The following is a 55,641-nucleotide window of genomic DNA, read 5'->3' as shown; positions in this document are numbered from 1 at the left end:
TTGTCGCAGATGCTATGGATTTTTCTTTATCCTGCCCACTGTTAACGCCAAACTCAAAACGTGCATCATCCACAGATGATGAAGGTCTAGCATGTGAAGATGGTAAACTGTTTTTACTTTAGGCAAGGTTATTTCTTTAAGGTATTTTTTGGAAAATAATACATTTCATAAACATCACAATCACTGTCGTCTTCAAAGCACAATCACTGGTAATGAGTTGGATGACAATTGGTCATGTGGTACTTATTCTGGTTGGGATATTTACGGAGAGGTGGAATGTTTTTTAAATAAATGGGAAAACTTCTCGGATCATATGTCAATATATTTTGAATGTGATATTTTTAACTTTGTTTTGCTATTTTCTTGTCAGCATTTAATCTGATAACTAACTCAATATTTTTTGTTCAATATGTATATTAACACAACCACTTATTCACTTTGAATAAAATATTTTTACTATTTATCTGCTGTCCTCGATCCACAACATAACCAAATGGTCACATTGCCTTGTGAACAGATCAGCAAGCATGTTTGGAGCAATCAGCAAGTTACACTTGCTGGTGGCAAACAGGGAAATATTGAATTTTCATATGCTGTTCACAAGTAAGGATTTGTGACTGTGACTCAAGTGGGTGTGACTACTGGAAATCCTAACACAGCTGACAGCTAGGAAAAACTTGGTCAATACATCCGCAAGTGAGGCCATTGTTTTCTCGGGAGCACAGGTGGCCCAGTCGTCTAAGGCGCCAGAAACCTAGGATTGTGAGTTCAAATCCTGTTTCGCCTCGATTATGGTTCTAGGTTTGTCAGTACATACCTGTACTCGTGGGTTTCACCAAAGTGGTAACGTCTGAGACCTGCATCACTTCAGGCTTTTCTCCCACATTAAGCTGACATGCCGTGATATAACTGGAATACTGTTAAAAGCGGCATGAAACCAAACTAATTCACACATTGTATTCTCATCATAAAGATGGCTCCACACAAGGATAACCAGGAACCATGCATGAAGGATACCTTGCACCATGACATTCGTTTCACGCTAGGTAGGACAGACATCAGTGTGAAGAGATGGTGTATGTTGTTTAACGCTGCAATATTCAACCAATATAGTGGACGCTGGTAAATAATTAAATTTAAGCCAGACAAACCAGTGGTTGATATTATGAGCAACATCCTACTTCACCAAGCAGGACCACAAGATTGGTTTTAGTCACCTCTTAGGACAAGCACAGATTGCCGCTACCTAATTCCATACTGAATTCCTGTTTTTTTGGTTTGTTTTTTTAGTTTAACACCGCACTCAGCAATATTCCAGCCATATGATGGCAGTCTGTAAATAATCAAGTCTGGACCAGACAATCCAGTGATTGACATCCTGAGCATCGATCCACGCAATTGGGATACAATGTCATACATCAACTAAAGTGTAAAAAGACAAAATATGAATCCAGCAGTCATTAAAATATCTTGCAGAGTATTCCTTTTTCTTATCAGAATATGCACAAATACAAAAAAGGCCACAGAAAGATATACAAATGTGGTCTTGAAGCATTACACTGAAGGTGCAACCCTACACTTACACCTGGACACACCTGAACTGAAAATGGAAGCACCCATTACAAATTAAACAAAGTTAAGCTATGTGGTTATTAAATTATGATAGTCGATTAGAGAATATGATTTCAATAATATCCTGATTAAGTCATTTTTGTCTCTTCACACTGAATTGTTCCTGCTAAATTGTTTGATGGGGGTCATCCATTACATGTTCTGGGGGAGTCTGGTACTTTGTCACCACTTACTGTGTTTTTTTCTCAGAAAGGAGAAGCCAGCAATTTTGGGGGCAGACATTTGAAAGGCAAAATAAAAAAATTTGAACGCCGTTCAGTAAAAAAACCCAACAAATATATTTTCCTTGGTTGCAATTTCACCAAGAACTATACCAGTCTTGGGTTCCAAATGAGCTGCTGCCAATGTGTTTTGGTCTACAAGAAGCTTATGAAACAAATCAACCATGTTCCTTCGATAACAATTTATTTCTTAATTGCATACCAGTACATCCACAATCATGAAATGATACTGCAATATCCAAAATAATACATACATATAATTCAAGCATATTCCATATGAGCACTGACCTGAGGTAAGATCCACATTCCTACTGTAACAACAGGTTCAGTAATTCAGGGAATGGGGTTAAGATCCACATTCCTACTGTAACGACGGCTTCAATAATTCAGGGAATGGGGTTAAGATCCACATTCCTACTGTAACAACAGGTTCAGTATTTGAGGGAATGGGGTTAAGATCCACATTCCTACTGTAATGACGGGTTCAGTATTTGAGGGAATGGGGTTAAGATCCACATTCCTACTGTAATGACAGGTTCAGTAATTCAGGGAATGGGGTTAAGATCCACATTCCTACTGTAATGACAGGTTCAGTATTTTAGATCCACATTCCTACTGTAATGACATGTTCAGTATTTGAGGGAATGGGGTTAAGATCCACATTCCTACTGTAATGACAGGTTCAGTATTTGAGGGAATGGGGTTAAGATCAACATTCCTACTGTAATGACAGGTTCAGTATTTGAGGGAATGGGGTTAAGATCCACATTCCTACTGTAATGACAGGTTCAGTATTTTAGATCCACATTCCTACTGTAATGACAGGTTCAGTATTTGAGGGAATGGGGTTAAGATCCACATTCCTACTGTAATGACAGGTTCAGTATTTTAGATCCACATTCCTACTGAAATGACAGGTTCAGTATTTGAGGGAATGGGGTTAAGATCCACATTCCTACAGTAACGACAGGTTCAGTATTTGAGGGAATGGGGTTAAGATCCACATTCCTACAGTGACGACAGGTTCAGTATTTGAGGGAATGGGGTTAAGATCTGCATTCCCATGGTAGTAGCAGGTTCTGTAGTTGAAGATAGAGTGTTATAGTCCTCTACAGACCTTCAAAGAAAGCAGCTCTCGTTTCTGTTTGTCAAAACGATCGAAGTACTTTGACTGTCATAAGTCTAAGCTAAGCTATTGGGGTTGGTATCAGTATTTGGAAAAACTTTAAAACCCAAAAAGACAGTTGGACAGGTGACCCATAAATGTTGCCTGCCCATCTTCAATGTTACCTGCCCGCATCCAGACATTATTAATACTGAAAAATCGTGAAAAATGGGAGACAAATCATGTCTTGATTCAGTGGTTTAATGCAAACAATGACTTGAGAATCTATGAGGAGTTATTATAAAACTACCAGATAGTCAGGCAGGTGGAGGAAAATTTCATGCAGCCTGGCAGAAAAGTTACCAGCCATGGGCAGGCAGACAAGCAGTATTTCGGGCACTGGTTAGGATGATATGATCGTTTTGTGGATCACTGGTGCACTGGAGCAGACAAAAACATTGGCTGAAGGTAGGAGTATTAATCTATGCCATCAGCTGAATTCTGTTTTTTCCTGGTTTTGCTCCATTGAGTGTGGTCCACACACACCAGCCATTGTCACCAGCAGATCCCCACTTTGAACAAGGGAGATGGATACCAATTTTACTGCCACTTAAAGAAGTGATCTCAACTTCAGTCGCCAGTATTGACAAGCATGATTTGGAGAAGAGGAGATCCCTTCTGCATTCAGACCATTCTGGTGGTGCACAATACCCATAACATGGCTAGCTCAATGCAAGAAAATACCTGTGCTCATTCAATAAAGTGAGAGTGAATCCTTCAACAATATTACAGAGTCAGCAATAATCAAGCTATATATATGGCGGTCTGTAAATAATCGAGCCTGGACCAGACAATCCAGTGATTAATATCATGAGCATCGATCCACGCAATTGGTATCGATGACATGCATCAACCAAGTCAGCGAGCCTGACCACCCGATCCCGTTAGTTGCCTTTTACGACAAGCATGGGTTGCTGAAGGCCTATTCTACCCCGGATCTTCACGGGTCATAAGCCCAATGTCTGTAAATGGTGCATGCTGTAGGCATCAACCACTCAGCCAAAATCCACACGCATTGACACACAACAATCTGGTTTTACATCGTCAGTACTTCCTATGTCTGTACACAATACGTTCCTGTGAGTACATGCCATATTTTGCAGTGTGGTCTCCTTTTTTAACCAATAAATCAAGCCACCGACAGCTTCAAGCAAGACAGTGCTAAGTTCAATGAACACTCAGTTTACATTGGTAGTATTTCTCACACATGTACCACAGCATTGTGGTCATCTACTCCACACATTGCTTCAATGTCAAGCAGCAGGAGGGTTCACACAAAGTCCCTGCAAGGAGTAGGGCTCATTTGACTTTCATCAGTAATACACTGCCTCAATTCATTATCCGACATCGATTTTCATCACTTGATTGTCGGGTTTGTTTACAGGCCGCAGTTGCATGGCAGGAGTACTGCTGTGAGGCACAAGGCAACAAACATTCACTCTTTATGCCAATTGTGTGAGTGGCGGGTGCTACCTGTAGGGCAGGACATGCTTACCCTTTTCGCAAACACCTGGTGTCATCACTGACTTTCAATGATCCATTCATATAATTTTTACCCTATTTTGCCTTTAAAGCCCAATGGAATGTGTTTCAGCGGAAAATTGAGACGTTTTGTATTTAAGACAGACACTGCCACCATTCGCCACATGAATAGCAGTGAGTGAGAGAGTGTGTGTGTGAGTGAGTGAGTGAGTATGGTTTTGCGCCGCTTTTAGCAATATTCCAGCAATATTCACGGCAGGGGGACACCAGAAATGGGCTTCACACATTGTACCCATGTCGGGAATCGAACCCGGGTTTTCGGCGTGACGAGCAAACGCTTCAACCACTAGGCTACCCGACCACCCCACATTAATAGCAGCCATAGTGTACACAAACCTGTGAAGTAGGGACGATGGGAATACTATCGAGGTGAATCATTCACAAAGGAAACTGACACTCGAACATACAGGATCATAATAATACAGTAGTCATTTCATTCATGAACAATTAGACATGCAGAGGCTAGTTCATGAAAACTAACACTTCTCGTGTCACAGTAACTGACATAAATCTAACTTTTCACACAAACTATCACTAACACTTGAAGTGCTAAAACTGTAATTTTATCAAATCAACATGAAATGAAAATAATACTGTTAAGATCATACACAACCATCCTCCCGAGGCAAGGGAGGTAACTTGACTATAAAAATCCAGTTTCGACACTTTCCGAACTCTGCTTTTGGCTGGATTAACAGACATGGGGAATCCAAATGTAAACAACAACACGACTGCAGTGCAGACTTCGGTCTATTGCTGGTTTGCAAAACATCGAAATATTTAAATATATTTTCCAGATCTCTGCAGGTTTTAAATCAAGGTGCTCAAGTGATTTCATTCGAGGTAAGATCTGTTCCATTACATTCTCGATCTTGATAATCCATCAGATCATCTTCACTAGGCACCACCGTTTTGTTTGAAGCAAATGCAAGCGATTTGAGAGCTGGAATGTGATTGGTCAATAGGAAGGACATAGAAAGGACATAACTTGTAATAGCCACTGTCCTTAGTTCGACAATGGTGAAAACTGGACTTTAATAATCAGTTAACTCCCTTTCCTCTGGGAAGATGCTGCACAACAGACCCCTCTCCTGATTGCTATTTGTAACGATGATTCCTGATTGCTGTAATGATGATTGTATGTTCCAAACAAAACTGTTATTTGTTTCCTAGGTGAAAGGTATAGGTTTACTAAGGACAATTTTAGGAGAAAGATTTGACTCGAACGACAATGACAGTCGGATACTCACGGAGAGAACCCATATTAACTTCCAATGTCTCAATTTAAACTAGCACATCACTTTCCGTACATGTCCAAAGAATGAATAGTTTTCAATATACCGGAAAATGAAATACATGCACAATAGGATCTGTTTGTTTGTTGTTTAACGCCAGCTATATGACGGCGGTCTGTACATAATCAAGACTGGACCAGACAATCCAGTGATTGAAATCATGAACATCGATCTACGCATTTGGGATACGATAACATGCATCAACCATGCCAGCAAACCTAGCCAGCGAGCCTGACCACCCAATCTCGTTAGTCGCCTTTTACGGCAAGCATGGGTTGCTGAAGGCCTATTCTAACCCGGATCTTCATGGGTACATGTACATTAAGATCTGTTTGTTAGTTTTATGTTTTACACCGTACTCGGCAATATTCCAGCTATACAAAGGCGGCCTGTCAATCCAGTGATTGTTATTGTGAGCAATGATCAATGCTATCATAGTACAGTGACACGCAATTAACCAGGTCACCGAACCTGACCACCCGATCGATAAAGTCGCCTCTTACGACCAGCATAGGTTGCTGGGGACCTATTCTAACCCAGATATCCCACAGGGGTGTACAATGAGAATCTCATGGGACTACAACTTGCTGCCATGGCGACGACTGTCACGGATATTATTTCATGAAAGAGTCAATGAATAAAGACATACTTTTTAAAAATGATAATTAAAATTCAGGTACAAGACCTACATTTAAAATGTGACAAGGGTTTTAACATATGGCAATAACATGATTGAAATTCTATCCCATTCAGGCATATAACAAACAGCTTCGTATCCACTCACATACATAGTCTGTAAAAAAATGCACAGATCATAAAACAAGTTGGCCAGTTAAAATATTTTGATCACAGCTGGACCTTTGATTTGAGATTGAAAGGCTTTCATTTCCTTGACTTTGACCTCGCCCCACCTCGTCCACCCCCGACATCTGACCTTGGCCCTCCTCGTGCACCTCCGACCTCACTGGAAAATAACCTGAAAGTGACTTGGTTAAGGAAAACACTCCTCATATTCTTGTGCAGAAAGAAATATTTGTTGAAATGTTGGGATGTTTGAAAAAATTAGTAATATATTTCACTTTTCACATCAGAACGTACAAATAATCACGTAAACCACCTGTGCAGTACATCGAACGGCCGGGGTTAGGTCAGTCTGATTCCAGCAGAAGCGGAATTGTTTACAAACCAGATCAAGTCACCCCTGCGCCGGAGCATGGAATACTGCGTTCTTGCTGAACACACACACAAAAACCCATCATGCGAAAATACACTGAAAACTGTATAGCAGACAGACAAAGTGGTGTCCCAAGTTCCGGAGAAATAAGGGTGTACATGCAGCCAGTTCCCTGTCAAATGCATGACATGACCATGCTTTAAATAGCTAGTTGCTCTTCGTGATATTTGGGGCATGTAAATAATGTCAAAAATCATCAAATCTCTGCAGATTCTCTCATGAAAATCACAACAAAATGAGTGAGGGTCAGACAGAGAAAGAGTATTTGCAATTGTCACAAGAAGGGCGTTGCTTATCCATATCCTCTGAGCAGTTGTGTTTAATGAGACAGACTAACAAGCCAAAAAAACAAACAAAAATTTAATTCTGTTGAGTTCGAACACATCTACACACCAATGCGATTAGAAAGTGAATGAGTGGGCTGGGTATGTCATGTGATCAGATCACACAGGATTCAGGTAGTGTTCTACCCATTGTTAATGGGGTTACCATGGTGACAACTGGTGAGATGTTTTTCAAGCTGGAAACCTGTTTTGGGAATATTTCCACACCAGGATCAAAGATATGCCAGATAGGATAAGTTTAAAGATTTATTCTCTTCGCAAACCATCTCTCAAGGGACACATACTGGACTAAATGCTGCACTCAGCAATATGACAGCGGTCTGTATAATAATCGTCATGCGCATTGCTCTACACAATGGGGATACAATGACATGCAACAACCAAGTCAGCAAACCTGACCACCCGATCCTATCCGTCGCCTCCTACAACAAGAGAACGTGGGTACATAACAATGTAACATACGGCCCTGGGTACATGTGATGGGTTGAGAACAGCCCAAGAGCTTCATCGACTGCAGGGTTAAAGCAAAGGATATCTGTCTACATCCACCTCCTGTCTCAGGATGCCGGTGAGGATGAACTCCGCAGACACGATGGGGATCCCGGCCTTGATGGCAGCCTGACACTGGGACTTGTCCTCCTCGCACGACATCACCAACATGTTCGCTTCTACTTTTTTGGGCATGGTGGACAAGTACTGACAAAAGATCATTCAAAAATGCACTTAAGTGAAGCTTTTTCCAACCTGATAGAACCAATGTTATCAAATATGTTTCAATTTAAATGCTTGGTATAAATTATTAATCTATCAGAATTTTGTTTATTATTTAGTTTGTTATTGACTATTCAGAATTCATAAATTAATATCGAATTGAACGTTTAGTCCTACCTCAGCACCAGCACACATCAGGACATCTGAAACACGGAAAAAATATGTGTGAGTGAGTGCATATGGTTTTATGCCGCTTTTAGCAATATTCCAGTAATGTCACCGTGGGGGACACCAGAAATGGGCTTCACACATTGTACTGTGGGGAATCGAACATGGGTCTTTGGCGTGACGAGCGAACGCTTTAACCACTAGAAGCCACAGAAGAACAGTATGTCAGTAAGTGAAATTGGTCTAAAGACGCTTTGAACAGTATATCAGTAAGTTAGATTGGTCTAAAGCTGCTTTGAACATGTTGAACAGTATGTCAGTGAGATTGGTCTAAAGACGCTTTGAACAGTATATCAGTAAGTTAGATTGGTTTAAAGCTGCTTTGAACATGTTGAACAGTATGTCAGTAAGTTAGATTGGTTTAAAGCTGCTTTGAACATGTTGAACAGTATGTCAGTAAGTTAGATTGGTTTAAAGCTGCTTTGAGCATGTTGAACAGTATGTCAAGAAGCGAGATTGGCCGCTTTGAACAGAATACGGTTACCTCGCATCGCATAAGAATTATTTGGAAAGAAAGCCGAAGTGGAGCAGGTCAAGATGTTTACCATTTTGAAAATAACAAGCCACAAACCAAATCAGGGCGAATCAGGGATTCGACTCAATGATGACAGGTTTCTGGCACACCTACAGCGCCACAACTGCCAGTACATTGTGGCACCTTAGACAGCCGGGCGGGGCCACAAGAGGCAATTGTGTGAACTTCTCACCTTTCATCTGAGGTGGCTCTGGTCTGACAGACTTGCTGACATGTATCTTGTACGCCCCGAGCAAGTTCTCCTCCGCGGCTCTAGCCAGGGACTTCTTCAGAGAGAACTTGTACTGCTTCTCTGCCGCTGTGTCTGACACCAGGAACTTGGAGCAATCTGGACGACAAACAGGATCAAATAACCTCACTAATTCATGACAATTACTTTTGTATTGTACTAGTCTGACCACATCGATCAGATCTCCGTTGCATCTGTCTTATCAGTGAGTGAGTGAGTTAAAATCTATCGTCACATCGGCAGTATCCCAGCCATATAGCAACCTATCTTATCAGTAGCACCATTTACTGATAAAACCTGATTTGGACTGGTAGAATATAACTTGGAGTTTAAGCCCCAGGACTGGCATTTAGTTTTCATTTAGTTCATTTAGTTCATTTAGATCCATTTAGTTGCCTCTTGCGACCATCAGTTCCTGGGCTTCTGTTCTAACCCAGAATCCCCATGGGGTATGTCTACTAAAGCAGCGGTAGGGTTTTCTTACCTAGGAATGTTCCGGCACTCTTGCTGCTGTTGAGCCAATGAGGTGTGACGATGGGTACTCCTCGAGCCACACCACCCAGGAATTTCACAGTCCGACGCACCTGACAAGACATGCAATCAATTACAGATATGATTATGTATTATTTTAGAGTGTTCCTCAGGTGTGCCCCAAACAACGAGTGCTAAGGTTTTTCATGATGACAGCAAACATATTTCTGACTGTCTGCTTTTTATCGTAGCAGAGTACGGACATTAAGTACAGACTTGCGTTCATCATTTTCTATATGACACTTTAATTTACTTGTTCTGAAGCCTCTCAAGCCTGTTACAAAAGAGTGTTGCTTACTATCCCTGCCCACAGGACAACCAATATCCTTATTTCTATGATTGAAGTTTCTACGGTGACAGTACTTCCTGCTTGAAACATTTCATGACAGATTCACTTTCTCATCTATCACCATTATTATCAGTGATATTTTCAGATTGGTCATGTGTCATAATTATGTTTGGTTGTTGGTGGGTTGGTTGTTTTACGCCGCACTCAGCAATATTCCAGCTATATGATGGCGGTCTGGAAATAATCGAGTCTGGACCAGACAATCCAGTGATTAATATCATGAGCATCGATCCACACAATTGGGATCGATGACATGCATCAACCAAGTCAGTGAGCCTGACCACCCGATCCTGTTTACAGCAAGCATGGGTTCCTGAAGACCTATTCTACCCCGGATCTTCACAGGTCTATAATTATGTTTGACTGTTTCACAGTGTCACAAATTGACGACGACAAAGCACTGTTTACCACAGTAGAAACAAACATGGCCATGCCCATAGAAGTTTATGTGGAGAGTGAAAAGATATCTTCAACGAAAATTGATCATCTTCACAAGAGTGCAGTCATTTATATACACAAATTAGCATTTGAAAAATAGATGCGATATATTTATTATATTTTCTTGCCAGGCTGCCATCAAGGCCGAAATCGGCATCCTGAGACAGGAGGTGGATGTAGACAGATATCCTTTGCTTTAACCCTGCAGTCGATGAAGCTGTTGGGCTGTTCTCAACCCATCAAATGTACCCAGGGCCGTATGTTACATTGTTATGTACCCACGTTCTCTTGTTGTAAGAGGCGACGGATAGGATCGGGTGGTCATGGTTTGCTGACGTGGTTGTTGCATGTCATCGTATCCCAATTGTGTAGAGCAATGCGCATGACGATTATATACAGACCGCTGTCATATTGCTGAGTGCAGCATTTAGTCCAGTATGTGTCCCTTGAGAGATGGTTTGCGAAGAGAATAAATCTTTAAACTTATCCTATCTGGCATATCTTTGATCCTGGTGTGGAAATATTCCCAAAACAGATTTCCAGCTTGAAAAAACATCTCACCAGTTGTCACCATGGTAACCCCATTAACAATGGGTAGAACACTACCTGAATCCAGTGTGATCTGATCACATGACATACCCAGCCCACTCATTCACTTTCTAATCGCACTGGTGTGTAGATGTGTTCGAACTCAACAGAATTAGGTTTTTGAAAAATGATTTTGGATGCTATATAGAATCTCACCCTTGTGTCTTTTGATATTAAACATATCAACACTTATCAATAAGATTAATAACTCTCAACAAGCCATTTTTCCAACTTTTTAAAGTTTTTGAACAGTAATAAGCAGTTCCTAGTGTGTAAAAAATACAGTTTACCACATTCAGTGGCAGAGAGATTAGTGATGTCATTTGACGACATGGTAACCCACCACACCACAATGGTCTGAAAATCGTTGTGATGCAACCTTACAGCAGCAATGTCTCCAAGGAGGAATCATTTGATCTCACCAAGAGATATCTCCACTTTCTAACCACGAGGGGACCTATTCTAACCTGGAATCTACACACAGATTTCTGACCTGTGAAGATCCAGGGTAGAATAGGTCTTCAGCAACCCATGCTTGCCGTACAAGGTGACTATGCTTGTCGTAAGAGGCGACTCATAGGATCGGGTGGTCAGGGTCACTGAATTGGTTGATGCATGTCACCGTATCCAAATAGTGTGGATCGATGATCATGATGTCAATCACTGGACTGTCTAGTCCAGACTCATTATTTACAGACCGCATTCATGTAGCTGGAATATTGCTGAGTGCGGCATTAAACATCAAACAAACAAACAAACAAACAAACAAACAAACACACAGATTTCATAAGTGGCATATAAAGTTGGGTATGATGAATAAGGGAGATAATTCTTTGGAGTGAGTGAGTATGGATTTACGCCACTTTTAGCAATATTCCAGCAATATCACAGTGGGGGACACTAGAAATGGGCTTCACACATTGTACCCATGTCGGGAATGGAACCCGGGTCTTCTGCGTGACGAGTGAACGCTTTAACCACTGGGCTACCTGACTGCCCCTAATTCTTTGGATAAACAACTTCTGTATTACAATGAATGAGACGTTTCGAGGTAGATATTACATCACTTGTTTGATAACGGTGTTAGTATCTACAAAGAAACATCGCAGTCATTGTAAAAAAAAGAAGTTGTATGTCTTTGTTGTTGAACGCCGTACTCAGCAATATTCCAGCTATATGAAAGCAGACTGTACATAATCAAGTCCAGACCAGACAGTCCAGTGATTAATATCATAAGCATCAATCCATGCAATTGGGATATAATGACATGCATCGATCAAGTCAGCAAGCCTGACCACCCAATCCTGTTAGTCGCCTCTTACAACAAGTCACCTTTTAAGGCAAGCATGGGTTGCTGAAGACCTATTCTACCTCGGATCTTCACGAGTCAGTTGTATATCCATAGAACTTTCTCCCTTGTGCAGAGACTGCTGCTACAGGGGCCTACCTTGTCTGTGACGAGATGGGTGCAGTCATGGATGGATGTAGCTAGTCCTCCTCCCAAGTCCTTCACAATCTGAAACACGGACAAACATAGGAACTTCCTCACTTGACAACTTTACTCAGCTATATCAATGACTGAGATTATCACTATTGAAATCGTCTACCATGTCTGACACACAGGTACCTGATTCCAGGTGAGGTTCTGAGACATGGGTACTCAAGTCCAGGGCCCCGTTCCACAAAGCGATCTTAGCACTACAACTGTCGTAAGTCTATGTTAAAATATGAGGGTTAAGATCATCTTAGCTCTATGATCGCTTTGTGGAATGGGGCCCAGGTCAGGTGGTGAGACACTCGAGTCCATATTTCTAAACCCAACAGAGCTCTAATGTGCCGAAGTGAAGATGATGTAGCTTCTATACTGAAAACCTTGCATGGCAACCATACTAAGAGGCAAAACATGCAAACAATGAGTCTTTGACATCTTTCCAAACGACATTACAAAAACCAGCAACAATGATGTCTGTATCAACAATGTTTTTAAGCTTACCTTTACGGTGCCCAAGAGCAGGAGAAATCATAACTTCACATGTTTTGAATTAGTTAGTTTTCCTCACTCATTCAGGATGACAGATATAACGAAACGGTTGAATACCTTTTGTCCCTGTTCATCGACCACGCCAGTGAAAAGGACTTGTGGCTTGGGATCCATGGACTTGCGCCGCAGCGACGGCGACGACATCTCCTCCGTCACCTGCTTCTGTTTACCTGGTGGCGGGGAGGAGTCAGACGACCGCGACTTCTTGGCTGGTGCTGCTTCTTGTTCCTGCCAAGTGGATGAAGTAGCTCTTACATAATGATGTGTATCTCAATGTCATCTTGCAGTGTTTTTAAGTATTCAGGCTCCTATCTAGTCATCATTTTTGTCATTGTCTCATCAATCTGGATTTCAGGTCAGTTTAGTTTCTTGGACAGTGACAGATTGTCATCCAAAATATCCTGAAGATATTTTTCAAATTTGGAATGACATATACCAAACAAAAACATTAGGGATCATGAATATATATTAGGGGATATTTTTATGAAATTGTGTGCTCAGTCTTCATAAGAAAAAATATCCCCAAAAGCATTCATGATCCCAAACTGTTATATTCAGTGAAGAAAAATGTTCTATTGAAAGGTAATGCAATCATGAAAATGTATTTATGCCTCTAGCAAAGCCACTGTCAATACTATAGAGACAATTCTGCAGCTAATTTTGTTTTAACACTAACGCTTGGACGATCCATGAATGTTTCATCTTTACAGATCATATTGCCGAGGTGTCAGCTGACAGTGTACCCTGACACGACCTTCACCATGACCTACACATCAGTAAGCAAAAAGGAAAGTTCAATGACAGTTTACACGAATAATCCAGCTCTGTGACACTGAACACGTGAAGATCCGGATTAAAATTAGTCTTCATCAACCCATGCTTGTCATTAGGTGACTGAATGGATTGTGTGGTCAGACTCTCTGACTTGATTTATGCATATCATCATATCCCAATTGCGTAGATCAATGCTCTTAATGTCAATCACTTGGTTGTCTGGTCCAGACTCGATTATTTACAGACCGACGTCATATAACTGGTATATTGTAGAGTGCAGCAGTAAACAACAATCAACAAACAAACAAACAACGATATGATGACCTGTTTAACCAAGTCAGCGAGTCTGACCACCCAATCCCAAACTCTGTGCCACTGACCTGACTGGAGTCTACCCTGCCCCCTTTCCTCCTCTTCACACCACTGCCCAGTGCCGCTGCTTCAGGGGAAGCCTTGGAACCTCGACTTGGCCGAGACGTTTCACCACCCTCAACAGCAATGGCCTTACTCGGATTTCTTCCTGCTGTATCTTCTACTGTGTCAGCTGAATTCTTGCCTCTATTGGCTGACAGCGTTCTTTTCGTCTTACCCTTCTTTCCTTTCTTAGCACTAGATACTTCAGTCTCAGGTTCCTCAATTGTAACAACTGTTTCATTAGCACTGTCTTCTGACTTTGAACCTGATGCTTCTTCTGCTGCAGATGAATCTCTTCCTCTTTTCCTTGTGGAAGGCAGCAGTTCCGGAACATGACTGTCGGGAGAGTCTAGCCTACCTTTACCCCCCTTCCTGCCTCTCTTAGCTGCTGGCAGGTGAAGACTTTCTTCCGACGTTCTCTTCCTAACAGATGTCATGGGTTCACTGTCATCTGGTTTGGTCTGACTTTCTTCTGCTTCTGTCAAACCCTTTCCAGCAGTCTTTGAAAGTGTCTTACCCTTTCCCTTAGAAACAGTTATCTCCCTTGATTGTCTACTGTCTGACCGTCTGCCTCTGCCAATGTCACTGTAACCAGATATATTCGGATCAGATTCATCTATTGCTGCATGCTTTGTTTGAGACCCAGTCTGACCCTTGTTTGTAGATTCAACCCCTTCTGTTTGTGTTTTCCCATGTGGAGCACGACCAGCTCTTCTTGTTGGCTTAGATACATCAACACTCTCAAGTGATGACTTAACACTGTCTTCTGATGGCGTTCGAGCCCTTCGACTCTCAGTTACAGAAACTGTCTCACATTTTTCAGTGGATCGACCTCTTCTTGTGGGTTTTGGTTCAACTTGGCTGACAAGAGCTGCAGGCAGACTCTTCCTCCCGGAGGTACCTCTCTTCCCAGCATCAGGAGCAGGAGGTTCCAGTGTCGTCTTCGTTCTGCCTCTCCTCGTACCTGAAATCACATCAGATTCACCTTTCTCCTCTTTATCTGGATCTTCCTTCACATCCTGCGATGTCTTCCTCCCTCTACCCTTGCTTGGCGCTACCTTTTTACCAATACTTATTTCTTCAGAGGATTTCTCCTCAGCCTCAAGACTTTCGGGCTCTTCTTCTATGACATCATTAGTTTGCCCTCCCTCTGCTGCTGTGTGGCCAGTCTTACCCTTGCTCCTCCTCCCACCAGGAGCTGCAGGCACTTCACCTCCACTTCTCCTTCGACCACCTACAACTCCTTGTGTCTCCTTGTCCTCCACCACAACGCCTTTTCTTCCTCTACCTTTCTTCGCTGTCTCTTCTTCCTTCTCCTCGACAACAACCTCTTTCCTTCCTCTACCTTTCTTCACTGTCTCTTCTTCCTTCTCCTCGACAACAACCTCTTTCCTTCCTCCACCTTTCTTCACTGTCTCCTCTTCCTTCTCCTCGACCACAACCCCTTTCCTTCCTCCACCTTTCTTCTCAGTCTCCTCTTCCTTCTCCTCGACCACAACCCCTTTCCTTCCTCTACCTTTCTTCACTGTCTCCTCTTCCTTCTCCTCGATCAGAACCCCTTTCCTTCCTCTACCTTTCTTCACCGTCTCTTCTTCCTTCTCCTCGACCACAACCTCCTTCCTTCCTCTACCTTTTTTCACTGTCACTTCTTCCTTGTCTTCAACCACAACCCCTTTCCTTCCTCTCTTCACTGTCTGCTCTTTCTTCTCCTGTTCTGCTGCGACACCTTCACCTTCTGTCTCTGGCTCTTCCTTCACTACCACCTGTTCCCCAACACCTCTTCTCCTGCCCCTTCCTCGGCCCTGACCGGTCTCCAGTCTCTCCAGCACAGCTACTCTTCCAGGTGTACTCCTCCTACGACCACCAGCTCCACCATCAGCAGCAACATCAGCCAACGCTACATCCAGACTCCTCCTTCCCCTCCCACGGCCTCGAGCCATACCAGCTGACTTCTTGGTCTTGTTCTCGTTGTCAGCAACCTAAAAAACACATTTACAGAATGGTTCAGTTGAAACGGATCTTACAATTAATTGAATTTCATGCGATATCATAACAGATTTGTTTCCTATGACAGATGAAGACTTACCCCTGCAGCAAACGCAACTCGTTTTGGGGAGGGGGAAGGACTTCTCCTTGGACTGGCCATGGCCGACTTGTGGGGGGACCGCTCTGGCAGGGGGATCATTGGGGAAGGACTTCTCCTTGGACTGGCCACGGCAGACTTGTGGGGGGACCGCTCTGGCAGGGGGATCATTGGGGAGGGCACCTTTTCATGGGAGTGGCTGTCTGGCACCATCTGTATCACATACAGCAGTTGTCAAATTGCACCATACATCACATAAATAAATAGTCCTGTCAAATCTACATCCTACGACATGAAAACTGTCGTACAAATAGTGACAAGGTACTTTATCACACCTCTATGTCAGAATGATGAAATCTGATTGGCCCACTTGATGAAATATGATGTATCCCGCCTTTGACGGAAATAAAACAAATTTTCTTCTGGTGAATATATCCCTTATACCCTGCCATGAGCAAGAGAGGCTGCACGTGGATTTCTGAGAGCAGAACATTTTCCTTATACCCCGCTTCCAAGCGAAAAGCTTCACGCTTCTTACGAGTCTATGAAAGTCACCTGACATAGCATAAGCTAACTTCTGATCAATCGAACGGCTGTTGTCTATCAATTTTTAATTTGTATTAGTCCTTTCACAATGTCATATTAAAACATGTCAGTAAGACAAATTCACTGTAGCAGGATCACTCGGAGTATATGGAGTTTTATGCATTCCTAGTGACGTTTTATAAGTACTAGGTACAAGGTTTCATAAAAACGTACGCGACATGCATAAAACCTCATTTTCCCCGAGTGAACCTGTTACAACCTGTTAGTATCTGCCACTGTGGCCATATTAACAACTGAGGTACCTACCTCCTCTGTGGAATCCAGCCCGTACTGCTGTGTGGCTTCTGGTTCATCAGCACCATACACCTGTGTGGGTTCCAGGTCGGAGCCATCAGTACCTGCACACACAGGGTACATCATATACACACACAGGGTACACCATATACACACACAGGGCACATGATATACACACACAGGGTACACCATATACACACACAGGGTACACCCTATACACACACAGGGTACACCCTATACACACACAGGGTACACCATATACACACACAGGGTACACCATATACACACACAGGGTACACCATTTACACACACAGGGTACACCATATACACACACAGGGTACACCATATACACACACAGGGTACACCATATAAACTCACAGGGTACACCATTTACACACACAGGGTACACCATATACACACACAGGGTACACCCTATACACACACAGGGTACACCATATAAACTCACAGGGTACACCATATACACACACAGGGTACACCATATACACACACAGGGTACACCATTTACACACACAGGGTACACCATATACACACACAGGGTACACCATATACACACACAGGGTACACCATATAAACTCACAGGGTACACCATATACACACACAGGGTACACCATATACACACACAGGGTACACCATTTACACACACAGGGTACACCATATACACACACAGGGTACACCATATAAACTCACAGGGTACACCATATAAACTCACAGGGTACATGATATACACACACAGGGTACATCATATACACACACAGGGTACACCATATAAACTCACAGGGTACACCATAAACACACACAGGGTACACCATATAAACTCACAGGGTACACCATATACACACACAGGGTACATGATATACACACACAGGGTACACCATATACACACACAGGGTACACCATATACACACACAGGGTACACCATATAAACTCACAGGGTACACCATATACACACACAGGGTACATGATATACACACACAGGGTACATGATATACACACACAGGGTACACCATATACACACACAGGGTACACCCTATACACACACACAGGGTACACCATATACACACACAGGGTACACCATATACACACACAGGGTACACCATATACACACACAGGGTACACCCTATACACATACAGGGTACATCAACACACACAGGGTACACCATATACACACACAGGGTACACCATATAAACTCACAGGGTACACCATATACACACACAGGGTACACCATATACACACACAGGGTACACCATATACACACACAGGGTACACCATATACACACACAGGGTACACCCTATACACACACAGGGTACACCATATACACACACAGGGTACACCATATACACACACAGGGTACACCATATACACACACAGGGTACACCCTATACACACACAGGGTACACCATATACACACACAGGGTACACCATATACACACACAGGGTACACCATATACACACACAGGGTACACCATATAAACTCACAGGGTACACCATATACACACACAGGGTACATGATATACACCCACAGGGTACATCATATACACACACAGGGTACACCATATACACACACAGGGTACATCATATACACACACAGGGTACACCATATACACACACAGGGCACATCATATACACACACAGGGTACACCATATACACACACAGGGTACATGATATACACCCACAGGGTACATCATATACACACACAGGGTACACCATATACACACACAGGGTACACCATATACACACACAGGGTACACCATATAAACTCACAGGGTACACCATATACACACACAGGGTACACCATATACACACACAGGGTACACCATATACACACACAGGGTACACCCTATACACACACAGGGTACACCATATACACACACAGGGTACACCATATACACACACAGGGTACACCATATACACACACAGGGTACACCATATAAACTCACAGGGTACACCATATACACACACAGGGTACATGATATACACCCACAGGGTACATCATATACACACACAGGGTACACCATATACACACACAGGGTACATCATATACACACACAGGGTACACCATATACACACACAGGGCACATCATATACACACACAGTACACCATATACACACACAGGGTACACCATATACACCCACTTGGTACACTATATACACACACAGGGTGCATCATATATACACACAGGGTACATCATATACACACACAGGGTACACCATATACACACACAGGGTACATCATATACACCCACAGTACACCATATACACACACAGGGTACATCATATACACCCACTTGGTACACTATATACACACACAGGGTGCATCATATATACACACACAGGGTGCATCATATATACACACACAGGGTACATCATATACACCCACAGTACATCATATACACCCACAGTACACCATATACACACACAGGGTACACCATATACACACACAGGGTACATCATATACACCCACAGTACACCATATACACACACAGGGTACATCATATACACACACAGGGTACACCATACACACATACAGGGTACACCATACACACACAGGGTACATCATATACACACACAGGGTACACCATATACACATACAGGGTACACCATACACACATACAGGGTACACCATATACACACACAGGGTACATCATATACACACACAGGGTACACCATATACACACACAGGGCACATCATATACACCCACAGGGTACACCATATACACACACAGGGTACACCATATACACACACAGGGTACACCATACACACATACAGGGTACACCATACACACACAGGGTACATCATATACACACACAGGGTACACCATATACACATACAGGGTACACCATACACACATACAGGGTACACCATATACACACACAGGGTACATCATATACACACACAGGGTACACCATACACACATACAGGGTACACCATATACACATACAGGGTACACCATACACACATACAGGGTACATCATATACACCCACAGTACATCATATACACCCACAGTACACCATATACACACACAGGGTACATCATATACACCCACTTGGTACACTATATACACACACAGGGTGCATCATATATACACACACAGGGTACATCATATACACACACAGGGTACATCATACACACACAGGGTACACCATATACACACACAGGGTACATCATATAAACACATGGTACATCATATACACACACAGGGTACATCATATATACACACAGGGTACACCATACACACACACAGGGTACATCATATACACACACAGGGTACATCATATATACACACAGGGTACACCATACACACACACAGGGTACATCATACACACACACAGAGGGTACATCATGTACACACAGGGTACACCATATACACATACAGGGTACATCATACACACCCACAGGGTACATCATATACACACCCACAGGGTACACCATATACACACACAGGGTACACCATATACACATACAGGGTACATCCCACACCCACAGGGTACACCATATACACAGACAGGGTACATCACACACCCACAGGGTACATCATATACACATACAGGGTACACCATATACACCCACAGGGTACACCATATACACACACAGTACACCATATACACACACAGTACACCATATACACTCACAGGGTACATCATATACACACACAGTACACCATATACACTCACAGGGTACATCATATACACATACAGGGTACACCATATACACCCACAGGGTACACCATATACACACACAGTACACCATATACACACACAGTACACCATATACACTCACAGGGTACATCATATACACACACAGGGTACACCATATACACACACAGGGTACATCATATACACACACAGGGTACATCATATACACACACAGGGTACATCATATACACACACAGGGTACATCATATACACACACACAGTACACCATATACACTCACAGGGTACATGATATACACACACAGGGTACACCATATACACCCACAGGGTACATCATATACACATACAAGGTACACCATATACACCCACAGGGTACACCATATACACACACAGTACACCATATAAACTCACAGGGTACACCATATACACACACAGGGTACATCATATACACACACAGGGTACATCATATACACACACAGGGTACATCATATACACACACAGGGTACATCATATACACACACACAGTACACCATATACACTCACAGGGTACATGATATACACACACAGGGTACACCATATACACCCACAGGGTACATCATATACACATACAAGGTACACCATATACACCCACAGGGTACACCATATACACACACAGTACACCATATACACTCACAGGGTACACCATATACACACACAGGGTACATGATATACACACACAGGGTACACCATACACACCCACAGGGTACATCATATACACATACAGGGTACACCATATACACACACAGGGTACACCATATACACTCACAGGGTACATCATATACACACACAGTACACCATATACACTCACAGGGTACACCATATACATACCCACAGGGTACATCATATACACACACAGGGTACATCATATACACACATGGTACATCATACAGACACAGGGTACATCAACACCCACAGGGTACATCATATACACCAATAAGGTCCATCATACAGTTTACGAAAACCCAGTTTAGAGTCCCATATTACCTTCTCCAGAACTGGGGGTCTTAGTGGACTGCCTTCCTCTACTCCTGGGACTGGAAGCCACAGGTGACGGCTTCTGGCAGGATAGGGAACAAACATAGTGAGGCTTTTGAAAGTATATCATGAGGTGAGGTGAAATGGAGTGGTGCGTTGCGTTAATATTATTTCACTTAGGTGTGTGGCTGCTCGTACTTGTAGCTTCCATACAGCAAAACATGACACAACTAGAAATGTCTGCAAGTACTTTAAAAAAGAGAAGCAGCCCCTTCACGATCATTTCATTCTTAAAATACCACCAAAATATTACTTCCAGACCTTGACCTTAATACCAAGTCCCAAGCTTGTACAAGAAAGGGAACAGCAGTAACTGGCAACAAATGATACAACCATGTTTCACAATGACCTGAATGAGGACCTTGACCTTGACCTTTGACAAACATAGCTCCGTCATGAGATATGGTATGATTTGTAATGATATGCCCAAATATAGTTTCATGGCTGTAGGGGTAACAATACCTCTAAAACTGAAAATTAAAAAACATGTTTTACAAAAATCTGAATGCTGACCTTGACCTCCCTGCATGTGCCAAAAGAATTCCCCAGGTCTATGTAAAATAAGTCCACTGTAAGATATCCTCTAATGTCAAAAATCTGTATAATCTTCAAGAGAAACTATGTGACAACTACTTCAGACAAATACCATGATTACTTTAAATGTGACCTTCACCTATGACATGATTGATGTCATAAGATTTCTTTAGAAATGTGACCTTGCTCCACCATAACTTTCTTGTGGAAGTGACTCACTCGCTCAATCTCTGATCACTAATGGAGCACAGAATTTCTCTCGTTCATGTTGAAATCAACAACCAATCATAATGTCTCTTCTGAACATAAGTTTAGCATAGATATCAAATTCGTGGTCTCATCTGAAAGATCATCATATTTTGATGAATCACAAAGAAGTTATAAAAAAATAAATTCAAAGGAAAAGATACTTTCCTGAGAACCAAGATGCTCGAGAAAGTCCTAATATCACAAGATGTTCCGGTTGGATTTGTGACAGCGCACGAACGTCGAGATGAGTACTGGTGATATGACTGCTTGTTTCAACCATGAAAGAACAGTGTAATTTGCATGGATGTCTATTTTCAGAGTCGCGTCCTTCTAACCGGCTGAGGTAGTGAATGGGTATGGGCAAATATCATAATAAAATGGAGATACAATACACTTGAGAACCAAGGGTAACCTAGATGTTTCCAGGAGGGCTTTGTTAAAATTACACTTGTAATACTTTAGAAAGGTTTGTACTTGTCCTCCAATAAATCAATAGTTAGAGGCTCCTTAAGCCCGTTATTCATATATATATCTACACACTATGTGCCACCTAGTACCTGGGTCTTCTTGCGTCCAACAGACATCCCAATCCCTTGGTCTTCCACTTCAGCCATGTTGACCACTTCCTCCACCGGCAGAGTCGAGTCATCCGAGTCAGAGTCATCACCCGCTGCACTGTCAGGAGCGGCCACTACATCAGCAGCTGGGAGGGTGGTATCCTGGCCAACATTGCTTACAGACATGGTTGCATCTTCAAGATCAGCAGCTGGGAGAGTGGCACCCTCACCAACATCGTCTACAGCCATGGTAGCATCTTCAACATCTGGTGCTAAATCCTTGCTTCTTCGTCCTCTCTTCACTACTCCTCTTCCTCTCCCACTGTTTGACCCTCCCTCCATGGCTTCTACTTCAACAGAAGGTTTCTTCTCTTTTACCAATCTTCTTCCTCTGCCCTGTCTCACAGGTTCTGGCTCCGATACAGCCACAGTGGCATTATCTACATCAGCGGGAACAGTTGGAGCTTCCTGATCCACAGAAGCCTGGGCCTTCTTCCCACGGCCTCTTTTCCTTGCTGGCATGACCTCCTCTTCCTCAATGGCAACTGTGGCATCACTTTCTTTCACCTTAAGACCGTCATCTGCAGCTTTCTTCCCACGACCTCTTTTCCTTGTAGGCATGACCTCCTCTTCCTCAATGGCAACTGTAGCATCACTTTCTTTCACCTTAAGACTGTCATCTGCAGATTTCTTCCCACGGCCTCTTTTCCTTGCTGGCACTGCCTCCTCTTCCTCAATGGCAACTGTAGCATCACTTTCTTTCACTTTAAGACTGTCATCTGCAGCTTTCTTCCCACGACCTCTTTTCCTTGTAGGCACTGCCTCCTCTTCCTCTATGGCAACTGTAGCGTCTCCGAACACCTGAGTACTGTCGTCTGTGGATTTGCCCTCTTCCTCCACCATTAACGTAGCACAATCAAATACCTGAGTTGCATCTGCATCTGTGTCACCTTTGGCAGAACCAGATACACACAGCGTTGCATCCTCCACATCAAACACCTGGGTAGCACCGTCGCCTGTCTTGTCCTCAATGTCCGACACAGCTACATCGGCCTCTTCAAACACCTGCGTGGCATCTTCTTGTGGAGTAGCATCTTCCTTTGCTTGTTTGGATTTCCTCCCTCTGGGTGCTCTGGAAGCAAGCTTACTCGCTTCCTGGGCTGCATCCTCATCAAAGACTTGAGTTGCATCTTCAGCCAACACTTGCGTAGCATCATTGTCTGGTTGTTTCTTGGACTTTTTATGTTTAGGCGATGGTTCACTAATAGCTAAAGTGGCATCATCACTAAACACTTGCGTATCATCATTGTCTGGTTGTTTCTTGGACTTTTTCTGTTTAGGCGATGGTTCACTAATAGCTAGAGTGGCATCATCACTAAAAACTTGCGTAGCATCATTGTCTGGTTGTTTCTTGGACTTTTTATGTTTAGGCGATGGTTCACTAACAGCTAGGGTGGCATCATCGCTAAACACTTGCGTATCATCATTGTCTGGTTGTTTCTTGGACTTTTTATGTTTAGGCGATGGTTCACTAATAGCTAGAGTGGCATCATCACTAAACACTTGCGTAGCATCATTGTCTGGTTGTTTCTTGGACTTTTTCTGTTTAGGCGATGGTTCACTAACAGCTAGGGTGGCATCATCGCTAAACACTTGAGTCTCATCGCCCAACACTTGCGTAGCATCATCACCCTTTTTATTTGACTTTTTCTGTTTCGGAGAAGGTTCGCTAATAGCTACAGTAGCATCATCTCCAAACACCTGAGTTGCATCCTCATTTTGATTCTTATCCGACGTCTTCTTTTGTCCTTTTTGGGGAGATGTTACTTCCTCTTCTTCAAATGCCTGAGTAGCATCCTCGTCCCCGGCTGGTTGCATCGCATCCTTTCCACCATCCCCCCCAAGTCCTTCGGGGAGATCATCCTCCGAGTCCTCCTCCTCCTCCATGTCACATGCCAGCGTCGACGTCATCAACAGGTGACTTACATCTTCATCCATCTCCTCCTCCTCTTCCTCCTCCTCGAACACCTGAGTCGGAACCAATCCAGCATCATCAGGTTCCTCTGCTTCTACAGACTTCTGCTCCTGAACTATGAAGCTTTGAGTTGAGCCAGACCCACCCTTGTCGTCTGTCTTGGCTTCTTTGAGTTCCCCATCCAGGTCATACGCAACAGTTGGGTCACTAACACGACTACTCTTCGTAGCTCTCTTGGATTCCCCATCCGTGTCCATGTCGTATGCAACAGTGGCATCAGTCACACGAGCCTTCGTAGGCTTCTTAGCTTCTCCTCCTGTGTCCATGTCATAGGCTTGGGTAGGAGCACACACTCGTCCTGAAGCTTTTGTCTTGCCAGACTTCTTTCCCTTTGTCTGTCTCTCCTTTTCGATGTCCATTTCATATGCCATCGTCTGAAAAGAAAGAGTTGCAGTTATCTTCATGGAAAAACATGAAAGCATAATAGCCAACATGGTCAAGGTAATAAGCATGTAAATTAACAGAATAAATTTGATGCAATTAACAACATTCTGTGTTCCAGTGATTACTGTTAATGTGCTTTCTGACTGTGCAGGCTGGTGTTGTAATTGAAAGTGTGCATTCAGTTGTCTTAAATGATGCCTCTGTGTCAGGAAAAGACCAATCTCAAAACGCATCTTAACAGTCAGGCACCTTGTCTACAGGTGAGTGAACGTCCTGTTCTAGAATGAGCAACACTGACCTTGACGCCTTGATCGCCTTCCTCCTCTTCCTCGTCGTCGTCGTCGTTGTCTAGAAGCACTGCCTGTGTTGGAGCGTTCAGGTCAATCATGACACATGACTCATCTGTGTCCGACTCGCTGTCCTGCACCACGGCCAGTGTCGGAGCGAACAGGTCAACCTTGGGGTCCTCCTCTGGGTCACTCTCCACGAACCCACACGCCTGGGTGGCGGCACACATCAGGTTCTTTGTGTCAGCAGGGTCGTCCTCTGTACAAACACACCATCTCAGTAAAATACATTATCTTACTTCCATGTTTCAATGTTGATATCAGAATAAAGTATGTATCCCTTCTGAGATGGAGAACAAATCTGTTATATCCCTGCACATGGATATCTGGGACAATAAATCTCTCTGCGAAGCATAAAACTGCACGTTGTTTACAAGTAAATGAAAGTCATGTGACGCATCTTCTTCTGATACAATCTCAAGATCTAGCAAATCCTCTGCTGTTCCTTATACACATAAGGGACACAACTCTGCATAGCAAATGTGATGCGCCAGACTCAGCCAGCCATGCCATCTACATGGATGAGAATGTGATGTTTGTTTGTTTGTTGTTTAACATCCACACGGATGAGAATGTGATGTTTGTTTGTTGCTTAACATCTACACTGATGAGAATGTGATGTTTGTTTGTTTGTTTTTAACATCTACACGGATGAGAATGTGATGTTTGTTTGTTGTTTAACATCTACACGGATGAGAATGTGATGTTTGTTTGTTTGTTGCTTAACATCTACACGGATGAGAATGTGATGTTTGTTTGTTTGTTTTTAACATCTACACGGATGAGAATGTGATGTTTGTTTGTTGTTTAACATCTACACGGATGAAAATGTGATGTTTGTTTGTTGTTTAACATCTACACTGATGAGAATGTGATGTTTGTTTGTTTGTTTTTAACATCTACACGGATGAGAATGTGATGTTTGTTTGTTTGTTGTTTAACATCTACACGGATGAGAATGTAATGTTTGTTTGTTTGTTGTTTAACATCTACACGGATGAGAATGTGATGTTTGTTTGTTGTTTAACATCCACACTGATGAAAATGTGATGTTGGTTTGTTTGTTTTTAACATCTACACGGATGAGAATGTGATGTTTTGTTTGTTGTTTAACATCCACACGGATGAAAATGTGATGTTTGTTTGTTTGTTGTTTAACATCTACACGGATGAGAATGTGATGTTGGTTTGTTTGTTGTTTAACATCTACACGGATGAGAATGTGATGTTTGTTTGTTTGTTGTTAAACATCTACACGGATGAGAATGTGATGTTTGTTTGTTGTTTAACATCCACACGGATGAAAATGTGATGTTTGTTTGTTTGTTGTTTAACATCTACACTGATGAGAATGTGATGTTGGTTGGTTTGTTTTTAACATCTACACGGATGAGAATGTGATGTTTTTTGTTTTTTAACATCCACACGGATGAGAATGTGATGTTTGATGTGATGTTTGTTTGTTGTTTAACATCCACACGGATGAGAATGTGATGTTTGTTTGTTGTTTAACATCCACACTGATGAAAATGTGATGTTTGTTTGTTTGTTTTTAACATCTACACGGATGAGAATGTGATGTTGGTTTGTTTGTTTTTAACATCCACACGGATGAGAATGTGATGTTTGTTTGTTTGTTGTTTAACATCTACACTGATGAGAATGTGATGTTTTGTTTGTTTGTTTTTAACATCTATACGGATGAGAATGTGATGTTTGTTTGTTTGTTGTTTAACATGGCACCAGCAATATTCCACTTTTGTGCAGGAAAAACAAAAACAATTGAGTACGATCAAATGTTTATCATATACAAGACATGGCATAAGATTCGGGGGCTGACTCGGGTGTTGGAAAGGTAACTTACCCTGCGGGTCAGTAGTATAAAAAGGCAGCCCTGCGGGTTGCATAAGTAAATTTGAAATATATATGAAAATGATTTAGAACCCTGCGTGTAGATCTAAGATATAAGAAGGTTATACCAGATAAGAAAAGTTGCAATATAATTTAGAGACCCTGCGGGTTAGTAGAAAGGGTGACACCTTGCAGGTATGAGTGAAATGAAAATACTTTGGAGGCCGCAAGCCATATAATGACAGTTTACAGAATGATTGACTTGCAAAGCCCCTTCCGAGCCAGCCCCTTGGTGGAGATGGGGATGGATAGAGGGGCGTAATGACAGCTGAGAGAACAATGGAAACAAGCTGAACGAGGCTCTTGTTCTCACTATAGATAAACAAAATGACGTCACATCTGCAGTACTGAGCATGCTCTGTAGAAAAAATATTGCATTCTGGGATAGAAAATAGTAACTTGATACAGAAGAAATATGATCGTTCATGTATGATTCTGAATGATAAATGACAACTGGAAATAAAGGGAAAAAAACTTACGTAGGTGACAAATATATACATCTGTTGTGTAGACATCAATGTTAATAATATGTGAAAGGCTATGTTGATCACTGCACAAACAAAAATATAAAAATGAACATTCTGTAGAAACTCAAACCATGAAATCCATCATTCAACAAAGCAGCCAACTCACCGTCTTCTCCGTCTGTGTCAGTTGTCACCATGAAAGCCTGGGTCGGTGCACCCAACAATTCCTGATCCCCTGAGGTGTCTTTCTCTGAAAACATGAACATGGCTCATCCTGTGAAAACCTAGCTGTTGTTGTTTGTTGTTTAACTCCTCACTCGGCAATATTCCAGCTATATGACGGCGGTCTGTAAATAATCAAGTCTGGACCAGACAATCCAGTGATTGACATCATGAGCATCAATAATACGCAAGTGGGATACCGTGACATGCACAAATCAAGTCACCGAGCCTGACCACCCGATCCTGTTAGTTGCCCCTTACGGCAAGCATGGTGAAAACCTAGAAACCATTGTCTCAGTACCAAGTAAAAGTGCCACAAAGGATCATATTTTTGGTCAGGTTTTTTTAAATCTTTTGAATTACAGTGAGTGAGTGAGTAAGTGTTAACATCGCTTTGAACAAAATTCCAGTTATATCATGGCATGGCAGCTTTATGTGTGAGGAAAGCCTGAAGTGATGCAGGTCTTAGACATTTACCACTTCGATGAAACGCACCAGCTCAGGTATGGTACTGACAGACCTTGAAACATAATCAGGGGAACCGAGATTCAAACCCATGATCATAGGTTCCTAGCATGCTCAAGGGACGCAACTCTGCAAGCAAATTGCGACACCTCAGGCAACTGGACCACCCGTACCCCTCTTGATTTACAGTGGTTCTGGGTGACTAAATCCTCAAGGTTAGAGAAAAGATGTAACAAAAATAGAGCCACAAGGGTCTGCAGCTCACCTGATCAATGAAGATATAATCATGGGTTTCTCAATATGGCCGCATCGGATAAAGATGCTGTGAGCAATGTTTAGGGAAATCATAGCTAAGAACATTCAGAATCTGAAAATCAAGGAAAGTCTCACTCAAAATTCAAATTGATATCTCGTAAAACTAAGACATCATAAGACCATTCGTGACTATATCTACCTTCTTCAAACATTAGTGTTGCCTGGGGGTTCACCTTAGACCCGTCACTGTCGTCTTCTGTGTCGGACTCGGGCAGCACCAGGGTTGAAAGGTCGGCTGAAGAAGCATAGAATGACATTTGTCTCATGAATGACGTCACATGACACTTGACAGACATGGCTAGGTATGGACGTGTTGTTAATGTGTGAATTACAGATCTTACATGGTGGTCTGTAAATGTGTTTGTTGGTTTGTTTGCTGTTTAATACCGCACACAGCGATATCCCAGTTATATGTTGGTCGCTTGTAAATAACCGAACAGTCAGAGAAAACTTGGGGAGGTTGCTTGTCACCTACCTGACTGATCCTTCTTCGGCAGCGGTGTCTCCCTAACGGTCAGATCACCTGCCACACCATCTACAACAAATGTTTCCCATGCATATACTGCTTGTATACCAGTGTGCACCAGTTTTTGATCTTGTCTTGTTTCAATCTCATCATAATAACTCAGAAATCACCATGTGTATAAATTATTCACGAAACACAGAGGACCTTTGTCAATTTCTTGGGATCTACCGATCACTTGACACACGATTTCACCGAAATTAATGTAAACATTATTGAATGAAATTTGTTTGTTTTACAGACAAGATTAGTCCAAATCCATGGACAGGTAAGAGTAACATAATGCAAGTTTAACAAGGTTGAATCGTCACCAGTGATTGTGTTGATTCGCCTCTGATTGCATACAGCCAATTGTCAGTTGCGGGAGGAAACGTGTACAAATGTGTATGTGTATGTGAATTTTGTTTTGTTTTAGCCATGATGGCAGACGTTTTCCAGCGAAAACGTTTATAACGAACAAGGTAAATAACAAACTGATTTCTCCGGTCACTTATAGTTCATTATATAAATGTTCTACTGTATAACTGATATAAAGATGTTTCAAACAAATTGTAAATAAATTAAATAAAGTAATAAATAAAATACACAAACATGTTTCTAAAAATTGTCAACCTTACATCAAAGTCAAATTACGTATCTGCATTTGATGCATTAAGTTTTAGGCTCGGACCTGATGTTTAATGCCAAAATATATGTATGAGAAGTCTTTGTCACAGGTCATAACAAGATACATCCACGAAGCTCCATATGTTAAACATACGTCATGTCACTGAGCGGAAAGCCACGATTATCCGGAAATACGTGAAGATTGATCATACTTAAAATTCTTTTTATCAGCAATGAAAATAAAAAAGAAATAAGTTAGTGGATTGCTCTATTATGAAATCTTAAAATTGCCAAAAAACGCCATAATTTTTGCTTCCTTGGTACTTAATCTGGACGTTATGAATGTGTTACCTTAAGTTGTTTTTTTTTATAAAAAACGAACTTAATTAAGTTATTAACGCATTATCTAAATAATGTGATAAGCATAACTTTCATATTTATGAATAGTAGGATTAGACCATTCAAATGGTGAATGATGTGTAGTAGCAAAGATGTATTACAAGCTAATATTTCCTCTGATGTGATATCAGTAAACATTTCTGGTTGACTGGTTGTGTGTTGTAATTTATATAGCAAGAGTATGTCTTCCTGCTTCAGCAAAATGTTTGGGCCTATAGTTTTTCCCATGGGCCTCAGCTTTTGAAACGTGGACTCGAGCTTCAGGTGAATGGCTGAAGTCGCCCACTACAATGTACCGAAGTGTTTCATGGCAAATCAACACGAACATGTGCCTCACCTGGACTGTCCGTCACACCCAACTGTGAGGGTTCCAGCATCCGGCCACTTGTCCAGGAGGGGCCAGTAGTAGACGGCTGTGGACGACAGTATCAACACTTAGAACTTCTCACACTGTGTCACTCTCCATTCAGCACAGATTCTTAGTTGACGTTGGAGAAAATAAATACCAGGATTTATTGAAGTTTTTCAAAAGACAATATATTTGACCCGATTCGGCAGGAAATGTTGGCAATTCTCCCAAAGTTGAATTGAAGATAGCCCTGTTCAGGTTATTAATTTTAACTTGACATCGTTCATCTTAGCATATCATTTTGCATATGAGGCTTGCTTTGACAATAATGAGTGAGTGAGTTGGGTTTAATGCAGCTTTGAACAATATTCCAGTTATTTCAGGGTATGTCAGCTTAATGTGGGAGGAAAGCCCGAGGTGATGCAGGTCTCAGACGTTTACCACTTTGGTGAAATCCAGGTATGGTGCTGACAAACCTAGAAACATAATCGGGGAACTATCTCACACAGGTCTACTTAAGGGTGTTCTGCATTTTTAGCCACTTCAGAAAGTTCCAATCTATCAGACATTTTGCTTTGGTGAAGCCCCAAACATTTTGTCAAGCGAAATTAACAAACATGTGAAACAGTTTTCAAAGTCCACCTTATCCAAACATTTAACTACCCTAAGATCCGGCTGAGAATTGGTCTTCAACAATCCCTGCTTCTCATTTCAAAGTGAATCCAACTTTTATAATGTGATTACCGGAAGCACATGTTTGAAGAAAACATAGCATGAGAGATTGCTAAAGTTTGTGCAGAATTTGTGCAGAAGTGGGTGCAGAATTTAATCAACTTTACCACAGAATGTTCATTGTGTTGGGCTCGGAGTTCAACAGTGACTGATATTTAGAGGGTATGTCATACCTGTGTAGGTTGAAGGATGTCGCTGCTGGCGTCGCTCATGTCATCATCTTCTGTCTTGTCCAACACTGGGTTGACATTAGCACTGTCGGATGCCTCAACTGTCTGCAGCATCGACTCTGAGCCAGTCTCGGACCCAGAGTCCTCAACACGAGACACCTAAGTTCCAAACAGTTACCATGGTTACCATGTACACAAACGCACTGACTTAACTCACTTAAACTGGGGACACCAGTTATGGGCTTCACACATTGTACCCATGTCGGGAAACAATGCTTTTACTCCTAGGCAAGAAATAGTACTAGTCAGAGACTAGCTTACAACAAATACATGTATATTAATTTCTTTCACTACTGACAAAACTCAAAGAAATACATTTGTTTGCATAGTTTCTCATGTAACATGTATTGTTGAACATGCTGAAGGCTGAAGGTATCCCCAAGTACCAGTGGAACAATACAGACTTTGTCATTAGTCAAGATATTCCATCCTTCACAGCCCTGGGCTCCTTCCCACAAAGCGATCTTAGCGCTATGACGACATAACTCCCATACTTTGACATAGACTTACGACAGTCGTAGCACTACTATTGCTTTGTGGAATGGGGCCCTAATCAGTGTTTCTGGTGGGTTTGGTATCAGCTAAGTGAGGTGAGGTGAAATTGGGTTTAACGTCGCGTCCAAGATTATTGCACTTATATAGCGACGTGCATGTTCGTGTGTGTGTGTGTGGCTGCTTGTACTAGTCCGGACTGATGCCGATTTATAGTGCTAGCTCACTGAGATGCCATGCCGCAGTTTAACATGAATACCCCACTCAGACACAGTATACTGACTCCGAGCCGACCAGTCCTTGTTTTAGCCCCTTAATGCCGAGAGCCAGACAGGGTAACAACAAGTACCATCTTTTTATGTCTTTTGGTATGAGGCGGCCGGGGATCGAACCCCGGACCTTTTGCTCTCCGGGCGGACCCTCTACCACTAGACCACGGAGGCGGTCCCTGGTATCAGCTAGACATTGAGGGATTGCCGGCATAAGAAAATACCAACAGTCTGTTCCAAAAATGTTATGAGACTACTAGACTAAAACATCATTCTTAGTTGAGTTTAGTGTTATTATGAGGACTGTTATTACAAGGTTCAAACAGATATGGAACACTAAAATTCAAGGCTGCCAACTGTCATTTTCAAGGCTTTTCTTAGTTGGGTTATTAGCCTTAGTCTGTCAATATTGTATGAAATCCAGCATATTATAAATAGAGTTGCAAGATCTTAAAAGCAGAATGACCATCACACATTTTCCAACTTATTCCAATTAATGTTCACACACATAATTTTTCACCCAACAAAAACATTCATTAAGTCTGTCATGAATTCTTCAGGGTGTTTGGCACCAAATCTCACCACTGTGATGAATCACACTTAAATATCTTTGCCACATATTTTTGTTAGCTTTGCTAACTTTGATTAACATGTATATGTCATTTTGTACAAATTCAATGCTTTTCAAGTTATTTTGGTGATTTTCATGGCTTTTCAAAGTTGACAATAAAATTCCAGGCTTTTCAAGAGGGACCTGAAAATTCCAGGCTTTTACAAGCCTGTACAAACACTAAATTAGCTGAGCTCCCCAGGCCAAACAGAAGTTTACTAGACTCAGGCTTCAGACTAGAGGCTAAAGTCACAAATGTACCAGAGATTTAAACTTTATGAGTCAGTATCATTTCAACGTTTACCTCGTCTGTCTCAGTCTGATCCAATAAAGTATGGTGTGTTATTTGTTGTAATAAATGTTTTTGATCCAAATACAACATCTACATGATTAAGCTATATGGAAGAATTACACTGTAGGCTGTGTAGGGGTCAAAAGATTGTATTTGAACTGGACACATGGACATGATGGACCTACAACACTTGAATTTACCGATCCAAGTCACATTTTGGGAGGTTCATATGTGTCAGATACTGGAGAACAAAAACTCTGGCAAAAAACATATACCCTTTAAACAAACGCTGCAACGTTCTAACTGATCCTTCAATAAAATCACCATAGACAATCGGTCTTGTAGGCTGATCAGAATTTTGATAACCAGGGCCACAGGTCTACCATTCATTTCACACACTGGTGTCTGCCTACCTTCTGTGGTAGGAATGTCATGCATGTCATGGAAAAATAAATTAAGTATTGATGACAATTTAGGGGTATTCAATTTTTGTTTACCCACCTGTTTCTTCACATTTGGGCATTTAACTTAAAACATGTTTCGTAACAATCCCTGTAAATGATATAAAACTATATGAATAATAGTATACCCATCTGCATCTGTTTGCAGCTCCCTCTCTGGGAAGCCATTTTTTGTATATGTTTAATTCTTTAATTACCAATCAGGGACTAAGGCACAATTGCTTTTCAACTGGCATCTATCAGTATGTTTGTCGCAGAAGCTTTTCCAAATGTAACTGTCGATAAGTGAATTTGGTGATCGATTTGCTTAGCTAACAGTTTTAATATACGCATTAATTTTATTTTAATAGCGTATTTATAGTTTTTGTTGAGTATCTGATACGCTAGGATTGGATTAGTCTGCATATTTCAGCTTAATTTATGCATATTTTGTATGTAAATATGCAGCTTATCTCGTGCTCTGGACTTACACCACTGCTGATGAGGTAGGATGCGTGGATATCAGCAAACACAAGAGCATCATCGTGTTTCAGCTCATAGCGGACGTTGGGCGTCAGAAACCGCTGAAATCACGCAATGAAAAAAAGTCCTCACTATGGAGAAAGAGTGACACCACGATGAACTTGAACACTGAATACAACAGCCCGACACTTACTCCACCTCTATTGATGATCAACAGATAAACGGACACCAACATACAGACACACTGGACTCAGCCCTCAGAACACACCACCTCTCTCACACCTGTTTCCCAAAAACAAATGCCCCACTACGTCACACAATTGCATGACAATCTTGTTTCAAACATATATACACAGATTATGAGAAGTGAAAATGTTAGTTCTCAGAAAATAACATTAAACTGGTGGACCTTTTAATCTCCCGACCATTAGGCGTGCAACTTTTCAAAAATGACCGTCTGTCAGCAAAATAGACCCTCTCAGACTGTTCGACAGACAGGTATTTTAAACTCTGTAATCATGGTACTTACTAACATTAAACTGGTGGACTTATTAAACTCCTGACCATCTGTTGATATTTCAAACATTGTAATTACTGATATTCATAATGATTATCTATCACACAAGTTTCCAAAATATCTGACAGTAAATCCTCAGAAAAGTGTGCACCGTGGATGCTGACTTACCTTGCCACGCCGGGTCTTGTTCCTGCTGCCGCTGTCGTATATCAAGTGACTGTCTCCTTGGATCTCAAAACATGCGTGCTGCTTCGACAGAGCCTAGATTCCAACATAATTCAAGTCAAATAAATCAAGGGGCAGATTTAACAACAAATTTGTACGTAGCCAGCAGGGCATGCTTCTTTTTAAAGTCCTTTCTCCAAACTAACTGGCCCACAACTAAATGTTTAGAACACCTCACCCCTGAAACGCCTTTTCCTGCACTCTTGGCTTCCATTTGCCACATTTCGTGGTGATTATTGAGCAAATAAAGATGTTGTTGTTCACAACATTACAAAATGGCGTCCGTTCATCATTCTACCGAGATGATTGACATATATCTCTTTTTGAGTTGACCATTCACACGACCTCATCCCCTCTAAATATTTTGTCACCGCAATTACATAATTCACGAGTAGTGTGTCCATTACACCTACATAGAGAAAGGGTGAAGTTTCCACAAGACAGACGGGCCATCTACGTTACGTTTCAGCAAGCCCTTTGTACTTTTAACTGGCCACAGGCCAACAGACCATCACTTAAATCAACCCCTGTGAACGCAAAAGAATTAATGTATTTTTATGCCACAACATCAATATTCCTGGTACTTTTGTGTCTTGAATTAACAAACCGGTGGTCTCGAACACCTTGTCCATGACCAAAGTTTGTTTAATAGTTATTTAACGCCACACTCAGCAATATTCCAGCTATATGATGGCGGTCTGTAGGTAATCAAGTCTGGACCAGACAATCCGGTGATTGCCATCATGAGCATCGATCCATGCAATTGGGTATGATGACATGCTTCAACCAACCTGCAAGCCTGACCACCCGATCCTGTTAGTCGCCTCTTACGACAAGCATAGTCGCCTTTTACGGCAAATGACCAAAGAGATTAACCCCGTCAACAAGCAGACAAGGTACAGACACTAGTTATCTGTAGGATGACACCACATCCTGCTTCATATGCATAACACCCATATTGGGCATGTTTTCAATGTTGGGAGGTGCACAATATATATATTATTTTTTCATGTGCATAAAAACAGATAACAAAGATAACCTGAGGATACATCTGATGCACGTTTTCATTTGAAACTATCTGCTATCATAAACTGGGCAAAAACATTTATGTCAACTACTGAAAAGTTCTAGTTACCTTACTGGGGATATATACATTACAATCCTCTTGTCGGCCAACAATATTGTTACCTGAAAAAGTAAAAAGCTACTTGTAGGAAAAGTAAATGTTCTACACAATGAGAAAAAGTGATATTACGTTTTTTGAGGGACTCAAAAACGACAGAGTTGCTTCCCTTGGTAATAAGGATACAGGGATTGTGGGTTTGAATCCCAGACTGGCTCTTGGTGTCTCTTATCAATACCTGTGTCAATGTATTTCACTAAAAACATCTGAGTGGGCTTTCACCCAAATTGGGGCGACATGTTAAGATAAACTACAAATACAAAACACTGTGTCAGCCAAAACTCCCTTGCCAATGTAAGAATACAATGGTTTCAAGGTTCTACAAATATATTTTCTTCAGGTGGCCAAAGAGATCACTGAAAGACAACACAGTTATTCATGTCATTTTGCCATTGTCAACAATGGTCAAAAACTTAAAAACAAAGGCAGCCAAAATTATTGTTTTCTAAAGACCTGCAGGAACGACTACTTTGATGGCTCAACTCAGTATTAGGACAGCAATGGCGTACCCCTGTGTACAGGTATAGAGAAGATCAGAACAGCACCCAAATTTCCTGATTGTAACAGCACCACATTGGCTAAATAGCTTCATATACTAGGGGCGGGTAGCCTAGTGGTTAAAGCGTTCACTCGTCACGCCGACGTCCCGGGTTCGATTCCCAACATGGGTACAATGTGTGAAGCCCATTTCTGGTGTCCCCCCGCCGTGATATTGCTGGAATATTGCTAAAAGCGGTGTAAAACCATACTCACTCACTCACTTCATATACTAAGGATATGACATATTTACCTACTGTATATGTCTTATTTACTTGAAACAGTATAACAAGTGTGAAGATGGGGTGCACGGCATGGTACTGAAATACCTACAAACATGATCAAGGTGACCAGGGGTCCGGAAAATATAAAATCCCAATCGGACATTTCCGGTCCGGCGCATATGGCCGTTACGGACACCTGAAGGTGACCCAGGATTCAAATCCACAATCATAGATTTCTGGCGTGCCCAAGGGATGCAACTCTGCATAGTGCGGCGCCTTAGCAACAAGGCTGCCCGTGCCTCTGCCTCAGCTAACCTCATATAGACACAACATGTAGTAATGATAGTGTACCTCACCTTCATATAGTGGGTACAGCTTCTCAGGAACACCTTTCTGGCAACCAACTTTCAAATGAGCCACCTGCAGGAGGGTATTTTAATATGTTAAATATTTTAATAATGTTTCTGTACTATCCTGATTCATAATATTTTTTTCATTCATAACAAAAACATGAATAAAGCATGGTGTGGTTACCATGGTTACAAAAGACAATGTTAATTATTTACATGTAACTTAAGGATCTGTAAGCAGTGATAGAAACTAACAGGTTCAGTCCACTAGTCCTAATAATAACATAATTATAGCAAAAACATTAAAAAAAGGCAAAATTCTACTAGTCCTTCAGATACCTTCAAGGGGCAGTCTCAGACTTCTTTCCGGCTGTCTAACACTGCCCACTAGGGCTCACTAGCTGACAAGAGTTGATTTGCTTGCTAATGCAACTGAGCGAGACAAGAGACTAGGCTACAGTCAGTAAGGACAGTGTAAATAAACTTGGAGGCAATATCTATATACATTTCCGAACACTGATTGGTTACTGGTGATCGATGAAGATTTTGATAATACAAAGGGCGCATGTTAATTAATTTCTTCAACCTACACAAACAGACCAAAAGAAGGGTGGAAGCTCATCGGATGTCGTTCTTTGGAAATCTGAGATAAGAGTTACAGTTTAATAAAAAAGTATCAGATTTCGGATTGTGTGTACAATATGATTGCTATTCCCTTGTTTGACATGTTTCCTGGTATAACCCTACACCTATGTATTTGTCAACATTCACTTGTTGATTAGTTAATGAATTCATTAGGGGTATAATTAGTGGTAGCATCACTCAGAGATTACCTGATAAAGGTTCCCATTTGTCATTTCTTGTGTCTGGGGTCATTATTCAATCTAAATCCAGGTTTGAAGTAGGGTGAAACATATGTTATGTAGCGTAGCAAGAAACAATTAATCAGCATGACCAGTTGAGTTACCATGGTTACAACAAAAAAACATCCATCAAAGCTTAATATGAAAATATGTTGATTGATTAATCATGGTTATCTTGCAGTGGATTGTGTAAAGGTACGGTAAGTGTTTACATTATTAGGTTTACTAAAGCAGACAGAATACACCCATATCTAGGAGTGAAGCAACTGAATATGTTTGTCAAAGGAATAGCCGATAATATGTTAATTGATTGCTCACTGTCATCTAACTCAATGGACTTTTTCAAAGAACTGTGGACATCACGAAAGTAGTTGTCACTTGTGCTATCTCAGCTGACCAATAAGACTTGACACCTATGTGAAACACCCGAAACAAACTTATGTGATCAGTTTGAGACGAATACGAGTTATTATATCCAGCAACGCTACATATATTATAAAATAACAGATTGTTACAAAGACATGACATCAAACAGGTTTCTTTGTACAGCTGCAGATATATGGGATATTGTACCTTTATGTGGATATTCAAGGATACATTCCTTGCCGAATGTAACTGCCGAATATTATACAGTTGTTATATTGGTCAGTTGTTAGAACAATATCTGCATTTTGTTTGCTGTAGCCAAAAAACCCAAATCATTCCTGTTCCTCTACGTTTTCGTTGGGAAGTTCTCCGATGTGAGACACAACACAAAGTTGTTGTTTTCACAAGCCTTTTCATTTGCGGGTGTCAATACGTTACAGTCAATGTGTAAAATGTGGTTGACTCAGGCAATTAATAAAATGTCTAAATATTTCAGTCATTCTGCAAATTGCAAACCTGTCCATTTATTTAACAGATTGACTAAAAGATTATTAAAATGTTCGAAAGGGCTTAAAACATAACAAGTGACAAATAATGCAAGGATTAGAAACCAGAAAATTGATTTTCGTTTTTTTTCTTCTTTGCTTTCAGTCACTTAGTGATGAAATAAAACACCAAATGTTTGGAATTTGTTATCATAATGAAATAAATGGACAGATTTTTCAGTCAATTTGTATAATAACTGAATATTTAGGCATTTAATAAGTTGCCAAGGAGAAAATTTTAGTCATTTTACACACTGACAATAACATATACACATGATAATAAGCAATCTTCAGGTGAAATGTATAGTTTGAGTTACAAGTATATGTAGTGTAAACGAAAATCATACAATACAAGCAAGTGACTCATCCAAACTTCATCACCATTAACCATGTTAACGATGCTACCCCCCAAGATACCTACATTTCCTATTCATTTCCAAGAAAAAAATGTATTGATCAATGTGATGATACACCCTTATACTTTCAATAAAAGCAACAAATGCGCACACTGTTGGTGCAGTACAGGCTGCGAAACAGTCATGATTTCTGGAATATCATCCGGGTTGTCACAGGGCAAAAACAAAAACGAAGGGAACAACCACTCCTGGGAAGTTGCTGTAGATCAGTGCCCCTTTAACAATAACAATTGGTAAAACAATAGGGCAGTTTGGCAAGGACTATAGAGCCATTTTCTAACACTGATTAGATCGAGTTAATAATTGTTTGATTAACACATTGAAGTCAAATCTGTTATCTGACATTGACATCTATACTTACTGGACTTTTCTGAGACTGGGAAATGTTCTCATCTGTGTCATCGTCAAATTCATCCAGTGCTATGACTTGTGTTTGATCAAAATCCATGGCAACTGAAAATTTAACAACACTAAATTGGCAAAGACACAAAGCCATATACCCCTAAATATACATGCATAGGTGTGGCTGTTTTATACGTTAGTTGTCCCCGGAAACCATATATCATAGACCAATGATTCTACCGAAAAGCAACATTTATTACACATAGTCTAACACTACTAGGCTAGGAGTAGGACTATTACCAGCTGTATGCCAAGTTTATAGGAGGCCACCTTGTTGCAAATGAATCAACAACACTTTCGTCACACTTTTGCATGACAACAACAGACAAAGTGAAACTGACTATAATCATTCATTAATTCCATACAGAAATATAGTAAACGATCACAAGGTATGTTAAATTTACATTTCTGTCTCAGTTTTCGCTTCTTCCCACTTCGTACATTGCTCTTTCCCGCACTGGCTTTGCGCATGCGTCATTGCGTCTCGCACCTTGCGAGACCAAGCGAGACTGAGAAACTCAGGTGTGCAAAATTGCTTTCTTCTGTCTGCTTGGCCGCTCATGATGGGCGTGACAGTGGAAACAATTAAGGAAGGAGACGGTAAGACGGTTGGTTTTTGATAGCAGAAATGTTTTGCGTACCGTTAGTTGCTAAATAAATCGCCAATGCCTGCAATTAGAGCGCCAGACACTCCCTGTCTGTGACAGTCTGTCAACATAGATGATGTCATGTCTGCTTCTTGTGGTCAGCATTACATCATGATAAGGGCCCCTGTTGATAGTGTTTATCGTTAATATAATCTATATTTAGATAGGAACCAAGCTATGGGCTTCATATTATTAGTAACTCTATTCAACAACATGAACACCTAATAATTATACTTAGCCGTATTCTAAAAGTCCGTTGATTGCGATGTGTCTCTGCAGTCACAGAGGTTGAAATGCTGTCGAGGACACATCGATGATAAGACTATTAAGTGTAACTAAATTAATAGATTATCGGTTAGTAGTCAAATACACACATCTGAGATATATTGATACACAATACTGGATTATTGGGATTATTTTTCACCAGCAAAACTGTCTCTCAATTGAAGAATCCTGTAGTCATGCTGTTACATAGAGCCAAGTCCACATGATCATTGAGTTTGTTGAACATGTTGAAGCACTTTCATCATCATGATCATCCTACCATTTTCATGCTGAGCCATACACATTCATTTGAGCGAATTCCAACAGTTTATAAAACCCTGCTGGGGATCATTTCACCTTGACACTGACATGAAGAGCTACAGGGCTTTTCCTTAATCTGTCTGTGAACCTAACTAGACATGATGGAGGTTTGATTATCAATTACAACTATTCTCCCCAAAACATGCACTGGGCGTATCAATATTGCTGTGTAACTTAGGTATGGTAGATGACCTAAATGATGAATACCGATATATTGTTATTATAATTTTTTGTATTTTTGTATGCTTTATTCTCATATTATACATGCATGGGACCGGGAGTACTCATGACTGTTGACTTTGGTTTTTATAGGTCATTTTCAATGACAAGGGTATCAATTATGAGTGAAAAAAATTACATCTTAAGCACATTAATCTTAACCAGCACATTTTGACACTTATCAGTTTTATTGAATTAAGCATGAAAATATACAATACATATTTGTATTGACAATAAAGGGGTCCATGTCATGACCTAATGATGAATGTTAAATAAATGACAGATTGAGAATGTTGAGAGAATCCCCAGATTCAGCTGCTATAGAGGCAAATCTCAGTAACCCCAGGATACCCCTTTATTTCACACAGTTCCAAAACCACATCAAAACACTATATCTGAATAATACTATTTGTGGAGTATGTTATGTTTTAATCTTAGTCAATGACACGAGCAGTTTTGTGGTGGAGTTCCCTTGTCATACAGTTGACATTAGTGTTTTGCTATTACTAGTGTTGCAGTAAAGAGGTGTAGGGATCACCTACAGGTGCCGTTTGTTCATGTCTGCTGATATGTAAGAGGAGCCATAGGTGGCCCAGTTGTCTAAGGCGCCCCGATTGTGCAGAATTGTGTCCCTTGGGCACGCCAGAAACATGATCGTGGGTTCAAATCCTGGTTCATTCTGATTTGTTTCTAGGTTTGTCGCACCATACCCATGCTCGCTTGGTCTCACCAAAATGGTAAACATGTGAGACCTGCATCACTTAAGCTTTTCCTCTGAGATATAACTGGAAATTTGTTTGAAGTACTAATGTACATGGGTTACTTATCACGCTAAAATAACAGCCAAGTCTCGTTAATCCAACACTCGTTAATCCGACACACCTAATTTGAAACAAATTACCAAGGTCACTCATTTATCAGTTTGTTTAATCCAACACAGTGATTATCAACATGCGAGTACCCAGCCCATGTTTTGATGCTAGATGAGATGGCTATAAGCTGCATATTACAGCGGCTGCAGAGATAAACTTGCTTAACAAGAAACAATTAATGTTTTAAATAACAGGATTAATCACATGCTTAGATTACCTCAATCTCATTAAAATCAGATACAAATTCCGACTACAGCAGAGGACATCCCATTTCAGTCACGTCAGAACAATCTTTCGCAAACTTTGACTGACCAATGAAATGACTAACAGGAAGTCGACATCAGCCGTTAAGAAAGCTGCTTTCTTGAGCTTTGTGGCACTAGTTTCAAACGGGTGACTTGCATTCAAGCCTATGCTTTTAAAGTATTTTGAAACAGCCATACAGCCCGCAACAGTAGGTTTGTATTGAGCTTCAGAGGTTGCATGATTAGAAAACCTTCCGCTAACATTGAGCATTACAATATGAATATTTCATTTTTCATTTGTTTTATTACAAGGTGTTTGTATCATTATCTGACATGTAATTGTCCGATTTTTTTATCACGAACGTTGATACTACTTAATTTCATATTCGACATACTCATTAATCCAACATTATCACATGCAACCAGCCATGTCCAATTAACAGAACTTGGCTCTATTTTTTCACATCTTTTCACAGGTCAAACATACCCGAAGCCTGGACAGTATGTGACTCTCCATTATGTAGGTGGGTATTGTCAATGTGTGTTACCATGGTTACTAACTCAACAGAGATGCACAGGTGGTCAGGATTTCATATTTCAAGTCCAGTTACACCCGTGCTGAACTCAGCTGGAATAATGGAGTTATATTTTGGGTGGATCAATGAGTCTATGCCTAGTCCAATCAATATTGCGTAACAGAATCGACATCCAGTCCGTCAACTGCAGTGTGTATTTCAGTCGACTACAGGATTTGTAAAGCATCAACAGATATTTTCCAAATCCTTTCATATTTACAATCTGATCGTCTTGAGTGGGCACCAAATTGTTTGAAGCAAATGCAAGTGAATTGAGAGGTGGAATCTGATTGGTCAAAAGGTTGACATAGAAAAGACATAACCAGTGGCAGAAACTAACATTTTCAGTCCACTAGTCCTTATGATGATAACATATAGCAAAACCTTTAAAAATGGCACATTTCTACTAATCCTTATGATACCTTTACTATTGGGCAGTTTGGCAAGGACTACTGGACTAGTGCCAATTTCTAATGCTAGATATAGCCCATAATAGCCACTGGTGGCACTACGATCGAGCACGAAAATTCCAGCCTAGTTCGGTAAGGGTTGAAACTGGACTTTTACGGTTGGTTTACTCCCTTGCCTCGGGAAGATGACCCAATCCATTTTGGTCGCCTGTTAGGACAAGCAGAATTGTAGCAGGGCTGTTAAAGATGTAACCAGTTACAGCGGTAATTGATGATCAAGCATGACCAAAAAAATGCAGGGTCCCATTCTAGAGTGATTTTGGCACAACGAATGTCATGAGTCAGTGTTGAAGTATGGGGGTTTTGATACAGGTCCCTGTACTGCAGCATCTCGGATGTTGATCTCCCTTAGCTACGGTAAGATGTCGGCTATTATGCAAGAATATATTTTTGTGGCGTAATTAGAGTGGTGGGGAAGCCTAAAGTACTCATGGAAATGAAAAAAACCCTGTTTTGCTGGATTTAATAATCAACACAAAGCATTACGTAAATGTAAATACGAAATAACAAAACAAGTGGAAAAGTACTAGTCTGGATTTGCTAGTTTTATCTCAGTGCTCAATACAAAATGTAATTTACAGGAGGTAATTTGTAGGCACTTTCAACATTCAAAAATAAAACTAAGTCGAAATTGACATGGCAGAAACAGGCTATAGGCATTATGCAAATTAGCCTGGAAAAAAGTTATCAAAACAACAATAAAAATAACAGCTATGTTTATGTACATAATAATGATGACATGTAAGTTGTTGTTTGAGAACGGAATGTGTTACTTTTACGTTCTGATATTTTGACGATGATTCACTATCCCACAATGCCACTCACAAATCACTAACCACTGACAAATCACATGCATGTGGGTTTCAAGCACCTGTTTTCACTTGTCGTCAAGGTGTCATAGGTCATGGACATTCACCTTGATCTAGTAACACCTGGTTATGCTCAGTTTCACAATCGTCTGTTTTGTTCATATTTTTACACACTTTTACGTGTAAAAAGACACATAAACCTTTGATATGCTGTATTTGTGCCAAGACCCAATTAGTACTAATTGAGTTGTTTGAATATTTATATATTTTGTATATTAACTGCATTTATTTAAAATCTGAGATCGAAAAAACAGGTTTTTTTCATTTCCGTAACTACTTTAGTGGTTAAAGCGTTCACTCATCACGACGAATTCCTGTATTCGATAACTGGAATATTGCTGAGTGCGGCGTTAAACAACAACCAAACAAAACAATGTGTGAAGGCCTTTTCCTGTGTCTCCTGCCGTGATGTTGCTAGAATATTGCTTTGAAAATGCCGTAATACCATACTCACTCACTCATGATGACATAATTTGTACATGAGGATATTATTATTACCAATGCCAGCATGCTCAAATCATTGTGTCACACTTTGTCAATTCGCTTCAAACATGACATTGGAGAAATTGGGCTAGCTTTTTGGCCTATTCATCAAAGCTCTCAAAGACCTATTCTCAATATAACTCTCAAATTTACCCGGTGGGGATTCTGGGGTAGAACTGGGACGGTTGGGTAGCCTAGTGGTTAAGGCGTTCGCTTGTCATACTGAAGACCTGGGTTCAATTCCCCATGTGTGTACAATGTGTGGAGCCTGTTTCTTGTGTCCCCCGCCATGATATTGGTCGAATATTGCTAAAATCAGCGTAAAACCATACTCACTCACTGAGGTAGAACTGGTCCCTTGCAGTGGCAACCTATGCAAGTCTTAAGAGGCGACTTAATGGATCAGGTGGTCAGGCTCATTGATTTGGTTGATAGTGACTGTGTGTCATCATGCTCAGCAGGAGTGGATCATTGCTCACAACATCAATCACTGGATTGTCTGGTCCAGACTTGATTATTTACAAGCCGTCATACAGCTTGATTATTGTTGAGTGCAGCATTAAACAAAAAAACGATATTTACTTGGTAATGCTATCAATGCTTATAGTTTCTTGCGTATGGTGAATTGAAAATGATATTTAGTATTTCTAATATATTGACATTGCTTTTGTGTTTGTATTTTGCAGGTACACTGTTCACAGAGAATGGTAAGAAGGTAGATTCCTCTCGAGACAGGGGTGTTCCATTCACATTCCAACTTGGTAAGGGAGAGGTGATCAAAGGTGAGAATTATTGAAATATATTTGTTCTTGATAGCTTTGTGTCATTTATTAATCTCTGATTGTGATGATATTTAACAAGTTCTTCAGTCTTTTAAAAGCAAGTGAAAATATAGAGCCAATCTGTGACTTTGGTCTGAAGCAAATTAATTGCAGTTGCCACTATTGTTAACTGTTGGAATACATTCCAGGTGTAATGTTTGACAAGGACACCATGCTTCTGTTTCAGGATGGGAGGAAGGTGTGAAAAGAGTGAGTACATTTGACTGTGTTCTGTCTGCCCTGACTCAGTCTTCCCTGTTGTAACATGTCAGTACAGAGACTGTTCATTGGTGAACATTTCTGTGCCACAAACACATCATGAAAGAGGTTTTTGTCACTGTAAACTTTCTCATCTAATCCTACAATACTGTGTCAAAACAACTTTGATAATGTGATGCATTCTCACATTAGCCTGTTATGGACTGAATGTTATTTTATGCTATAGTCAGCAAAAATCCTACCTGTGAAGATCTGGGTTGCAACTTGTCTTCGGCAACCCTTGCTTGCTGTAGAAGGCAACTAACTGTGCTTTTCGTAAGAGGCGACTAACTGGATTGAGTGGTCAAACTCGCTGACTTGTTTGGTGCATGTCATCGTATCCCTATTGCGTGGATCGATGATCATGATATCAATCACTGGATTGTCTGGTCAGTTTGCCATCATATAGCTGGAATATTGCCGAGTGCAATTACTCTCTTCATGTTGTACTATTGCTACAGTGTTCCCGTTTACTGGTAATTACCAGCTTTTTACCGGTAAAATTAGGCTTTGACCGGTAAATCATGTTACTGCCAGTCTGGCAATTAAGGTACCTTAATACGCTTTGTTGTTGAACAAAACATCAGCGATATTCATATAAGTATATATTTTTTTTATATAGTCAGCTTGTCAGTTGCCATCTGGGTTTCCCCTTGTCTATTTTTTGTGCTATCAAATAACATTTCGCTTTGCTTCATGGTTAAATATATATTTGCAGCGATTTAGTCTCGAAATATTCAAAAAAAGAAGACTTGAAAAAAAAAAATAAAAAAATTTTCATCCATTTTTTCATTTGTGGAAAGTTGGGACTGACAAAAAATAGGGGGGACTGGTAATTTTTGAATTGCCACTCCTGGTGGACTGACAGTTTCAAAAGCCAGCGGGAACACTGTTATCTGTTGTGTCACTCACTGCCCCTGTGAGGACCCTGGTTATTCCACTCTTCACTTCAGTTACAATGTTACAGATTCAGTTTAGAGACCAATAACGTTCGTTTTCTTGATTGTATCAACTTCGACTTTATTCTATAATAGGTGTAAAATGAAACTGTGCATATGATTATATTACGTGGGGTTTCTTTTGGTGTGGAGTACAATATCATTGCCACATGGTCATATTGGAAATTTTGATTGAAAAGTGAAAAATGAACTGATCTGAAACCCTGATTTCAGTTTAATGTATTGTATGCACAATAGTGGTTTTCAGATTATATTTATTTTTTTAACATTGATTTTTTCTTCTTGTAATAACCACAAACTTTTCAAAGCAATATGCATGTCTTACTGTTTGTAAAGGAGATGTTTGCAGTTAATGCTTTCCTCTGTTTCAGATGAGTATGGGAGAGCGGGCGCGAGTCACATGTCCTCCCAAGCTGGCCTATGGGCATAGAGGGCATCCTGGATTATATCCTTTCTTAAATACGTACAGCTGAAAATTAAAGTGCATGTAGACCGTGTTCCCCTTTCTTTTTGAGGCCAGGGCATGATGGTCTGGTCATTTTAGCCACCCCAGCAGAGTTACATACCTTACAGGTATGTCAGGATCCCGTGGTCAAGGGATGGAAATTTGCCCTGATTACGATCCTTGGTTTATGAGCACCATATGTGTGCATGACTTTCAGCACTATATGTGTGCTTTAGTTTTAGCATCATACGTGTGCATTACTTTCAGCACTATATGTGTGCATGATTTTCAACACCTTACATGTGCTTGAGTTTCAGCAGCATACATGTGTTAGATTTTCAGCACCTTACATGTGCTTGGGTTTCAGCACCATACGTGTGCTTGACTTTCAGCACCATACGTGTGCTTGACTTTCAGCACCATACATGTGTTTGTGTTTCAGCACAATACGTGCTTGAATTTCAGCACCATATGTGTGTTTGAGTTTCAGCAGCATAAGTGTGCTTGAATTTCAGCACCATATGTGTGTTTGAGTTTCAGCACCATAAGTGTGCTTGAATTTCAGCACCATATATGTGCTTGTGAGTTCTGCCAAAGTGGCTGGTCGGTGTGATAGCAAAGTGGTTAAAGCTTTCATTTGTTACACTATTAGAAGTGGTTTTAAGCAGGGTAGATTTGGCCACATTGGCCAGTTCTTGTGGGATCTGAAATTGATGGGATTAGGTGGTCATTGGGAAAAAGTCTTCCCAGGTCGCACTTGGTGCTTAAAATCATGGTTTTCCTGGATATGGCATTGCAATGGACAAATTCATTATTCATGGCAGGAACAGCCACAGATATTTGTTATCCATTGAATCATCCATTGAGTCCCTCCCTAGGGGCAACATGTGTGTCTTTCTGTTGTTTCAGTTCCCAAAGTAGAATTAAGGGCCACAGAAAATAACTGATTAAGTTCTGTATTTACTATGTTGATAAACATAACATCTTTTTAGACTTGTGTATTTCACTTTTTGATAATTAAATTTCCAAAAGAAATTTCCATGCATCAACTACTCAATAATACCCCCAAATCTGAAACTACCTAATATATCACATGTGAAGATCTGGGGTGGAATAAGTCTCCAACAACCCATGCTTGCCATAAAAGGCGACTATTTTTTTCGTAAGAGGCGACAAACGGGATCGAGTGGCTCGCTGACTTGGTTGATGCATATCATCATATCCCAATTGCGTGGATCAATGCTCATGATGTCAATCACTGAATTGTCTGGTCCAGAATCGATTATTTACAGACCGCCGTCATATAGCTGGAATATTGCCGAGTGCGGCATTAAACAACAAACAAAAACCGAATATCATAACATCTCCTAACTTACTCAGCCCAGTCAACTGCCGTGCAGAGTTGCGTCCCTTAGACATGTCAGAAAGCTGTGATCATGGCTTCAATTCCTGGTTTGCCACCTTATGTTTCTTGGTGTATCAGGACTCAGAACCACACCCACTCTTGTGGAAACATCTAAGACCAGTATCACTTCAAGCTTTCCTCCCACATTAAGCTGACACACTGTGACATTAATCCAAAATATTGTTTAAAGCGTTGTTAAATCCAATTGAAACTCAATCAACCATTGGTTGGCTGGGTGTTTTATTTCAGCCTGCTAATACATATTTGAATATTTGCATCAATTCTCACTCCTCTGTATGCATGACCTTGACACTGACCCACGATACCCTCCAATGCCACACTAGTGTTCGACATCGAACTGCTGAAGCTGAGCTGAAGATGTCACCAACATCTCTCTAGCCGTCTCTTCATCATCTGGAGAGGGCTTCAGGGGAGAAAACTCCAGTACCATGGATTCTGAAGATGACTACAATTGACTGGACATTTTATGAAATTATAATTACATGTGCCAGTGTAGATTTTGTACATACGCAACCCATGTATTGTCAGGTGTACATGCTTCGTCATGCTTTGTTGGGCGAGCCCAGTTATATAGTACCTTGCGCGACTATGTAGCAGCACTGGTGCTAACCCTGCTGCCTTCTGCAGGCTGTCAAACACTTTGCTTATCAGTTGTCCTCGACACTGCTTTTGTATAATTTCTACATTCAGTCTGTTATATGCTTATTGAGAATTCTTTCTCAGCTGTCATATTTATTGATTAGAGGTATCTGTAGATTTTCAAAGAGGACCGAGAACCATTACTTTGAGGAGAATTGATAGGTCATTTAGTCCAAACTCTGTTCCTTGAATGCATAGATATCATACATGAATCTCTCATTATGTACATTTGTGTCATGTTTGTATCCTTTTATTTGGAATTACACAGCCAGGGAAGAGAGTTTTTGTGCTGTTGATGAAATATGGAGTTTTCTGGAGATGGACATGCAAATCTTCCCTGGTTACATAATATCTACTTGTTAGTGATGGATGATGATGAAGATCATTATTGATATGATCAGTAATGCTCTGTAACAGGTAACAGGTGTTACATGCTTTCAGAGAAAGTCTTGTTTGTAAATACATGTGTAACATTGACAAGCCAGAGAAAGTTGCCGCCATTGTTAAAAAACAAAGCGTTTTCCAAACTTTGTGAAGTGATTATACATATTTGTCATTTGGTGTTGAAATATTCTCCATGTGTGATTTATGTTAATGTGATGCTAAATAAGTAAGTAATATGTATGGTAGAGCTGAAGATAAAGGCGGAAAAGTGTGATAATATGTTGTGACAGTGTCAGCACTGAATGGCCCTGTGGACAGATTTGTCAGTAAAATGCATTTATTACAGATTTATGAAACATCTACTTTATTTTCACAATTGTTTAATCAAAATGGGTTTTGAGGATACTTTGAGGCAGAAGTGGTACTGCTAGATAATTCTGGTTGTACTGTTCTTCTACTACTTACCTGCAATGCCATCAATGCACTTTGTGTCAAACTGAAAGTAAAGAACCCTTTTCATGGCTTGACATTTACTGGAAGCTGGTCAGCTTACAACACTTTTTTCTCTGTTCTTTTAACCTGTTTTTAATGTGTGCAATTGTCAGATGTAATCTTGATTCATAGCCATTTCTCATGTTTTTATTCTCATTTCAATGCTTTGAAACATTTCTCTAATGTGTATTTCTTTCTTGACTTCGTAGCGATTTCCTACTTTCCTATAACCCAGAGTTATCTCCCTTCCTTAGGGGGGAAATTCAAAAGTTTAATGTTGGATTAATAGTTCCTTATGTTATAAGATACACACACCCCACTCCAGAAAATGTTAAAACTCTGAGATTCTATTTATTTAAGTAACTTTAATCTTACATTGATAAACATTTCGTCCTGTCAGATCTGCAGGATGTTATGGTGAATGAGACGTAAAGCGGTGGTTTCAAGAAAGTATGTCAAGAACTGATTTTTCACTGAGCTCCTTTTAATACCGGAATGCCATTCATGTTCAGGGTGAAAATACCCAATTAGAGCTGTTATTTATTGAAAAGTTGACTCTGTCAGAGGGACAACTTGCAGACTTGCTTGTTACACCACTCCCACCACCAAAACATAAGGAATCAACATTTATATCCAATGTCAAACTTATAAAGTGGCTACCTGCAGCAATCATACAAATCCCCTCCCCATATTAAGGTCTTGCAGTAGCTGCCAAAAGTCAGTCAATTCCTATTTTCGAATTTTCCTTCACTGATTTGATCACTTTGCGTTCTTATATATGATATAGTTCAAGTGATTGCATTGGTGTATTTTAACTGATTCACAAACTACCAATTTCTTTCTGTTTACATGTGATAAGCTTGGATACCAGTCAGATGCAAGCAATACCATGATATTTACAGAACAAAATTACACACCACTTGTTGATTTTATTTTGTTAACACAACTAAGTACATGTTTTGTTACTGAAGAAGGCTTGTTATAGAGTTGATATCCAAAGGATAATTGTGCTAGAAAAGTTTCTGTAGGTAATTATGACATTGCGATGAAGTGGACGAGTCAGTGATGAAGGCTGTATAGTCCTATGTACCTGTGATGCGAATGATGGCGGTGTTATTATGCCTTGAGATACCACCTAGCTTTGTGAAAGTCTAGGCTACAGAGTCTGGTATATTTGTACAATATTAAGCTGTGCACGCAGTACAGCAATGATGATGCTATCACAGTATGTGCTTGGAAGCCATACCAAGGATATAATTATAGAATTTTATATAGCATCAATGATTGCATTAAAAACCTTTATCTGCTACTCTGTGAGTTTTTGTGATTTGAATTTTAGTTGGTTGTATGGTAACAGACTAAGAACATCCTGGTGTAGTAGTTTAGACACTAGAGGTTGTAGTATGATCACGAGGGGTTTTATGTGTCCCATGAGCCAGAGGTGTGTGGTATAATTCCTAACGAGGGTCAAATAAAACCACATGTACCCCTCCTGATACTGCCATAACAAATTCATCTTACTGACATGTTTTAGTATGACTTTGTAAAAGAATTAGAACAAATTCAAAATTTATAGAAAACAGCTGTTCGGTTGAGCTGATTTTAACTTGTGCTGTCACTTGACTTTGATTGACTGGGAGCTCATCCACAACAATAAGGAAGCCTGTAGAAAAGTTCCCCACACAAAGGCTCTCTGTAGAACTTGGATTGGTAACACGAAGGGAGGTCACTCTGTTCCTAGCTCTGTACAGTCCAGACTAATGCCAGCCCATTGAGGTACCATGCCGCAGTTTAACACGAAAACTCCCAGCCGACCAGTCATTGTTTAGGCCCCGTAATGCTGAGCGCCGGGCAAGGTAACAGCAAGTACCATCTTATATCCTTTTTCGGTATGACGCGGCCACGGATCGAACCCCCGATTTGCGCTCTACCACAATACCACGGAGGCGGTCACTTGTCAAAGTGTGCCAGTAGTTTTGAACAATCAGTGCAACTGCAACCCCCCCCCAAACCCTTCTTACAGAAACTCTCACCTTCCCTTTTCGAAAACAATGTATCTGCACTTTACATAATTTTCATCCACAAAATAAAATGGCCACCCATTTTAGTGATAAACGACTACGCGGAAACCCCTTTTAAAAAAAATGTTAGACCTTCTGTTTTCAAATTTTCAGAGTGTTCCGACACAATGAATTCATAATCAAGAGATATTAGACTGGTTCGATACACAAACGAACCTACTGTTGTACTGTTTGAACCAGAGACCATATACCGATATATATGGTCTCTGTTTGAACCAACGATTACACGTGATCAAGCCATTTACTCGGTTCATTCAAGCATAGGTTGCTGTAAACATAGCCTAACCCGAAACCCCAGTTCAGGGAACATGAAGATAAAAATTCAGTGAGTGAGTGATTCGTTTTAAAAGCCTTTTAACAATATTCCAGTAATATCACAGGGTGTCAGCTTCATGTGGGAGGAGACCCGTGAAGATTCCGGGATAGAATAGGTCTTCAGCAACCCATGCTTACGTAAAAGGTGACTATGCTTGTCGTAAAAGGCGACTAACGGGATCGGGTGGTCAGGCTCGCTGACTTGGTTGATGCATGTGATCGATCCCAATTGCACGGATTGATGCACATGATGTCAATCACTGGATTGTCTGGTCCAGACTCGATTATTTCCAGACCGCCGTCATATAGCTTGAATATTGTGTGCGGCGTTAAACAACAAACCAACCAACCAATCATGTGGGAGGAAAGTCCATCAAAATACAGGTTTGGGAAAATAATGTGGCCCAGAGACTGTGAGGCAGCCTATAGGCATGCCCCCTGCATGACTATTTGACTGAAACCCCGAAGTTTCTCCTTCAAATATGCAATGTTCAAAGGATTCAGACGACCATCTACCTAAAAAATACCAAGACTACCCAAGAAAAAAAAACGGATCGAAATCTGACCAATCAGAAGCCTGGGTTGTCAATCAATCAGAGGCTGCGCTCGGGCCATGCTGGGCTCTGATTGGTCGAACCGGGGTTGCGATTCCTCTCCCATTGTAAAATTCATTTCCTATGGAAAAGAAACACAGGGGTCGGTCTGTTTTGGAAAACCGAGGTGCAGGCCAGGCACCGGAACGAACCAATCGGAGCTGCTGTCTGGCGAACCAACCAGGAAGCAGGGTGTCAGTGTCTCTCCTATAAAACAAGAGAACAACCATTCGAGTGGATCAGTGTCACTTGTAAAATTTATTTTAAAAATCAGCAGCAGCAGCAACATGGAAAAGAAATCAGAAAACTGGGATTTGGAACTGGTTTCTACTGAGATAGTAACATCACCAGCATCGTTACCGCCATGGCAATGCGGGAGGTGCCAATGGTGCCTGCCAGTGTATGCCCTTGGTACAAGTGCACGGGATGACACTTTTCAGTGCGTGTATTGCAATACCATCTTGAAGGATACCTACATGAGGCGACTATGCCACACAAGTAAGTGTCCCGTATGACGCCAGATTACAGCCCACCTGTGCCTTTGTACCGTTGCGTGTACGTGTATGTGAAGAAGTGATCTTCCTCAAAACGGCCTTTTTCAGGGCCACCCATCTCTCCCGAAAGAACGCTTTCATCCTTTGCTTTGACGACCCTCAAACCCAAACAAAGAACCCTCCTCCTCCTCCCTCACTCCACCACCACCACCCACTCAACCACCACCACCTCCTTCCACCACCACCACCTTTTCTGTGTTTAGAACAACAAAAGAACAACCATGTCGATCATAGTTCACCTTTTACGACCGCTTCTCTGGGTTTTTCCCCTTCCCTCCTCCTCCTCCCCCGGAAACGGATGCGACGCCCTCTTGGAGGTGCGCACCACCGGAAACGGATGCGACGCCCTCTTGGAGGCGCACGCCACCGGAAACAGATGTGCCGCCATCTTGGAAGTCCGGAAGTGGCGTCACAGAGATCACGTGATCCTCTCGATCAATCAGAAGCCAGGAGCGGTACTGTACCGATGCCCTCAACTACTAACATTAATCTTAACAATTCAGAAATGGGTGTCCCGAGGATCTACTGCATGTATACGATACTGGACAATGTACCAGCAACATACTATATATATCTGTAACTGCGGTCTGTAAATAATCGAGTCTGGGCCAGGCAATCCAGATCTATATCACGAGTATCAAGATGACGTGCATCAGCCAAGTCAGAGAGTCTGACCACCCGATCCCATTAGTCGCCTTTTACGAGTGAGTGTGAGTGAGTTTGGTTTTAAGTCGCTTTTAGCAATATTCCAGCAATATCACGCCGAGGGAGACCAGAAATTGGCTTCACGCATTGTACTAACGCCTCTTACGACAAACATCGTTTACTGAAGACCGGATCGTCACGGACTTGGGTTTTCAGAGACGTCCAAAATGCAATTAAACTATAGGTTTATGTCGAGGTGAAGGGCTAAGGTGTAGAGTAAAAAAACAAGAGTATGCCACTAACGTGGCTATATCCCCCGCCCCTGTTGCAGAATGTATGACATAATTACATCTAAACAAACCCTAACCTTTTTTAACCGATATGGAACTTGTCATGGAAATTGTAAAAAACAGAAGAGTTTGCCACTAACATGGCCAAGTCTCCTTCCCAGCAAATGAAGTGTATATTATGTCAACAATAGTGAAATTTGATCACACAAACACATACATTTGAAAATATTCAAAATTTTGTAATGAGTAAAAGGCAGCAGGGGAGCATCTACTTGATGTAAAATTAAAGCA

The 55,641-nt window shown here is 41.0% G+C and overlaps 2 protein-coding genes across 2 annotated transcripts; one reads left to right on the top strand and one right to left on the bottom strand.

Moving 5' to 3' along the window:
- Nucleotides 1-5,965: 5,965 nt before the first annotated feature.
- LOC139479169 (mediator of DNA damage checkpoint protein 1-like) lies at nt 5,966-40,940 on the bottom strand. Its single transcript, XM_071261957.1, has 24 exons — nt 40,888-40,940; nt 40,443-40,534; nt 37,898-37,961; nt 36,733-36,785; nt 35,541-35,633; nt 34,864-34,956; nt 32,213-32,368; nt 31,296-31,371; nt 29,906-29,965; nt 29,570-29,665; nt 28,595-28,678; nt 26,002-26,249; nt 23,285-25,693; nt 21,894-21,966; nt 17,207-17,298; nt 16,358-16,567; nt 14,238-16,250; nt 13,141-13,311; nt 12,490-12,558; nt 9,621-9,720; nt 9,080-9,235; nt 8,322-8,347; nt 7,969-8,129; nt 5,966-6,837 (listed from the first exon to the last, which is right to left on the bottom strand). The coding sequence occupies exons 2-24, from the start codon at nt 40,527-40,529 to the stop codon at nt 6,738-6,740; spliced, it is 6,690 nt and encodes a 2,229-aa protein (XP_071118058.1). The 5' UTR covers nt 40,530-40,534; nt 40,888-40,940; the 3' UTR covers nt 5,966-6,737.
- Nucleotides 40,941-40,986: 46 nt separating this feature from the next.
- LOC139479167 (peptidyl-prolyl cis-trans isomerase FKBP1A-like) lies at nt 40,987-52,181 on the top strand. Its single transcript, XM_071261954.1, has 6 exons — nt 40,987-41,083; nt 43,528-43,575; nt 46,135-46,230; nt 46,457-46,479; nt 47,858-47,931; nt 49,658-52,181. Exons 1-6 carry the CDS (start codon nt 41,044-41,046, stop codon nt 49,710-49,712), a joined length of 336 nt encoding a protein of 111 aa, XP_071118055.1. The 5' UTR covers nt 40,987-41,043; the 3' UTR covers nt 49,713-52,181.
- The last annotated feature ends 3,460 nt before the right edge of the window (nt 52,182-55,641 follow it).

This window comes from Haliotis cracherodii, unplaced genomic scaffold (genome assembly GCF_022045235.1).
Source record: "Haliotis cracherodii isolate W230 unplaced genomic scaffold, xgHalCrac1.p SCAF_4, whole genome shotgun sequence".
Lineage (NCBI taxonomy): Eukaryota > Metazoa > Mollusca > Gastropoda > Lepetellida > Haliotidae > Haliotis > Haliotis cracherodii.
Note: the sequence above shows the minus strand (reverse complement) of the source record. Positions and strands in the feature narration are given on the sequence as shown.

Excerpts from the sequence above, each read along its gene's own strand:
- LOC139479169 (XM_071261957.1), bottom strand. The coding sequence starts at position 40,529 with ATGGATTTTGATCAAACACAAGTCATAGCACTGGATGAATTTGACGAT. Across the intron at positions 29,666-29,905 it reads GCCGAAGAAGGATCAGTCAG|CCGACCTTTCAACCCTGGTG; the intron begins GTAGGTGACAAG and ends ATGCTTCTTCAG. Across the intron at positions 9,721-12,489 it reads CCCATCTCGTCACAGACAAG|GTGCGTCGGACTGTGAAATT; the intron begins GTAGGCCCCTGT and ends ATGTCTTGTCAG.
- LOC139479167 (XM_071261954.1), top strand. The coding sequence starts at position 41,044 with ATGATGGGCGTGACAGTGGAAACAATTAAGGAAGGAGACG. Across the intron at positions 46,231-46,456 it reads TAAGGGAGAGGTGATCAAAG|GATGGGAGGAAGGTGTGAAA; the intron begins GTGAGAATTATT and ends CTTCTGTTTCAG. Across the intron at positions 46,480-47,857 it reads GGGAGGAAGGTGTGAAAAGA|ATGAGTATGGGAGAGCGGGC; the intron begins GTGAGTACATTT and ends CCTCTGTTTCAG.